General features: G+C 37.9%; 1 protein-coding gene across 1 annotated transcript; it reads right to left on the bottom strand.

The window, feature by feature from the left end:
• Positions 1-33303: 33303 nt before the first annotated feature.
• LOC117701240 (uncharacterized) lies at positions 33304-50107 on the bottom strand. Its single transcript, XM_076928160.1, is given in 15 exon segments — positions 33304-33907; positions 34355-34443; positions 34533-34667; positions 35067-35219; positions 36200-36621; positions 36987-37167; positions 37890-37980; positions 41367-41440; positions 42996-43126; positions 44169-44318; positions 45316-45415; positions 46786-46875; positions 48826-48911; positions 49282-49433; positions 50100-50107. Coding segments are annotated over 15 exon segments (2466 nt in total).
• Between the last annotated feature and the right edge of the window lie 21982 nt (positions 50108-72089).

The raw sequence follows: 72089 nt of genomic DNA, 5'->3' as shown, positions 1-72089 counted from the left end.
AAAATCTGAAGGTATCTTGTTCAAGTGACAAAGGTTATATAATCTTTCAGGTGATAAGTAGTATTTCTGCAGTGTTATCCATACATGTCAATGTTTCTAGTGTACCCAAGCAGATTCAGAATCTCTAATATTTTCTGGATCAGATGTTGACTTTCTTAAAGCCTCTTTTTCCACTCAGGGCCCTGGTTGCTCTTGAGATTACAGGAAAGTTTCTGGAGGCCCTTGGTCAGATGTCAATGTCCCTAGAACACAATGGGCATACAGAAAAGGTATCAATGTCAGTAAGTTCGGTTGTGACACTCTCAAATTGAATTGGACAGATGGAGAAGATCCTAGACTCACTACGGAAGTTGGTGATAATTTTTAATATCCTGGTGAAGCTTTGGTTATTCCTCATTTCCATGTGTACAGCTATAACATTCCAGATTCTCCTGTAAAGTCAGGCAAGGGCCTCCAGGTTCTTCAACAGATATCATAGGTCCAGCATTCACTTGAACACATAGAGACATTGTTAAAAGCTCTAGGGAAGATGATACAGATCCTAGTGTTCCTTGTCCAGATAAAGAAATTATCATAGGACATTTGGAAGAATGCATAGATCCTGAAGATTCTGAAGCATTTTGTTGTATTTGTTGGAATCACTGAGTGAAATTCAAAGACTCATTTGGTCTCCAGCATGAAGTTTAAGGTCTTAGAGTACTCTCTATCAATTTAGAGAGAACAAAAGTCCCTTCTACAGAAAGGGAAGAATCTGAAAGCCTTAGGGAATTAAGTAAGGGAATAAGCTGGGCAGATATTGAAAGTCCTAGAGGTAAGCCACCAGATACCACATGTCCTGGGGTAGCTGTTGAAGGTTTTGCACACCTAGTGGAGATGGTGAATATAGAGGCCCCTGGGGAGATGGCAAAGGCTGTATAAAGCCTTGTGCAGTTGCAGAAATTGTCAGAGATCCTTGATCAGATTTCAATGTTCCCGCCATCTTTTTATGAGGGTCAGTATATCCCTGACACACTTGAGTAGATGGTGAGTCTGCGTCAGTGCACTGTGTAGAAGTCGACTGTGTTCCTATATCTATATCCTAAGGCATTTTGCTGAGATGAAGACATTCTTAAGGTGCCTTGTGTACCTGTGCCAGTCTTGACTGTGACTTCAGACTGAGGGGAAAATACTAGAGCTACCTGTGTAGATTTGGTCTCTCTTAGAGCATCATGGACACATGAGAGATATCTAAGAGCCTCATGGGCAGACATGGAAGTTTCTAGACCTCCTTCTTGTGTATTGTGGAAGTTGGAAGGGAACTTTTGTTAGCTGGAAAAGGGAATAACTCATTTTGTGTAGAATGTCAGGTTTCATATCCAACTTGATGGGCAAAACTGATTCCAAGGATCCTTTGGAAGATAAGGCAAAATCCATAGCCTTGCGAGTATTAGGAATATGTTCTGGAGACACTTGTGTGCATGAAGAAGAAGCAACTGTCCTCTGTGCAGATTGGAAAGTGTCTATACCATCTTGTGTAGATGGAGATGATGGCTGATCCTCTTGAGGAAATAGGGAATTTCCCAGCACCTTCTCCGAAGTTTGGAGAGATCCCATGGATTCTTGTGCACAAGCATTATTTAATAAATCTCCTTCTTTAGATGTACAGGATGCTTCAGACCCTTGTGTATAAATATCATGTCCCATAGACATTTGTTCACATGGGAATGGATTTATAGCTTTCTCTTTGGATGATATATATCTTAGAACATCTTTTGTAGATGTTCCACATCCAAGAGCCATTTCAAAAGATGGGATTGTGTCTAGAACTTTTTTTGTATATGTATTCTGTCCAACAGACCCTTTCTGAGTTAGGGTAGTACTTGGAGAACTTGGTACAGGTTTGAGAAATCGTAGCAACTGTGATGTATTTGTAGAAAATTTAGGAGCCTCTTCTATCAAAGCTGAATGATTTAGAGTCTCCAGGGTAGGCAGGGAATGTTGTATCATCTGAGCACACTGTACAAGTATGGAGCTTGCATGGCTCACTGGCATGGTTTTGGCACAACCTTGGCTCTTTGGGACCTGATGACATTCAGGAGGGCCCTTTTGGATGGTAGGGGACATCTGAATAATTCTCTGTTAGATATGGATATTTTGAAAACTGGTTGTTTAGAAGGAGGATCTTTCAGTGTTGTTTTGATAGGGTCCTTTTTATAGAAGGAGAATAATTTATTCTTTTTTTTTCTGTGGGAGAGCAGATTTGAGAACATGTCTTTGACCATCTTCTGTAGGGTGGGACAATCCTATTGCCCCCTGACATATTGGGAATGCCCCAGAACCCCTGGTGAAAATGGTAAATGTACTAGATTAGTTTGTGTGTGTGCAGAAGGCACAATAATAATTTGGATGGATTCAGGGTTTTCTCCCATATCTTGTGTATGTGCTGAACACTCAAGAACCTCATCTGGAAATGGAAATAGTCCTTGAGCTCCTGATGTACTTGTAGAAAATTTTGCCCTTGCTTGGGGAGGTGTGAGCATTGTGATGCTCCCTTCTGGAACTGCAATTGCATTTAATCCTCTTTGGACTGTAAGAGATGATCTAAGCCCATTTTTTTAATGGTGAAGAACTTTGATATTCTTCCTGATCTAATGGGCAAGGTCTGAAATCACCTTGGTCAGCAAGCTCAGGTCTCAAGCTCACTGTACTGAAATCAGATTGCATAGGGAACTTTGTGGGAGATGGAAATACATTTGGATGTCTTTGTGAGAAGACTTATCTATCTGCCCTGGTTTGGCAGCTGTCAAATGTATTAAACTCTCTTGGGACAAGTGGTCTGACTTAATCTATTTGGAATTGATAAAGGAGCATCATAATTGGAAAGTGAAAGATGTGCTGAGAAGACTGTGCTCTCCCATCCTGCTTGCACCAGGATAGCACCCTCTAATGGGAGGCCCTCTGTGTTGTAGGAATGTCTGTTGGAGCCTTGTTAACTGAATGAGAAAGGCTGATTTAGAACCTTGCACCTCAGAAAATTTGGGGGCTGAACAATCACTTGGGCATTGTGCTATCGAAGAACAAGTGATAAAATTTGAATACAGTGTATGGAGTACATGGAATGATATTACAGATATTATTCTGTATTTTAAACATGACTTATGCTAGATAAATTTATGACAACTCTGAGTCGTCCTGGATGCTGAAAGGCATCTTTAAATGACTAAAAATACCCACTACAATATAATTATTGTACAATAAATATTTTAAGTATTGTTTGGAGAATAAGGACAAAACAATAGTCTCCATATGGTACAGTTGCCAGTTGCATTTCAAATACTTTGATCTGTGTGTGACTAAGTGCATAGATTGAGAACACAAATGCAGTTGGACTTGGGAATATAGCACATATGGGCTTAAACAATTTTTTTTTTTTTGGCACAGCTGGAACATAGTTGCACAGAGTGATTTTTGAAACCCTTAGTCAAGTTGATTCTTTCAAAGGTCATGCTGTATAGCTGTTGATACACTGAGAAAGTGTAAAATTGAGGATATATATGAAGATACAATTTTACTAACAGAAACTTGATTTTGTTTTTACACATCTTGCCAGTGTTTTGTGCAGTTTTTTGATCTTGCTGGGTGAAAGGCATTGGTTTGTTTGTTTGTTTGTTTGTTTGTGTACTTATTTTTATTTTGGGAATGATTTCTGTTTCCTTTTGGCTACACAGCCAATAAGCCTGGCATCATTCAGAAGTACAGGGGCACTTTACTATCATCTAATTATTTTTCTGTGCCATTACCTTAGTGCTTTGCTGCATTCTTTCTTTTTGGAATTTCCAAATACTACATTACCCACTTTCTTTTTTGACCCAACTATATCCCAATAATTCTAATTTTAAAGGCATATGCTCCCAGGAAATCCTTTCTTTTCCTACAATGTGGGGTATATTCTGTTCTTGACTAATTCTGTATTCACAGTGGTTATCCTCATACTAGTACAAGTCATAACTTCGATCTCACTTAATTAAATTTCCTGTTGGTCTTTTACAGTCTTTAAAGAGACTGATTTTATGTACAAAAATAATCCTGCTAAGTGTGAATAATAGCAGGGTAAAATACACAGGTGATTATAGGCATCAATTCAGATATTATACACTTTGGAGAATTAATTTGGCAATTTTGATATCAGAACAAAGTCAGTTTCTAAATTTAAGTTAAAGTAAATGTGTTGTTTTTCACATATGTTATCAAGGTAAAGTGAGTAATGTCTTATATGTATGTGAACGACTGCTTTAAACATGGTAACATTTAAAAGTAATTTCAATTTTTCTCTTTGAAATTAAATATCTGAAAATTTTTATTTATGATTGGCTAAAGTTTCTGTGATTTATTTTACATACTTGTGCATGTTTCTTAAATAATAATATTATTAATAATAACATTATTAATTTGTTCAAATAAAATAAGTTTTTGCATACTAAAGTTATAAATGAAAATGACGGACTAATATATTTTGTAATATTTAACTCAGTAATTAATATTCCTTTCTCATGCTTTTAAATGTTATTCATTTTTTCAGCAGAATACAAAGAAATATATTACATTACTGCATTTTCATTATTATTCTTTTATTCATACACATACACACACAAATATATATATATATATATATATATATATATATATATATATATATATATATATATGCTTTTATTTCATGTGTGTGATGGAATTATCCTTTGTTGTCTAGATGATTACCAGGTTTATTACCTTGCATGAACAAACAACTTGATGCACTGGAAAGCTCAAAGGCCATCCTTGTCAAAAAACATATTAGTCACTTTATATATTCGGGATGGGTGAAGCTTGAGACTGGAAGTCAGTTAAGCAAATGCTGGTTTGAATATTTAATAGGTCCCTGGTGTTTTTTCCTTTCTATTACTGGATCTCTCTAGATGATCACCCAGGTGCTTTCCTGCTATTTTTTCCAGGCACAGCCTTCTGGGAGCATGAAGACACCATCTCAGGGAGCATGTCTTAGTTTTTTCTTTCTGCTTATCGTCTTGTAACTCCTCCTGATGAGGATTCTCTCTCTCTCTCTCTCTCTCTCTCTCTCTCTCTCTCTCTCTCTCTCTCTTTGTGTGTATGTCTGTGTGTGTGCATGTATGGCTGGCTAGGTGAGTGTGAGTGAAGGTGGATGTTAATGGCATGTATGTGTAATGTGTTTGCATTAATGTAGGTGCACATATGTGTGGTTATATGTTTATGAATGTGCCTATCAAGACCACAAGTTAATGTTGAGTGTCTTTGATGAGTCTGTACTTTATTTACTAAAACCTGGTTTGGCTTGTGTTGCTAGTCAGCTTGTCTCTGGGATTCCCAGTCTCCAACTGTCCAGAGTAGAGATGAGCAGACACACTCACTCACCACTGACTACTAAAGTTCTAAAGTTTGGTCCTCATATTTGTGTTGCAAGTGCTTTATTCACTCAACAAACTACTAGCCTCTATTATTTTTTAAAAATATATCATTAATTATTGTCTTTTATGTCTTATATTTCTTTTTTAGAAAGTTTATTGGTGGCATACAAAAAAACTTTTGACTTTTAAATGTAGATTTTGCATCATTCCACTTTGCTGAAAATGCTTATACCTCAGTTTACTGCTGAAGAATTTTAAGCATAGGATTACGTTCTGCAAATAGAGATTATTTGACTTCTTCCTAACTTGTTTGTATTTCTGGTGGCATGTACACTAGTATAGGACTGTGTAAATTACTACATAACTTTTCAAACATAGACATATTATGTGGACTAACTGTCACACTAATAGACAAATACTTAAAAAACACAAAGTCCTAAAAGTCACATATATGAAATCTATGTTTATTTCTATGAAATTCACATTAGCTAAGAAATGCAATGGTTTTTTCCCTTATGAGATTAACAGAAAAAAAAATATATATACATATACATATACATACACATACACATACACACACACATATATATATATATATATATATATATATATATATATATATGCATATATACATATATATGATGGTATTTTAGTCAAACAAGGTAGCTGAAATCATGGCATTTGGAGACAAATGGAAGGAAGGAGAGATCGTTATGTTAGGTGAAGTAACACAGATTTAGAAATAGGGAATTAACATTGGTTTTCTTTCATGTGGCTTTGCAATAATTTTTATACATTTTTATACATGTGTGTGGTTGAGTGGGGGTAGTTCATTAAACTACAAAATTAAGCATAAGAAAAGAAATATTGAGCAGAAAATAGAAAAGCAAAATAAAATAAATATCACATAAAACCATAAATGATTGTTTAGTAACTACTGTATTATTACTGTGATAAACCAAAATTAAAAAGGCAACTGTTAGAAGGACAGATTTTTGGCCTATAATTTCAGAAGGATAGGATTTCATCATGATGTCACAACTCAGACAAGGTACAGAGCTAGTGTCCCAGAACTCCTCCCACATCCAGAGACACTGTGACTCCCAGGAGGATGTCATAACTAGGCTCACAGATGAGACAACCCCTGCCACAATACATGGCCTTAGAGGGATCTCCAGGGACCCAGTGGATGCAGACCCTATCTGTCTTGCCCTGCCAAAGACACATCTTCCTACTGGCCCATAACTCTACCTGGGGCAGAACCAATTCTCCAGACCACCTCCCACACCCAGAGACAGCTTGATTCCCAGAAGGTCCATTAAAACATGGAACACAGGCTCACAGAAAAGTCAGTATCCAGTTACAAACAGTAAGGCCAGTTAAAACCTAAGATAACCAGATGGTGATAAGCAAGCCCAAGAAATAAGCAAGAGACAACAATGCCACTTGTGATGATTACAACCAAGTTCTCTAAGCACAGCAAACCCTGGATACTCTTAACCCTCCTAAAAATCAAGACTCCAACCTAAAATCTTATTGCATTAACCCTCCTGAAAATCAAGACTCCAACCTAAAATCTTATTGCATTAAGATGATAGAAGACCTTAAGGAAGACATAAATAACTCTCTTAAAGAAATACAAGATAACACAGGTAAACTGCTAGAAGCCATTACAGAAGACACAACCCCTAAAGAAATACAAGCACAACACAATCAAATAGGTGAAGAAATTGGAGAAAATGATCCAGGACATTAAATAGGAAATAGAAATATGAAAGAAAACAGAAAGGGAGACAACTCTGGAAATGGAAAATCGAGGAAAGAAATTATGAGTTAAAGATACAAACATCACCAATAGAATACACGAAATACAAAGAGAATCTAATATGTAGAACATATCATAGAAGATATTGATGCAACAGTCAAAGAAAACACAAAGCACCAAATATTTTTAACGCACACCATTCAGAAAATTCAGGACACAGTGAAAAGACCAAACCTAAAAATAATAGAAATAGAAGAGAGGGAAGATTCCCAATGCAAACTGTCAGAAAATATCTTCAACAAAATCAAAAAGAAAACTTTCCTAGCCTAAAAACAGAGTGGTCATAAAAGTTGTAGTAACTATTTAAAAAGGGGCTGGAGTTCAAGCCTCATGTCTAAGCTGTGGCATCTCTGACTAGATAAGATGCCATGTTCAGTGGCCAGAGGGCACTTGGTCACCACAGCTAGGAACACCCCATCAGAAAAAAATAGTCCTGCCACTCACGAGATGCCAGCATGGAAGATAGCTCTGCCAATCTTCCATGCTGTGTCTGCAAGCCTGGGCATTGCCCAGACCATCCTGACATACATGGAGGCCCAGTAGAAAAATGAGACTCCAATGCTTAAAGATTAAGCAAAGGCTTACATATTTGGTAAGGACCAAAAATAAGATGCCCTTATAAGCAGAGGTAAACCCCAATACCCAACCTAAACATACCAATTTTCTTTGAGACCCTCTTCCCCTCTATCTCTCATCTCCTCTCTCCTCTCACTCCTTCACTTCTGTCTCCTCTTTCTCCCTTACTTCTCCTCTTCCTCTCTTTACTCCTATCACCTTAGCTCCTCCTACACATAAACATACAAGAATCCTAAAGAACACTAAATAAATTGGAACAGAAAAGAAATTCTTCTCATCACATTATAATCAAAACACTAAATGCACATGCTAGAGTAAGAATATTAAAATTGGTAAGGGAAAAAGGCCAAGTAATATTATGAAGGAAGACCTATTTGAATTGTACCAAACTTCTCAACAGAAAATGTGAAGCCAGTAGATCCTGGACAGTAGACCCTAAGAGAATACAAATGCAAGCCAAGGGTACTATATGCAAGAAAATTTTAATCACCAAAATAGAGAAATAAAGATATTTTATAATAAAACAAAATTTAAAGAAGACATTTTCATTAATCTAGGCTAAAGCAAATAATAGAAGGAAAACAGCAACACAAAGACAAAAACCAAGAAATTAATCACAACTCAGAAAAACCATATATTCTGTAATTGAGCAGTCTGAGCAATGTCCTCTCAGTCTGCATTTCCTTACAGCTCTAGAACAAAAAGAAGAAATGACACCCAAAGAAGTGGCGGCAGGAAATGATAAAACTATGGGTAGAAATCAACAAATAGAAAAAGAACAATACAAAAAAATTCCATGAAAAAATGTATTGGTTCTTTTACTAGAGTGCTAAGATCAACAAACTCTTATGCAAATTACCTAAAAGGCAAAGAGAGAATATCCCAATTAGCAAAATCACAAATCAAGAGGTGGACATATGCAGAGACACCTGATAGGTGGAAAAGATTTTCAAAATGCTTCATCCTACAAGAACTCTTACTCAACCATGATAATTGCTGCTGCCTTCATAATAACCAGCAACTGGAAACAACATATATCTGCATAAGCTAAATAATTGATGAAGTATATGTGGTATATTTATACAGTGGAATATTACTCAGCTGTTATAAAAAATTAACACCATGATAAATTTTCAGGCAAATGGATGGAAATAGAAAAAAAGACATACTGAGTAAAATAACCCAGTCCCAAAAAGATAAATATGGTATTTATTGACTTATATGTTGATATTAACTGGGCTGGATGTTTTATTTTTGGTCAACTTGACACATGGTACAATGATCCTAGAGCAAAGAAGCTCAATTGAGAAAATGCTGCCTTAATATTGGGCTGTGCAGGCAAGACTGCAGGGCATTTTCTTAATTAATGATTGATTGGGAGGGATCCTGATCATTGTTGGTACTACCATCACTGGAATTGTGGCTCTGAGTTTTCTATGAGAAAGCAGACTGAGCAAATCATGTGGAACTAGCCACTATGCAGTACCCAACCTTGTTTTCTGCATCAGCTTCTGCCTCCAAATTTTTGCACCATATCTGTTTCTATTCTGTCTGCCTTCAATGATGAAGAGCAATAAAGAAGTGTAAGCCAAGTAAGTCATATTCTTCCCAACTTGCTTTTTGGTCACAGTGTTTTGTGACAAAAGAAACACTAAGACATTTGATACTATATAAGTGATGTGTAGTCTACAGTCTGTAGATTCACAGAAGTTAGGTATAGAAGAAAGGACTGGGGTGGTTACATGGATGTCCATGATATGGGGAAATAGAGTAGAATGTATTGGTAGACTGGGATGGACAAGAATGAGAAGATCAATTGGCATGGGAAAGGAGATTGCATTGAGGGAGGGAGTGCAGGGAGAGATAGTTGGAACTGAGAGGCATTTCATGCATGATATGAAAACCTAGAGCAGTGACCATATTCTAAAATATGTAAAAGTGAGCCTAAAGCCTATGTCTCTTATTAAGGAGAAAGACTGATTGCCAATTGGCCATCTCATGTTACCAAACAATGCTACCACTACAGGTACTAAGTTCCATTCCATAGAGTTGTTAACCATGGGGATACCATGCAAATCTCCAATCAACTGAGGACACTGTCAAAGACAATGAGCTGTTCTCTGCAAACTGACTCTGGGGCTCCACTGCTGAGGAAAATACCAACACAAATCAGTGATCATGAAGAAAGCAAGCTGTTGCCTACACAGGGCCATCACTCATTCATTCTAGTACCTTTGTTTCAGGAAGATACTCTGGAGTCTAACAAAAGAAAAGTTTTAACTCTAACCCAGCAACAAAACCTTTGTTATGAATCTTTTCTGCCTGCAAGACATGCTAAGTTAATGTTGTAGAGAACTTGTGGGAGTGAACAAAGAGTAACTGTTTTCACTTAAAGTGCATTCCACAAGATGAAACCCATACAAAAGACTGCTTGTTTCTGCCCAGTTTTGTCTTGCATTGACCCTGGATTCCCCAGAGATATCCTGGAGGATCCATGGATTCCATAACCCTAGGTAGGAAGACCCACACACTGCCCTAAACCCATGGCTGGGTGCTGAGTGCACTCAGATTCCAGGGGATACATAACCCCCTCCACCCCTGCAGAATAGCACTCCCCATCTACCCCTCTCCCAGATCTGAGGCCTGGACCAGACCTCTGCCCTGTCTGCTCTTGTGTGGACCCTGGATTCTTCCCAAGACATTCTGGAAGGTCCACTCAACACAGAGCCAAAGAGGAACAACTGAACTCAGGGCTTCAGACAGCATATCCTGAGATATCCTAGAGGAAACACTGCACTCAGATCAGTGGGCACCTTATCTTGAGACATCCTAAAGGAGACACTTTACCCAGAACAGCAGACATCTGTCTGGTCTGCTACCTTGAAGGCTACATATCCTGAAACATCCTAGAGGTACCACTGTACTCAGTGCAGCTGGGGAAGATCACAGAGACATCTGGACCCTGACAAGATCAGACACAAACAAGATAACTGGAAAAGCAGGCTTTAGTTAGAGACAGCAAGTACAGGCAGCACTACAGTTAACAAGATGGAGAAAGTCAAGCACAAGAACATAAGCAATAGAATCCAAAGTTACATGGCATCATCAGAACCAAGTTCCCCCATCATAGCAAGCCCTGAACACCCCATCACACCACAAAAGCAGGATTCAGAGTTAAAATCACTTCTCATGATGATAATAGAGGACTTTAAGAAAGACATAAATAACACTCTCCAAGAACTTAAGGAGAACACTGGATAGACAGAAAGAAACTTTTAAAGAGGAAGCACTAAAATCGATTAAGCAATTTCAAGAAAACACTACCATCAGGAGAAGGAATTACACAAAACAATCCAGGATCTAAAAATGGAAGTAGAAAAAATAAAGAAATCACAAAGTGTGACTACCCTGGAGATAGAAAACCTAAAATAAGAATCACAGTCATAGACACAAGTATCACCAACAGAATACAAAAGATAGAAGAGAGAATCTCATATGCAGGAGATACCATGGAGAACATTGACACAACTGTCAAAGAAAATGCAAAATACAAAAAAGCTACTAACCTAATATATATAGAAAATCCAGGACACAATGAGAAGGCCAAACCTAAGGAAAATAGGTATAGATGATGGGGAAGACTCGCAACTTAAAGGACCAGTAAATATTCTCACCAAAATTATCAAAATCATCAGATCCTACTACAGAATCCTATACTCAACAAAATTGGATAATCTAGATGAAATGGACAATTTTCTAGATAGATACCAGGTACCAAAGTTAAACGAGGAGCAGTCAAATCATATAAACAGTCACTGACTTCTAAAGAAATAGAAGCAATCATTAAAATATCCCCACCAATTACATGTCCAGGCCAGATGGTTTCAGTGCAGAATTCGATCAGAACTTCAAGGAAGACCTAATACCAATCCTCTTCAAGCTATTCCATCGAATAGAAACAGAAGGAACACTACCAAATTCCTTCTATGAACCTACCATTATGCCCATACCTAAACAATAGAAAGACACAACAAAGAAAGAGAACTACAAACGAATCTCTCTTATGAATATTGATGCAAAAATACTCAATAAAATTCACAAAAACCAAATCCAAGAACACATCAAAATAATCATCCATCATGATCAAGTAGGCTTTATCCCAGGAATGAAGGGATGGTTCAAAATTCAGAAATCTATCAATGTAATCCACTACATAATAAACTCAAAAAAAAAACCCACATGATTAACTCACTAGATGCTGAGAAAGCATTTGACAAATTTCAAAACTCCTTCATGTAAAATGTTTTGGAAAGATCAGGAATTCAAGGCCGATACCTAAACATAGTAAAAGCAATATACAGCAAGCCAGTAGCCAACATCAAATTAAATGGAGAGAAACTTGAAGCAACCCCACTAAGATCAGGGAGTAGACAAGGCTGCCCACTCTCACCTTACCTATTTAATATAGTACTGGAAGTCCTAGCTAGAGCAATTAGACAACAAAAGGAAGTCGAAGGGATACAAATAGGAAAGGAAGAAGTCAAAATTTCACTATCTGCAGATGATATAATAGTATACTTAAGTGACCCTAAAACTTCCACCAGAGAACTCCTAAACCTGATATACAACTTCAGCAATGGTGCTGGATATAAAATCAACTCAAACAATTCAGTATCATTCCTCTACTCAAAGGAAAAACAGGCTGAGAAAGAATATATGGAAATGACACCCTTCACAATAGCCAAAAGTAAAATAAAATATTTTGGAGTGAATCTAAACAAGCAAGTGAAAGATCTGTATGACAAGAACTTCCTGTCTCTAAAGAAAGAAATTGAAGAAGATCTCAGAAAATGGAAAGATCTCCCATGCTCTTGGATTGGCAGGATTAACTTAGTAAAAATGGCCATCCTGCCAAAATCAATCTACAGATTCAATACAATCTCCATCCTTCATAGAGATAGAAAGAGTAATTTACAAATTCATTTGGAATAATAAAAAAACTAGGATAGAAAGAACTATTCTCAACGATAAAAGAACTTCTGGAGGAATCACCATTCCTGACCTCACACTATACTACAGAGCAGTAGTGATAAAAACTGCATGGTATTGGTACAGAGACAAGCAGGAAGATCAATAGAATAGAATTGAAGACTCAGAAATGAACAAGCACACCTATGGTCACATGATCTTTGACAAGGGATCTAAAACCATCAAGTGGAAAAAGTTCAGCATTTTCAACAAGTGGTGTGGGTGCAACTGGAGGTCAGCATGTAGAAGAATGCAAAGTAATCCATTCTTATCCCCTTGTACAAATGTCAAGTCCAAGTGGATAAAGGTCCTTCTCATAAAGCAAGATACACTGAAACTACTTGAACAGAAGTTGGAAAAGATGCTCGAATACCTAGGCACAGGGGAAATGTTCCTGAACAGAACACCAATGGCTTATGTTCTAAGATCAAGAATTGACACATGCAAACTCATCAAATTGCAAAGCTTCTGTCAGGCAAAGAACACTGTCAACCAGACAGATTGGGAAAAGGTCATTAGCAATCCTAGATCCAGTACAGGCTAATATTGAATATATACAAAGAACTCAAAAAAGTAGACACAAAACAATCAAATAACCCTATTAAAAATTGGGTACAGAGCTAAACAAAGAATTCTCAATTGAGGATACACAAATGGCTAAGAAGCACCTTAGGAAATATTCAACATCCTTACTCATCAGGGAAATGCAAGTCTAAACAACACTGAGATACCACCTCACACCAGTAAGAATGGTTAAGATCAAATATTCAGGTGAGAGTAGATGCTGGCAAGGATGTGAAGAAAGAGGAACACTCCTTCATTGTTGGTGGGGATGCAAGCTGGTACAACCACTCTCGAAGTCAGTCTGGCGGTTCCTCAGAAAATTGGACATAGCACTACCTGAGGACACAGCTATACCACTCCTGGGTATATGCCCAGAAAATTCCCCAACATACAATATAGACATATGCTCTACTATGTTTGTAGCAGCCTTATTTATAATAGCCAGAAGCTAGAAAGAACCTAGATGCCCTTCAACAGAGGAATGGATACAAAAATATGGTACATTTACACAATGGAATATTACTCAGCTATTAAAAATAGTGAATTGGAGAAATTCTTAGGTTAATAGATGGAACTAGAAAATATCATCCTGAGTGAGGTAACCAACTCACAAAAGAGTACACATGGTATTTACTCACAGATAAGGGGATATTAGCTCAAATGTTCGAAACAACAGAGATTCAACTAACAGACCACATGAAGCTCATGAAGAAGGAAGAACAATTGTGGATTCTTAGGTCTTTCTTAGAAGGAGTAACTGAACTCCCAAGGGAGCAAATATGGAGACAAAGTGTGGGACAGAATCTGAAGGAGAGGTTGTAAGGAGATCTTTCCATCTGGGTATTCATCCCATGTGCAGTCACACAAAATAGATGCTGATATATATGACAGGAAGGGAAAGCTGACAGCAGGCTGATAAGGCAATCTCCTTAGAGGTCCCCCAGAGTCTGACATACCCAGGGGCAGATACTCACAGCTAACCATTAATCTGGTCAAGGGTTCCCAATGGAGAAATTAGAGAGTAAACTGAAGGAGCCAAAAGTGTTGGCCCCATGTGGAGAGCAACAATACCAACCAGCCAGAGCTCCCCAGGGTCTAAACCACCAGCCTAGGAGCACATATGGAGAGGCACATGACTCCAGTTGTATATGTAGGGGAGGAAGGCCTTGTTGGGCATAGGTGGGAGAGGAGATCTTTGGTCCCATGAAGGCTGAACACTGAATGGGGGTGGGGGCGGGATCTGAGGGTGGGGAGGGGTGAGTGGAGGTTAGGTAGGTGCACATCCTCATAGAAGTAGGATGGGGGATAGGATAAAGGGTTCCTGGGTGGTGGGGCAAGTGCAGTGAGGGGATAAAATTTGACATGTAAATATTATATTCAATAAAAAGGGGGGGAGGGAGCAGCCAGAACCAACATCTTTAATAAAATGTCAGCCCTCTTTAAAAAAACACTGTTCTTCTATAATTTGCCTACATAATGTTGGTTTATCACTGTAGTAGTTACCTAGTGTGAACATTGCAGTAATAGATACATTGCATATATGTCAGTAATTGGACTTAGAATCTTTTGAGTATTTGTCCAGGAGTGTGACATCTAGGTTTTATAATAAGTCTACATTTGAAAACCAATGTAGTGATTTACATAGTGCTATACTAGTTTATAAGCCACAAGGACTACAAATAAGAGAGGAAGAAGTCAAATGATCTCTATTTGTAGAAAATATGACCTGTGCTTTAAAGCCTTCAGCAGAAAACTCATATAAACATTTTCAGCAAATAGGAATAATACAAAATCAACATTTAGAAGTCAACAGCTTTTATGTATGCCACCAACAATCTTTCTAAGAAAGAAATAAAGGACATAAAAGCCAATTCTTAATATTATTTTAAAAAAATAATATGAGCTGGTAGTTTTTTGATTGGTTAAAACACTTGCCACACAAATGTAAGGACAAAAGATCAGATCTCCAATACTTAAAGTGAGTGAGTGTGGCTGCTCACCTATATTCTGGAGAGTTAAAGACTGGGAAACCCAGGGACAAGCTGGCTAGATAGAAAAGCCAAACAGTATTTCAGTAAATAATGTGTAGACTCACCAAAGACACATAACACTGAAATATAGAAACTTCAGGCACATGCACATACATGCAGATACAGCCATACATATGTGCAACTACCTACATGAAAACACATTACACATACATGGCATTAACATAAACCTCCAGTCACACACACACACAATCATAAATTAAGAAAATATATATTAAATAATATATTAAATTAAATAATATATTAAATATTAAATTAAAAATAAATTAAGAAAAAATATATATATAGAGAGAGAAATACACATGAGGAGGAGGAGTTACAAAAAGATAACCAGAAAGGAAAAATTAAAGCAGGCTCCCTGAGATGGTGTATTCTTGTTTTCAGAATTCTCTGACAAGAAAAATACCAGAAAAGCACCTGGGTGATCATCTAAACAGGTCCAGTACTGGAAAGAAAAATAAACCAAGGCTTACTAAATATCCAAGCCAGACTTTGTTTAACTGATTTCCTGTCACAGGCTTCTCCCATCCCAAATTAGTAAAGTTACAGATGTGGTTGTTGACAAGGTTTGGTCTTCTCTGTCTTTCCAGTGAATCCAGTTGTTTATTCATGCAAAGGAATGAACTTGGTAATCATCAAGACAACAGTGAAAAATTCTTTTAAAACATGCAATAAAATCAATAAAGCATATGCATGTGAATATGTATGTGAATAAAAGCATATGCATGAATGTGCTGTAATGAATCTGATTTCTTTGTAGTCTGACAAAGAAAATGAATAACTTTGAAAGGTCGACAAAAGAATATTAATCACTGAAGTAAATGCTACAATATATACTATTTTGTTATTTTAATTTTTAAATTTACTATGCAAAAAATTATTTAATCTGAACAACTTTATAATGTTAGTATTAAAGATGTTATTTAGGAAACATTCACATGTGTGTAAAATAATTCACAGAAATCTTAGCCAATCATAAATCAAGTAATGTCATACATGTACATAGAACCACTACTCAGTTTACCTTGATAGATTATGTGAGGTAAACATAGTCACTATAACTGAAATTGATAAACTCATTTAGTGTAGACATTAGAATTGCCAAGTTAATTCTCAAAAGGTATATAGTATCTGAATTGATACTAATAATTTTCTGTCCATTAACCCTGCAGCAAGTTCTTCATGCCTAGCAGGATTATTCTGGTATGTAAAATAAGTCTCTTCAAAGACTGTGAAAAATCAACTAGAAATTCAGATAAGCGAACCAAAATTATGACACGTACTAGCATGGGGATAAGGACTGTGATTACATAAATAGTCAAGAACAGTATTTACCACAGATTGAAGAAAAATAATGGATTTCCTAGAAGCAGATAGATGCCTTTAAATGAAAATTATTTGGATATATTGGCATTAAAAAAAGAAAGTGAATGATTAACATTTGGAAAATACAAGGAGAAAGAATGTTGCAGAGCACTAAAGGAATTGCATAGTATTATAATTAGATAATAGAAAAGTGCTTATCTGCTTCTAAACTACACAAGGCTTATTGGCTGTGTAGCCAGAGGAAAGAAATTATTCACAAAATAAATCAAATAAAGCAGAGAAACAAACAAAGCCCTTTCAACCAGCAAGATCAAAATCCTGCTCAAATATTTTGGCAAGGTGTGTGAATACCAAATCAAGTTTCTCTGTCAGTAAAATGGTATCTTCATACATATCTTCAATTGTACACATGTTCACTGTACCATCTGCTGTACAAACATGACCTTTCAAAGAATCACCTTGACTAAGGGTTTCAAAAATTATTCTGTGCAACGATGTTCCAGCTATGTCATTGGAATGAAAGCAGTGGCCCAAGTAGAGTCACCAATATGAGCCAGTAGCCTATTGTGCCTTTACGAGAATTGTGTGCCCTTCCAAACACAATCCTAATACATAAATGTTATAAGTACTCGCTGTACACTTTGACAGGCAAAGCAATTACTTAAGACCATAGGAGCTACATTCAAGAGTCTGACAGCATCTGTGTTCTCAATCTATACACTTAGTCCAACACAGATAAAAGTATCAACTTGCATCTATACTCTAAGTAAACTAATATTTTGTGTTTATTTTCCAAATAATACCTATAATAGTATATAATTTGCACAATAATAATATTGCAATGTGTATTATTTAGTCATTTAGAAATGTCTTTCAGCATCCAGAAAGACTAAGATTTGTCATAAATTTTTCTAGGATATGTCATCTTTACAATACAGAATAATATCTGTGGTATCATTCCATAGATTTTAGCTTCTATTCAAATTCTATCACTTCTTCTTTCCATAGTACAATACCAAAGTGATTGTCTACTCCACACAGTCTCTGAGGAGCAGGGTTCTGGATCAGCATTTTCCATTCAGTTACAAGGCCCCAATAGACATCACTGCAACACTGATTGCCTCCAGTTAAAGGGTAATATACTGGAGCAAGAGGGACTTGAGAGCACAGTCTTCTCAGCATCCCTTGCACTTCCAAATCATGATGCTTCTTTAACAATTCTTTGTCATGGCCTCTGACAGTGGCACCAGACCAGGTAGCACTCTGGATTCTAAGGAAGAGGGTCCTTGGTGTCCCTACACATTCAGAATGCTTGGATGATTGCCCTGCTACTGCAAGCACTCCTGCCAGGTGAAACACCTTGAGACAGGCCCATCCAAGTCCAAGGCAGACACTCTGGAGCTTTGCTTGATTCTATAGAACAATGGTCATTCTAGTTCTCTGCCCTTTGCCTCCCAGACGTGTCCACAGTTGTCAGGAGAAAAATCTTCTCTCAAATGGTCCTGCTTAACTGCTTTTTTTCTGTATTTTACCCTTGGCAAGTACATTCACTGTCTCTTCAAGCAATGATAGCTTATTTCCCATTTCTGCTGTCAATTTTGTTAATGACTGAAAATGACAGACATGTGAACAAAGGCCAGCGAGCCTCAACATGGACTTTAACCTCTGAACATAGACCTTCTGTTTCTCAGTATTCATGGCCTGGGACTCCCTTCAGTGTCCCCCAACCAAATATTCATACTCTACCCCATGGGGGCAAGCAGTTGCTGAATTTCCAGACTCCATGGCCTGGATGGCCCCTTCAGTGTCCCCCAATGGGGGAAGCATTTGACTAGCAAAGACATGAGGGACTTTGCACGTCATGGTCTCATTAGACTGACTTGTCACAAGTACAAATGCCCAAAGCACTACAAAAACCAGATAATCAAAAAACTGGATGCTAAGTTACAGAACAGTTACAAAGTAACTCTGGCAAATAGTAGGGCAGTTTTTCATGCCCTAAAACTGCACCTTCTATTGGATTCACTGGGGTGACACTTTATAATTTATATTTGTTACTGAACATTCAATTGTAGCTTAGAGCTTGTGGCAGTGGACAAACCATGATTAGTCTACATTAAGGCCCAAGAAGACACATAAAGGACCTCCCTAGATGGTCAGGATCTAAAATTTTATTCACACAAAGTGCTATGTTAGAACCAAAGAGGACTTTGGCAACAAAAGTCAAGGAAATAATTCCCGATATTTGGCTATACCAAACATCAAGATCACTGTACTACATAAGAATCAGAGACATTTCTATAGGAGCTGATGGTAGCATATACAGAGATCCACAGCCAATCATTTAGGAGAGATCAGGGAATTGAGTAGAAGATGAGGAGGAAGGGTTATAGGAACCAGAAGATCAAGGAAACCAGAAGAGGACAGCCCACAACATTAACTAAGCAAGGTTCATAAGGGTTCAAGATAGAACCACAGATCCCCTGTGTGTCTTCAGTAGGCCCTCTTCATACATGCTGTGGTTGTTTAACTTGTTATTCTTGGACTCCTCACAGTGGGAGTAGGGATGTCTCTGACTGTTTTGTCTGTTTGTGTGATAGTTTTCCTCCTAATTGATTACCTCATCCAGCCTTGATAGGATAGTTTATATTTATGCTTGCTCTATTCTGCATGTTTAGTTGATATCCCAGGGAATCCTGCTCTTTTGAAAAGGAAACAGTGGAGCAGTGGGTGAGAGGAAGAAGGAAGGCGAAGGAATGATTAAGAAAATTGAGTTGGGAAGGCTGCAGATGTCATGCATTCATGACAGAAAAATAATAAAAATCAATGTAGCCTTAGAGGTTACACACATGTACAAGGTTTAATGTGACCAATGTCTTTGACCAAAACGAACATACATTTCTTTTCTGCCAAAGGTTAAATTTTATATACTCTTTTGAATAATATTACCTCATACCTTTCAGCATTATTTCATGCATTGGCAACTCATTTCCTTATGCATTGGGACAAATCAGACCTAAGCTACTCTAATTAAGAGAGACTTCCACATTTAACCCAGATGGCTATAAAAATATCCTTATGATAGAAGGGACCTCATACCACACTGATTCCTGGTTCCAGAGCCCACAACTAATGTTATGTGTCTTTATGCTGATAATCAGTCATAGTGGAAAATCTACCCTTCATAACAACCCCTACTTAGCTGATGATAGATTTGAGATTACAGAAAGAATGCCTATGAGACTGGTAGATGTACTGTAATATTGCTGCCAGCCTGCAATGTAACTTCCAAACATATGTCTATTCTAGACTTTGAGAATGAATAGAAGCTGAGTGGTATTGGGGATGTTCCTGGTCACAAGGAATTACTTAATATGTCTCCACTTAACAAATTAATATGAAATGCTTTCATTTTGTTCAAGAGGGTTTGTTCCTGGCTGTTTGGCTTCTCTGTCTGACACTACCCCTCTAGTGCCTGACACAAGAGACTTTCTACTTCTCCTCAAAAAGGTTTCATCTCTAAGCTTTCTAACCCAACAGGACGGGTTCCTACATTCTTCTTGACTTGAAATGCTCTTGGAAGATTCCACATTTCACCAAGGCTGTCCTCTCTGGTTAGAAGTCCAAGAAATACAAGCTGGTCCAGGAAATCAAGTATAGCCTTGAGTCCAATTACTCATAATGGTGTGGTTTCATCTACACACAGATCTGAGTAGATGAACCCAAAACTGAAGTGTTAGTCTTGTTTGGCATAGCTATCCAACCTGTCCAAAAATAATGTAATTGCTGCCTGGATTCTCAAAGTTTCTACTAATAATATGAACATCCTAAGCTGTAAGGAACTGTAGACTGAGAGGACAATAAACGTACGGGTAGAAGTTATTATTAAATTTATTATCATTAAATAAAGATAAATCAGTATAGAAGACACCATTCTGTTTCTATGAAGCATTAATACCATAAAGAAAAGGAAAATGATGAGAACAATTGGTTATGTAAAAGCTTTCTGATGTGACAGCAACATGAATTGACAAGCAATTTCTTTAGTACTACACATGATTTGAAAACAACAGTGAACTATTGTAGTTGAAGTCTACAAAGTGATTTGCCATTCAAATAAAAAATTAACTGTCTTTACTCTTCTGGCCTCCCTGATTGATTCCTCCTGGTTTATGTTTAAGGTCCAGGATGTTTCTCAAAAAATTTATGTTCATAATTACCCATTATATTCATACGACGATGTAATTGGTAATAGGAATCTACTTAGCTTGGACTATGTGTGAACATTTTCCTGTGTTTGGATATAGAGACCAAGGTACGTAGATTCAAAATTTTCTTAGGGTGATATCATGAAATTTTGGGAAAAGTAGAGTAGGAACAGGCAAGATGGCTAATGGTCATCAGCTATTGGATTAGGGTACCTGGAATGCCTTATTAGCATGGAAAAACATTTCAGGAATCTCAGTTTCTGAGTGAAAAGTGTTTATAAGAGAAAATAAAATCGATACCATAATCGAATTGAGAGTATGTGATGTTTATCTAGTAGAGAGAAAAGTGGATGTTTTCCCCAAAGAATCTCAGTGAAGAAGAAATTCTGCTATTTTAAGGAGTCTCCCATATTGCATTGATAGTAGAAGATATCCAATCACAGTGGGCTTCAATGTAATTTAGAAGTGTTTCTCAAATGTATATGTGTGTATTCACACAAAAACACGCAAACACACATACATATATATATGTATATATATACATATATGCATATATATATGTATACATACATATATATATGCATATATATATATATATATAATAAACTTTAATGATTTCTTGAAAATAAAGAAATTGCCCCTTCCCTGAGTGCTGAATTATTTCCCAGCCATTGTGTGAGAACAAATGATGAGTGACTAGACCTGCTGAAAAGCATAATATTTTGATTAACATTTATTAAATTCCTGCCCATGTTTAAAAATTTTTATCATGAGACCTTGACATTGTTTCAGGATAAACACAATTTTACAAAATGGAAGATTCTGTGTGGTTTTATTTGTCTATCAGTTTTTCTCAGAATCTCCTTAGTGTAGCATAGCTCCCAATTGCATGAGTAAAAATTGTAATAAGCTCAATAATTTTAATTAGAAAAGTTTCCTTTTGTGAGAGCATACACATATGTGCATGCACAACCCAATCAGAAATGCAAAAGCTCAGAGGCTGTATTATCCACAAGGACTCCACATTTGTTTCCTGTGGTAGCTTCCCTATGGTTGCTTTTCTGTTTAGCACAAAGAAATTTATTAATTTCCCTTAACCTTGGAATTGGTTATATGAATCTATACAGCTTAGACTCTGTGTAAACTTTTTTCATTTGTTTGTCAGAAGTACTCTTTTATGTGATCTTGCCCTATAGATATCTGGTAGCTAAGACATTTAAAGACATAAGTGTGTTTGCAGAGTACAAGAGGCTATAATGACATGATCCATCAGCCTCAGGATATTCAAGTGAAAGTTTTAATTTAAATGAGTAGGTAATTTTAGTAGGTTTATGTGAATGTAGGAAGTAACTTCCAGGAATCTTCAGGCAGGTGTTGCTGAGACAAATCCCTCAGCTCAAGTCTTCTGATGGAGATGCTTCATGGCAGCCACAGGCTTAACTCTGCTCTTTGGTCTAATTAAGCACATCTCACACAACAGCATAATGATGTTGATGGCTGAAAGAACAGCTGTCAGCATTCCCAATGGGAACACATGGGTTTTGTGCCTTCTTATCAGATCATTTTTTCCAACAGGAAACGTTGGTGGAAAATCAAGGGTACTTTCTCCATAAAGGTCCACCACATGGTTCCAGCTCCCAGCCAAAACTGTGCAAATAATATTTAGAAACAGAAACAAGATGGAAGTGTTATAGCACACAATCATAAAATCAGAATATGGGGCTCTGATCCAGCAAACCATAATAGCTACAGAAGTAAAAATAAGAACAATGGGCTGCATAAAATTAGGTAATATCGTAAGATCCCAAGCATACTCAATTTTAATTGAAATAGTTCAGTTGGAGTTCACAGCACTGTGTACTGGCATTCTGATTATTCTACCTGATATGTTAACTTCTTGATATTAGTAAGATTTCCAAAGTCCAATGTAATCATATGTAGAGCCTTGTGGTTAAATTCCCACAAATGCCAGTATCTACACTTCTGATTGAGCATTACCAAACTTATAAAGGCTTTGATTAACATTTTAAAAAATGTATAAAAGCAAAAAGGAAAAGACGGCATGGGATAGTGGTTTTCTAGGGAAAGGAAATGGGAAAAGGGGATGGCATTTGAAATGTAAATAAAATATAAAATAAATAAATAAAAATGAAATACATGAAAATACAATAAAAAGGTTGAAATCTTTAAAGAGGAAACAAACAAATTTCTTAAAGTTATACAGGAAAGTATATTTTAACTGGCAAAAAATAAATCAAGACCTGCAACACCTGAAAGTGACAATAGAAACAATAAATAAAAATAGAGGAATTTTAGTTTAGCAATAAACTAAACACAAATAAAGGTAATCATAGAGATGGAAACGTGGGCAAGAGAGCAGGAACAAGAACAAATAAAAACATCACCAACACAATACAAGAGATGGAAGAGGGAATCTCAGGCATAGAAGATACAATAGAAGAAATTGATAATCAGTCAAAGTAAATGTTCAATCTAAAAAATTCCTGACACAAAACAGCAAGGAAATCTGTGATATTATGAAAAGACCTAAGCTAAGAATGATAGGAATAGAAGAATGTGAAGAGTCCCAGCTCTAAGGCCCAGAAAATTTTCTCAACAGAATCCTAGAGAAATCTTTCCCAGCCTAAAGAAAGCAATGCCTATAAGCATACAAGAATCGTAAAGAACAACAATTATACTGAACCAGTAAAGAAAATCCTCTTTCCACATAATAATCAAAACACAAAACCTACAGTGCAAAGAAAGAATATTAAAAGCAGCAAGGAAAATGGGGCAGGTAACATACAAAGGCAGACCTATCAGAATTACAAACTTCAATTCTCAACAGAGACTGTAAAATCTAGAAGGTCCTAGACAGATACCCCCCCAAAAAATCAGGCAAAATAAATGATGAAAACAAGATATTTCAAGACAAATCCAAATTCAAACAATATTTATCAACAAATCCATCCAAACAGTTAATACTAGAAGGTAACCTCTAAACCAAGGAGGAAAACTACATCCAAGAAAACACAAGATATAAGTAATTCCATACCCACAAAACCAAGAGAAGTACACAGTACACACACACACACACACACACACACACACACACACACACACACACACACACACACTAACACTCCTGACATTAAAATAACAGGAAATACACACTGGTCATTGATATCTTTCAACATCTGTAGACTCAGTACACCAATGAAGAGATACAGGATAATAATATGTATGTGAAAACCAGATCCATCATTCTGCTGACTTAGTACTTAAAGGTACTTTCTGTCCATCCTGATAATCTGAAACCAATGCCAAGAAGCACAAAATAGGAGGAGAAAAATCTCAAAAGCTGTCTTCGAAACTTCATACATATGAATGGTCTGCACATGTGTGCACAAATGTTCTCTCTCTCTCTCTCTCTCTCTCTCTCTCTCTCTCTCTCTCACACACACACACACACACACACACACCACTTACAAAATAAGTAAAAAAGACATATAATAATACAGAATTCTCCTAATTAAATAATGAAAGGTATTCCTGGGAATCATAGTGTTGAATTAATTCTAGGGGAAAAAAGCAGGCAGCATGACTTTCAAGGTTTAGGAACAGAAAATCAAGATAACGAATATCAAACATCAATTGATTTCTCTAGCTACAAAAATAGTTTATACAAGTGATATGAAATGAAAACTTTTGTTTCTTCAACGCAGACTAAAAAGCTATTTGTGACAAGCCATTACCCTTCAGTAAAAGTCTCTCCAATCAGGTCCAGACCATGAGGTTCCTTTATACATTGATAAGAAATTCAAAACAGCATGTGCACCTCTCTGGGACCTGTATACAGAAGGATTAAGAGGGAAGGCAATCCTCAATTATATAGCAAGTTCAAAGCCAACTGGAACTACCTGAGACTCAGTCTTAAATCATAAAACAAAACAAAAAATACATGAAATATATTAATGTATGAAATGAACTTCTATCAAAAGTCTCCAAGTTTCACATATTGCTAGATAGTGATATGCATTTTGAACAAATCTACTCCCTGTTGTCTGTTTTATTTAGTTTTGTTTTTGGTGAGTGGTATAGGAAATGGAATGCAGGACTTTTCCCATGCTCAACAAACACTTCCAACTAAACTACATACTCAATCAGGTCTGTTTATGAGAGATAAACTCATACAGGGAAATAGAGTTATCTTAATTAACTTTGAAATTTTACACATCAACTGATGAATCTTGAAAGTATATACCTTTATATCTATATGCATTTCATATAAATCTATCAAGTCTATAGTTGCCTCAATTGCTAACCCAGGAGTACAGACAAAAGTAAAGATTCTAGATGCTGTGTGTGTCCTATATAGCTTGGTGAAAAAAAAATTAGAAAAAGGGTCTTATCTTGTAAGACTAACAATGACCATCAGCCACAAAAATGTGCTCTCTCTCTCTTTCTCTCTTTCTCTCTCTCTGTCTCTCACTCTCTCTCTTTCCTTTTTCCTTCCCCCTCTCTGTTTCCCTCTCTCCCTCCCTCCCACTCCACTTTTCTTCTCCCCATCTCTCTTTCCCTCTCTCTCTAACCCTCCCTCCCTCTCTACCCCTCCCTCTTCCCCTCTTCTTCTCTTTTTCTCTGATGTGACTGTGTGTGTGTGTGTGTGTGTGTGTGTGTGTGTACATATTCCCATGGTTAGAACCAACTCAAAACAGTTCTCTTTCTCAAGATTTTACTTAGCATTATTTGAAAGAGGTCATTTTTAGTATAATCACCTAAGATAATATGATTAAAAAATGGATTTGATAACTAAAAGTTTTGGGGTTCAAAAAATCAAAACAACCTGAATAGTCACAAGAGTCGGGCAAAGCAAGATCTTTATTTGGATTAGGTAGCAAAAATTGACCAGTCAGGGACAACAGCACAGAGTCAGGTGCTGGGCCTTTGACTATTCATCATAATAAGTATACAGATGGCAATTTTTTATTGTACTCAGGCCCCTACTGATCCATAAGGGTCACAGAACAGATTCAGGAGCTGACCTGTGACTCTGAAGGGAAATTGTACATTATTTTTAAAGGATGAGATCACAAAGCCAGGAGGAGTGGGTGGGCTGTAGCATTGTCCACTCATATTTTGACACACGGAGTTGAACAAGGATGTAAGCATTGGTGACTAACCCTTATCTGCATCACATGCTTTTCAGATCCTTGATTAATAGTATTAGTGGTTCATCTAGTGGACTTTTGGTCCTTCTGGTGAACATTTGGTCCAGTAACAAAGGAACGGAACGACTACCTGTAGTCAATTAAGTCATAACAGGCAATACATTTACAACTTGGGTGTCTTAGTTTAGATAGCAGGACACTTCACTCTTCACATTCTTTGCTAGTTGACAGCCAAACATGAAACACCTAAAGAAGCAGGATAGGAGTTGGTGCAAGAGCTTGGAAGCATGAACTCAGTTTTGACCCTGTCAGCAAGATGGAGATTGTTCCTGAGATGACTCGACTCAGGCACTTTTTCAGGAACAACCAAAAACATAGAAAGTCTTTTGGGATTGGGCTTAGGATGTAGGTCAGTTGGCAGAATGATTACCTAGTATGCACAAAGACTGGGGTTCTATTTTTGGGACCACATAAACCAAAAGAGGCATACATGCCTATAATAATCCAAACACCTGGGAGGTACAGGCAACAGGAAAAAGCTCAAGATTATCCTCAGAGCTATGGAGACAAGAAGAAACCCTGTCTCAAAAATGTCCTAAAGTCAACACAATGATTCTGTGGGTAAAGGTACTTATAGCCAACACTAATCAGTTCAATGCCTGAAAACCACAGAGTGGATAAAGAGAATCAACTGTCAAATTATCCTGTGATCTCCCAAAGCACACCTTGATATGCATGTATGTGTTCATGTGCACACACATAAATACACACACATTAATACATACAAATTTTAAATTTTTAATGGACTCTATAAAAGAATCTACTAAAAGTAAAAATGAAAGACAATCATAGAGTATACAACCAATGCCCAGAAACCTGCTGTAGGCCTTTCTGTGGGAAGATTGCATTTTGTATTTGACTGTGGGGATTGCAGCAGGAGATAATAAAGATGAAGAAAAAACATTCAACATGCTTCTCCTTATCACCAGAAATGTTAAATTAAATCTCCCTTGAAGATGGGGAGATCCAAGGGTCTGGTTCATAATCCCTCCCCCCATTTGTGATTTTTCAGAGAGAAATCTATGGGTTTTTCAAAGACCTTCAACTCTGCCATGCATCCTAAGGATTTCTGGGAACAACAGTACAGGCAGAGAAATTTCTTCTCAACAAATCTCTCACCTTAAGTATAAAAATTCACTGAAAAGACATGAGACAGCTGCCCATCCTTTATAAGAGTTCCCTTTTCAGGTTTCTCTATTTGTGTTTTGTTCTTCTATGTCTAATAGTGGTGCATAATTTAACTGCATGATTTAATGATTTGCCAAAGTTCAAAAGTGCAAAATTTTATGTATGAATAATTACTGACACAGGCAAGCAGTTGTTATTTCAGAATAAACAGCCAGGAGCTAATTGTGCTTCCAATTACTTAATTGAAGGTGTAGCAAATTCTGAATTTGTTTTACATTCAAAACAGATTTCATCCTTTTAAATTAAAAAATAATTTGAAATTTAAAAAGTAAATATAAGATTTTATAAGCCATGGGGCATAATACCTAATTAGAATGTCAGTGAACCATTTGGAGCAGATGAGATGGAGCATTGGATTTTTGTTACAGCTGACAGATTGTATGAGATTGAAAAAAACAGTGAAAGAAGACATGGGAATTTTTTTATTGTGTTTCCAGAAAACACTTCAAGGCCAACTTTGAGTTTCTCCTTTCTCATATCAAATCTTCTATTACTTCCATGTAAGAAGGTTGTATAAATACAGAAGCCTACTTCTGATATACTGGATCTGAGTACTTCACACAGAAATATTGTGAAGATACTATTAAACAATGACACCACATTTCTAGATAATGTCACCTGAAAGATGGCAGTTCTATTTGTAAAAACATGCAGGAAAATGGAGGGTTTTAAATTTTTCTTCAATGCATGTTACAGCTAAAAGGCCAGTCTGGTATCTGTATTTTAGGGTAAAAATAAGTAGCCATAAGTCATAGAATTACATATTAGGTAAATAGGAGAGGAGAGAGAGAGAGAGAGAGAGAGAGAGAGAGAGAGAGAGAGAGAGAGAGAGAGAGAGAGAGACAGAGACAGAGACAGAGACAGAGACACAGAGACAGAGAGAGACAGAGATAGGGAAAGAAAGAGACAGAGAGATCACCTATGGTATAAAGAAATTAGATAAAACTAAGTTCCAAGAATTAATCCCTTTAATATAGAGAGGAATAGTCAGCAAGCAAGAGTAACAAGGAGAAGGTTCTTAGGCAGAGGAGGCAAAAGGGAAATGGTTAGCAAAGGAATCAGCATTGGGAGTAAATGGGGGATTTGACAACCTTCTGGTTTTTATTTTCTTTGGTACAACCTGGTTCCATAAAGTTGTAGGCATAGAGGCTGCACATTTGTGTCTTAAAGAGTATTGTGAGCAGGGAGAGAGAGAGATGAATGAATAAAGACAAGGGATCATAAATTGAGTAGAGAACTGTCTTGCTAGACGAGAACACATGGATATCAAAGAATGATGTATTTTAACTTAAGGGACATGAACACCATGCTTGCATGCTGATTGGAACTGGTAAAATAGAAAGGTGGATTATGGTGCTGCCGAGGGACTTACACAGAATGGAGTGAGAACCAGAATGTACCTAAAGATATCACTCACTGTTAGGAAGTAAACTTCTTTTAGCATGAGGAAGGATTGAGTACAGAAGGTGGCCAAAAAAAGTTCTGCTGAAGAGATTCTGAAGCAACTCCTGCCACATACTTCTGACTTCTAAATTGAACATAAGGAATACAAGGCACAGGGAGCTTGAGGAGAACTACCAGGAAGTCTGAGCATGAGACTGTAAAGACTCAACGCATGAACCTCCTGAACAAGGAAGAGTAAGTGAGACTACTGAAGCTTGTGAGCTTATAAGCTATGTGATTTGTTCATCAACATTTGTGCTTATTTTTCTTTGTATGGAGACTCTGAGAGTAGACAAATGGATTTATCCAATACTGGCTACTTGTTCCTCAACTGGAGCACAGGCAAGGAGGGCAAAAGACTGACTGTGGTAAGAGAACATAATGTCTGAAAAGGCTGAGAACAGAACACATGGGAAATATTAACTTGAAAGGTCACAAGGGAGGCCACTGAAGAGCTGCAATTCCTATACTGTACACGAAGGGGCAAAAGATGACCAGAAATGAGTCTGACCACTTCCTATCTTGCTTGGGACTCTTGTGTCCAGAGTATCTTTGGCTCTACTGCCCCCTCTAAACACATCTTGAACTTCAAAGTGCCTGGAGATACTTACTAAGCTGGAACCATTGCTGATACCCACCCAATGGCTTATATGTGGTGTGGTGTGGTGTGGTGTGGTGTGGTGTGGTGTGGTGTGGTGTGGTGTGGTGTGGTGTGGTATGGTGTTCTGTAGTGTGCTGTGCTATGATGTGCTGTGCAGTGGTATGCTGTGGTAGTCTGTGTTGGTATGGTAGTATGATGGTATGGTATGGTAGGCAAGAACAGAAGAATCTGTGAGCATCAAGAAACAATGGGAACCTTCTTTATCTGTGCTTGTCTTGAGTTCCTGGTCCATGTGTTGGGATTTGTCAAGACTCCAACTTTAAAATAAGCACAGAAAGCACACACTGTGTGTTCTTGGACACCACAAGCTATGGGAAGTTGTTGTGAAGATGAAATTTAATTTATATTCTGGGCTTAAAAAGCAATTAGCCCTTTGGTTTGAGCCTGAGACCATGCTATGTAGTATCGCAGGCTGAACCTAAACCACAGCAATCCTGGAACCCAATGTGCAGAGACTTTCCAATGGGTTCTTGCTGATGAAGTGAGCAACTAGCTAGTAAATCTTCCCTAATGTCTTGTTGTCAGGCCTAAGATGAACATGGGCTGATGAGACAATATAAAATCTACTCATTTTTGCCTTTATCTCTCATTCATTTACTCTTTACCTTTTCCTTCATGCATGACAGGAGAAGAGACAAACAGGCATGTCCTAGGTCAGTGATTCTCAACCTTCTTAATATCATAGTGATCCCCAACCATAAAATTATTTTTGTAATTTTGCTAATGTTGTGAGTGATAATGTAAATATCTTACATGCACATGTTCTTAAATAGCCCCTGTGAAAGTGTTGTTCTAATCCCAAAGAAGTCAAAACCCAGAGGGTTGAGAACCACTCTTCTAGGTGACAGATGGGAGAAAATGGCAGAGTCAGGCAGATATCTGAGAATTATCTGGGTGACTGAGAGTCTGGAAAGGACTGTTACTGAGAGAAGAAAGTACAATGATTAGATGAGGGAACCAAGAGAGAAGATTCAACTGCACCAAGTAAATGGACAGGACTGTGAAACCTATTAGGTGGGGCTTGTCTCACAGCTGCTCAGGAGGAGGCTTCAGGCTGAGTTTAAGATGACTAATATTTCTTTGTTCATTAGTTCTGAGATCCTGGAGAGCTTTGGAGTACAGATAAAGCTTCTGCTGTCAAGAAACTGTCTTTTATCCTTTTCCCTGTGATCTCATGAATCAGTAGAGATTCACAGGAGGTCCAGGTCATAAGTCAAAGTATTGTCTTGGTTCTCCTAAATCCAGAAGAATGCACTTGTTGGACAACAACTCTCAGTAGATGAGGAATGTGGAATAGAATAGCAGCACTAAGCCAGATAAACCACATCACCTGTCCTGGGAAATTCACTGTGTAAGAGGACTCCACAAAGTTTTGCCTAGAAGATCCAGAGGCTCAGGTTTAAACCACCCCATGATATCAGCCCTCTCCTAAAACCTAGAGCTTATTTCCTTGCTGCAGTCATACACCATGCCTAGACAGATGAATTTTCAGCTCCTCTCTCACCTACTTGCTCCACAGGCTGCAATTTGGATTATAAAAACACTTGAAGTCTCTATTCTAAATACTGAAGTTTGTCTGTTCTGTCTGCTGACATTTGCCTGTCTGCATTTGCTAGGTTTTGATTCTGTAGTTTTGTGGGTTTTGTTTCATCAACAAGGTGACTATGTGGTTAAGGAAGCTAGGGCTTCCTCCACAGTTTCTACTATCTAGAGGGTTTTGCAGCTTTTCTGTGGTGTGGAAGGGAGGAACAGGTCTCCTGGATCAGCATGGCATGCCAGATTCAGCTGTTGACTCCAGTGCTCACAAGCTCTGGAGAACTCTGTGCTTCTACTTCCCCTTAGCTGTTATGGTCTAGGCAGATGTAGCAAGGGAAACAGCCAAACCAGTAAACTCAGTATGTCTCAGCATTTATCCAACAACCTAACAATGTGAGGGCACCTGTGCTCAGATGTCCCAGGGCTGTTTGAGGAGGTTATCACCAAGAACAGCCACAGTATAAACAGTGAAGTAATCCAGTTTTCTCCACAGGTGGCCTCTGATCTCCTGGGATTCCCATGCCTCTCCCTTAGATGTGCTCATTCTGATTGCTGCATTCTGCAGTCTTATGTTTGGGAGTAAAGAGTTCTGTTCTCCCATGTCCTATTCTGCAGCAGAAGACCAAAGTACTAAAGTCCCTTTCAAAATGCAGAGCTATACCTGTGATTGTAAGAACTATAAGTGATATGTGGGAAGACAAAGGCAACTCCAAAGTCACTCTGGTACCAGGATGGTTGAGGAGCTATCAAAAGCCACTGCCATACTCCTATCCTCAGAACCATAATAACCTCTCCAAGACCTCATCTCCAAATTTATCACACTGGAGATTAAGGATCCCAGTGAATTTAGGGAGCACAGAAACATTCCTTTTCTAACCCTCGGGCATAAACCGTGAGCCCGGAGGCATGCCAGACTATTCTTGGTTTTATTTCATTGGTTTGTTTACTTTAAAAGTAAGGCTGAGACAACACACACATAAAGACAAACCAAAAAGAAAGGCTGCACTCAGGAGGACAGTGTCTATACTCATAGCCACATGCAAGAGTAGCAGCCAGTGACATTTGTAAGTGTGGCAAAAAAATGCTAATACACTAGGAAAAGGTATTGCATGAGATGTTTAGCTCTAAAATATGGGCTCTTCATCAAGACATAAGCACAGTCTACCAAGTCAGTAATATTCCTAGGATATCACAGTCAACAACACAGACATAAGACTTGTAGTAGAGCATAGTGTTTATTAAGTAAATATGTACACTATTCTGAACAGATATTAGTTGCTCACAATTGGATAACCATTTAACATAGGATATCAAATAGCACCGGGCTACAGAAAAGAGATAGAAATAAAAAAAATAAAAATAAACAGGGCATCAGAATTTGGGAAAACTGCATGATAGAACAGGTTCCTCCCTGTGTTGCAATTCTATGTTATTTTAAATTTCATCAAGAAAAATACGTAGGGCCCTGACATACTGCTCATGCCACAACAAAAGCACATCTGGATATACATATACACAAAGTGGTGTTGAAAAAGCAGGGGCCAGGGATCACCTGTTATCACACACCAAGTTGGATGTAACAGTCAACTTCTTCAGCAATATTTACAATAAACTGACTATGCTTACAAATAACTACAAACTTAATTTGCAAGCAAAGCAGTATAACCCACACACCCTCTCCCATCAAGGGACTCTCCCATTTTGTATGGCCCTTTCCCATGCAGACAGTGGAGGCCTGTCTTCAGCCTCATCTTCCCCTCATGGATGAGGATTAGTATCCTCTTCAGCCCAAAAGGAACCAGAGTGATCTTGTCCAGGGGGGCAGAAAGCATGGAATGTTCTCTCTTCGGTGGTCAAAAGAAGCATGCTGAGAAAATAAAGGGGGGGTGAGAGTGGTAAAATTAAATGCTTGGCTAGAATTCTTTCATTAGATAATCTATGCTGAGGAAGACAGAATGTTGATTGTACCTGAGAACCATCCATCTAGCTCAGTCATATACAGATCCTAGTAGACACTTTTTTTACAAAGCAATGAGTTCTACATGTGTAACTTCCTTAACTTGATAATACTTCATGTCTGCATTTCAACTAGAGACTATATTTCTAGTGTGTTTCCCTTATGAAAAAGAGGCTCAAAATCCTTCTAAATGCAAAATAATAAAAGCTATAGAATATCTCAACTTTTAATACTGATTCTCTCTTTGCCTGTAAACCCAAGAGTGGAACTTTACTAAATGATAATGTTCTGTAATGGGGCCCATGACATTATTCTATAGCTGGATAAAATTTTCTGAGGATTCCAGGGCAGGTATTTTTAAATCAAGGTTTCCAGATGATTGAGAAGCACCTACAGGTGACATTGCTGATTGGTGATATGATGCTGCCAATACTTGTTGTGACACCACTGATGCATGACATGATGTTGCTGATGCTTGACATGGTGGTGCAGATGCTTGATGTGACACTGCCAATGATTGACATCGAGGTGCAGATACTTGATGGGTCACTACAGATGCTTGACATAACAGTCCAGATGCCTGATATGAAGCTGCCAATACTTGACATAACTGTGCAGATGGTTGAATTTTTGATGCATACGTTTGGCTTAATGGTGCATATGCTTCACTTATTGGTGCAGAAACTTGACATATTGGTACAGATTCTTTATGTATCGGTACAGGTACTATACATGATGGTGCAGATGCTGAACATGATGGTAAAGATGCTGGACATGACACAAATGATGCTTGACATGACGGTAATGTTGCTTGACATGAGGCTGCCAATGTTTGATGTGATGCAGTCATTTCCTGGCATGATCTTGATGAATGATGCAGAAGTGGAGGGGCACAATCAATAGGATCCTCCCAACATCTGTAAGAGAAGAAATTTGGAGAAGTGACATAAGTCAAAGTATGATGGCTCATGAGAAATTCTCCATGCTACATATAACCTGATCCACATTTATATATTATTAGCTCTTCACAGCATGTAACAGAAATCTTACATCTATATCCCTGGTTTTCATAGCCAGTGCCTTCATTCCAAAATGTTAAAGAACAGACATGAAACTGGGGAATTACTCAGCTGTGGTCAATAAAGACTCTCTACAAACACCCTGTACAGAGACTCTGAACTTGAGCAATGAAGCCAACTAATTTCAAGGCTTAGATTTGAAGTCTCTCACTTTGAGGCTGTCTTATCTAGGCTTTCTGTGTGAAAGATCCTCCATTCTATTAATAGGTACTCAGATAGGCACCACTAGGCAGGAACAAGGGAAAAGGTGATGGCCTCCACCCTTCTTCCCAATCTATCTCTCACCTATGTGTCTCATTTTGTGAATGCTGAGAATTGTCATTTCCAAAAAATTCCATGGTGGGTGACCCCAAGTCATCAATAACAGTCACCACCTGTACAAACACAACAGGGTTATTGTAAAAAAGATACAGGTATACCATACATCCCCGTCTTACATTTCATGCTCAGTCTATCCCAGTACCTGTTCTCGTGAACGATGCACACAAGATCCTTGTCCTTGCCCGGTTTGATGCTGCCCTGGTCGTTCATATTTTAAGTTTTGAAGCATTTCAATACATTGGGCAAATTCATATTCACATTGTTCTTGTTCTCTATCCTACAGGTTTTGATGCATCAAAAAATAAACATAAAAGTAATTCAATGTCTGAAAAAAACACCCCCTCCCAAGAAATGAACTTAACATTCAAATGAATTAAGAACAATAAAAGTCTGGTCTCTGTACATATGAGGCTATAGGAACTACTGACTGCTTTGCTAGCACAGTATTCAGGGACATGGCCCTGGGTTACAGACTTCTAAAAATCCAGAACACCCACACAAACATGTTTATATCATCTAGCCTATATTCATGTCTACCTTGCACAAATAATTTTCACTTTCTGGGACCACTGAATTGCAACATATTGAGTAGGCTAAGCTTAGTAAAGGAAGCAACCCTACATTTTTTGAAAATGAAATGTCCTTTCAGTTATAAAAGTAAACTGAATTTCTGTACCTCCTCTTCAATATCTGGGTAAGAATGTTTTTCATCATGGAAGGATCTACTTATATTCAAATCATAGACCTCTGTCATCAACACTCGTGGCCCACAGAGTTGAGCAAACTTTTCCCCAATAAGTGGACGCTGGTATTGATATGTTTTCCTTGGCTGCATTTGTAAGTAAACAAAGTATCAAAGATCTGCTGTTAGTCTATGCTTTTTCTTATTGTAAGAAACACAGTGAACATGGAGAGCGATTGCTTAACCAAGCCCTGAAGAAACCCCAGACATATAGATGTTCCTCTGGGCCCTGCTAAGACCTGCCTGGGCCACCACCTCCTATACATAACCAGACTGCAGACCCATTACTCATTATTATAAGAAATAAAAAATCATATCTACACTGAGAATTTAATTGTGTACTAATTCAAAAATTAAAAAACCCAAAACATTTTAGTTTAAAAACTTTTTAAAAAGGATAAATGTATTCACATAAATTTTCTTCTAAATAGTTCAATGAAATTTCATGATACTCCAAAAAAAATCCCTGCAAGGCAAGAAGGCCTTTTCAAAAACAAAGATGCCAAGACTCAGGAATTTGCCATTGTCACATTGCTGGGGCTAAACTGAAACAACCATCTTTTAGGTTTTATTCTATGAATATTGTCTGGGGAATTGGGGGTGGAGTATCTGCATTTTGGATCTGTAAGAGATACAAAGAATTCTGCCTAACTGATAGAAACTCACTCCCTTGCTTGATCATCTTGTATATTTAAGAATCCAGCCTTTTAGAAAATCATTATCCAAATACATGTTTATATCCACAATCAAGGATAGAAGAAATGAAGGCCAGCAGAAGAAAAGAAACTAGCTTATGCTGCTGTTTGCTGAGAAGGTTGGGATAAAGTCTTCAAAAGAGCTGCCCTCTCTTGAGATTTGCCCACACATGAGGAAAATCTGGACCAGTAGAAATCCAGTATTTTCATAGCAGCTCAACTTACTTCAACTATTCTCTGAAGCACAAAACATTCTTGTATATTTGAAAAGCTAGTAGATTAGAAACTATAAAGTTAACCTGGGCAAAGTGAATTTAAGCTCGACAGTGTTAGAGGAGCAAAAAATGCATTTTGAAAAACTTTCAGATGTACCTCAGCATTGTGGACCTGCAAATCTGTGTGTACTGTGGGTTCTACCACAGCTTCTGGGTGCACAGCCTGTAATGCTGTGGTTGGAATAGATGGGGCAGCCTCAGGTGCCTTCTGATGTCCTTGTTCTTGACCCACAATGACTTCTTGGAACTTAGGGTCTTTCTTGTCTTCAGAATCTTCATCATCTGAAGAAGCATCATGACATGCAAAATATTCATCAATTACATGTTCCTTAGGATTGGATATCTTTGCCTCTACCAAGGGTTTCTTCACATCCTCTTCAGTGCATTCTCCTTGTTCTGGAGAGGCCTGTTCATCTCGGCTGTCATTTAGGTGGAACTCTGGACCTACTTCTAATTCTCTGTCTTGGGGCTCTAGCATATATTTTGGATCTATCACATACCCCTGTCCAGATGTAGGGGCTAGGGAAAAAAGCACAGAGTAGATTGTGACAAAACAGTAAAACGTGCCAAAAAAGGAAAAATCAAGTGAATAATAAGAATTCTATTGAATTCTTCCTATTGGAAGAGCGAGAATCTGCACATATCTCATTGGGATTTCTAGAATGTACAAGACTGGGGATTGATTAAATCTGTGAAGAGATATTTAACTTTATTGCTCTGAAATCATCATCTCCAAAGGTTTACAGAAAACAAGCAAAGTTAGACTGGACATCTGTGATTTCACACCATTATAAACTGAGCATGGTCTTTATTTTAAACCTTGCTATGACTTTGAAGTTCATGCCATTTCTTTAGACCACATCCAAATAGTTAATTGTACTTACATGATACTGGTGTTGTTGATGAAATATCTGTAGATGAAGAACTTGTGCTTGTCCTCATGCCAGTGCTTATGCTTGTGGCTGCATTTAAGTCTGGGGTTATGCTTGAGTGAGAGGGTGTCCAGACCTGAATTAATTCAAATGGCATTCGCTGAGTGGCTGCTTGAACTTCTACAATCTCAACCTGAATTTCCAACAGAAGATAACACATTTCACTTACAAGATAGAATAAGACAGGCATCCTAGGAAAAACAGGGAGACCTGTCACAAACCTTAGACATACCTCAAAATATACTTCAGTAATTGAAGAATGACACAAAATCTTCACACACACACACACACACACACACACACACACACACACACACACACCTATACATCCTTAAAAATATTGTTGGGGTACTAAGCCTCAAAGAGGAACTGGCCACTGATGGGTTTTCTCAGAGTTCCTACACATGTAAGGTAGGCTTCAAACACAATAAATGCCAAGTGTGAGATAATGTTTTAGGCAGTTTAAATGGAAAATATCAGTAAGAGTATTTTGGCTGTAGGAAATAAATGAATTGTACACTAGAATTTCTAGGGTTAACGCTATAGTGCAAGTTAGGAGAATAAAAGAATAAAAGAATCAAACGATGTCAGTTTTCCCTAAGCCTGCTTATGTTTTAGTCAAATGTTATTTTAAAACATTTGTAGATGCTCAACTTAGGGTCAGGATAAGCACAAGGACTACTGTAAGCATGGCAGTTACTTACGGTAAGAAAAAAAAATAACAGAAACTGTCATGCTCATAAGATACTTATTGAAATGAAAGACTTTCTATATTGATAACACACATTAACTAAATAATAACATAACAAGAATAAAGGCCCCAATGGTTCTCTGGGTGACTGCCAATGTACATACTTCTGTTCCTGCTTCAGGACACTCCTCCACATTCACAACTTCAGCCTGAGCATCTGTATGCATTTTGTTCCTACGGTGGCGTTTTCAAAGCCTTAATAAAGCCATAAAGAAATCATTATTAATATGTCTTTTATGTATTGGTCAGGAAGCTTCCTCATTGCTGGATAACTTTCATAGTACTGGAAAGGGATTGAGGAAAGAAATTCATCAACAGGCTTACTAGCTGTGTACACTGTGATCAAGGATAATGCCTAGCATGGCAAGACATGCTCATGTTTACAATCATGGCATTACAATGTTATGGGTGCAACCAACCAATTTCTGACTGGATTGATGGCCACACCACAGGAGAAAATACATAGGAACTGATCTGTGAAGCGTCAGGAAGAGAAGTTGGAGATTATATGACCTAAATACATTGTGTGAAATTCTTAAAGAATGAGTAAAATCATATTAAAATTAACATTGTATAATGATATGTATGCATGGAAATACCATAAGTCAACCCACTACTTTGTTTGTCTAACTTTAAAATGTCCTGTGTCATGGGATTAGAGGTTTGATTCTGTCCAAAAACACTTAGCCAACATAGTTTATGTCCTGGTACTAAATCTTATTCTAGTCTTGCAAAGACAAGAACACAAAAACAAGGTTTATATTTGGGAGGTCAAGCAACAAGAAACCCACCATCAGTACAAAATATGAGAGGTTGATGTATAGTAATATGTCTCTCTTTTAAAAAATAAACAGCCGGGCAGTGGTGGTGCACGAATTTAGTCCCAGCACTTGGGAGGCAGAGGCAAGTGGATTTCTGAGTTCGAGGCCAGCCTGGTCTACAGAATGAGTTCCAGGATAGCCAGATCTACACAGAGAAACCCTGTCTCGAAAAAAAAGAAAAAGAAAAAGAAAAACAAAGAAAGAAAGAAAGAAAGAAAGAAAGAAAGAAAGATAGAAAGAAAGAAAGAAGCAAGATAACCTAACAGTAAATGTGCTAAGTGATATTTATGAGATTCTGATGGCATAAAGAAGAGTTAAAACAGGAAAAGCCAGTTAATGAGTTATTGCAGCCATCTGCATATATTATTTGGGCATGAAATGTACAATTTTTACTCTTACTGGTTTGATTTTCAGTGTGATATTATTTAAACATAAGCATATTATTTACAATAGTTAACACTTAGAGAAAATTCTAACACAACACACATACACATGTGTATGGGTGTACATATATACAACACACAAGTTGATTTCTTCTTGAAGGTAGGATCTCACATATCCCAGGCTAGGCTTAAACTCAGTATGTTGTCAAGGAAGACATTAGACTTTTTATTTTGGGGCTGGAGGAATGACTCAGCAGTTAAGAATACTGACTTCTCTTTCAGAGGCCCTAGTTTCAATTCCCAGCTCCCTCAATGGAAGCCTACACCTCTCTGTAACTCCAGTTACAGAGTATCTCACACCCCTCTACAACTGTTGTTTTTCACTGGAGATATGTGGCTCACAGACATACATGTAGGCAAAATACACAGATAATGATTGTCTTTAAATTGCTCTATGTGCCCCCACCTCTCAACTCAGATATCAAAGGCATATGCTGGTAGGTTTATGCTAGGCAAGCCCTCTGTCAACTGAGCTACATTCCCTGCCAGTGGAGAAATCCGTTTTTTTTTTTTTTAAGTGACAAAACACACATTTCAAACACTTCAATTAAAGCTTTCAATTCAAGGATTTTTGGTCGATTCAGATCATAAGATGATTATAATGATTTTAGTTCCCTTTGCATTTTTAGCCTTTTCATATTTACATATTTCTTTATATGCTGGTGACTTACTCTGGGGAAGCACTAAGATAACTCTCCAACCCCAAGACAGTTTGAGAACATTTTCATAGCTCAGAAAAGGTATTCCACTGTTCTAGCTACCATTCCTCTCTGTCCCCATCCACTCTGCACACAATACTGGCCAGAGGCAACCTCTAATCCACCTTCTGCCTCTGTTGAGTTCCCTGTTATGAACTTATAGATGAGCAAAATTCAGTTTGTCTAGGCAGGCTTCACAGCAGGTAGGCTTGGTGGCCAGCAGGCTTTGAACAGAGCCTTCACAGGCTTCTGATTGTAAGCCCTGGGTCTTAAGGGACAACCATACAATACTCAGATTCCTCCTTGTTTTCAATTGAAACCAGTCACTGAAGTTTAAACACTTCACATCATCCTGGACTTTTTGTAAGCCCCGAGCCTTGGCTGCAAAATATTGTTACTTTTTATCCATCTGTTCCCAATCGTGATTTTTTTAAGGTAGTAAGTAACCTGGGACCCCTAGCTCTCCCATTTACTTCAGACATTAATCTATCTTTCACCTTAAATTTACTTGGCTTGGTAGAACTGTCTCAAAGCCAAGCTTGGGTTTTGTTTGAAAGCTTAAGGCAAATTTTTGCCTTTGCATTGTCTTTCAGGCTGTGCATGGTGGCCCACTCATCTAACCCCAGAACATGGGAGGCAGAGGCATGAGAATCTCTGTGAGTTAGAGGCCAGCCTGCTTTATATAGTGAGTTCCTGGAAAGCCTGAAAATCTCTCTCTCTCTCTCTCTCTCTCTCTCTCTCTCTCTCTCTCTCTCTCTCTCTCTCTCTCTCTCTCTCTCTCTCTATCTCTCTCTCTGTTTCTCTCTTGCTGTCTAGCTCTTTCTCACTTTCTCTTGCACTCAGGCTTTCTCTCTCCTCGAGCCTCTCTCCCCATTCTCCCTCTCCCTTTCCTTTTCACTTTCCTTCTTTCTCCCTCTTGCCCCTCCCCTTTCCCCTCCTCTCTCCCACACACAAACTGACAAATAATGTGACCTGCACTAGACATCTTTTCACCTGAGAGCAAGTGAATGTTTTGCTCCATTGTCCTGTGAGGATGGAGCAGGATATAAGCCACTGCTGCATCATTAGGGAACAACCTCAGATGTATATTATGTGCTCTTTTCTGTCACTTTTTTCTAAAACCATTATTGGATTAATCGAGGAAATGATACAACAGACAGTAGTTAAATGATTCCTTCCATACATTAAAATGTACAGATCTGGAAACTGGAAGAGGTATTGGTGGTGGTCTACTCAAACTCACATACAGATGTATGTATGTATGTAAGTATGTATGTATGTATGTATGTATGTATGTATGTAGGTAGGTAGGTAGGTAGGTAGGTAGGTAGGTAGGTAGGTTGGTAAGCAGGTAGGTAGTTGCGAGAAAAATAGACAGAAAGGCAAGAAAAATTCTGTAGTTTTAAACATAATTTGAGTATGTTAAAAATTAAAAATTAAAAACCATATATCCGTGTTTGTTCTATTGGAAGACAATAAATTATGTTAAATGATATGGTAGATTCAGAAAAGCTAATTCGTCATTTTAAAATTCTTAATCTTTCTTATTTTGCCTTTATTTACCAAAAAAAAAAATCTTGTTTTGGCTCTGCATTATTTACAGCCATGATACCTCTTACCTATGGTGTTGTATAGTACTGTCATCATCGGAATCATCATCTACAGCATTTGTTTGAATGTTAACTGGTTGTGCCTGCAAAAAATTAGCATCATCAGTTGTCACCATTTTAGCATCTCTGAGAATCAAATCTACAGCTTTGTACAGAGAAGAGTTACACCTTCTTCTAACCCCCTAATTGGCATTAAATATACCTATATACTAGAAAAACTTGACATTTCTAACATGCATTATATATTCAAGTTAATCCAAGTGTCACGTCAGTTTGAAAAAGATGCTAGGTTTACAGGTATAAAAACAATTTATGCACATACAGTGGTTTAGTCCAACACTAGTAGATCAAGGAATTTCACTTTGATTCAAGTTCACTGCTTGCTATTTTACACCCTCACACTATAAAGACTCCTCTGACTGCTATCTCTGTTCTCTTTAATTTGTTTTCCAAAATATCAACTGGTATAGAAACAATATCCTAGAGGCACAGGGATAAAAACTGGAGGAAATCGCAAATAGACTTTCTGGTGCCATGTTGGAGACTAGTGAAATATGGGTGGGACAACAAAATTTGTTTTCTCTTTCTCAGAATAGGAAACAGATCTTGGGCTGAGTCATCCTGTATATTAGAAGTCTACATTCTTATGGCAGAAGATAAAACTCAGATCCCAGAGGGTTGGTATGAAGGAAGAGTGAATGAGGCAATCAAATCAGACAACTTCCTTCAGTCTTCTCCTCTATACAACTTTCCTCACTCTCTTCAATATGGAAAAGTGGTTTGTTCTGAAATTGAATCTAGGAGGGATCTACTATGTCATCACAATAGAAACATGGTCCACAGCCAAACAGAGCTCTTTATATAGGCTGCTAACACTACCCAGTCTTCAATGTTCTAGTTAGCCCTGTATCCATTCATTCCAAATCCGGGAGTTTCCATCCCCATGACTAAAATCAACCCAGATTCCTGCCATTCACATCTGGTTATCTCCATTCTTGTTTCTTTATACTTCATGTTCCACATTCAAAGCAGCCTAGGGATTTCAGTCTAGATCATACTCTGCTTAGCATAAATATTGTATGTATTACTACAGTGAGCAAAGTTCTGCACAATCTATCACTTTCCTGTCTCCACCATCCCCTTCACTCTTTCCCTTATTTGAGTCACATAAGCAATTTTATTCCTTCAAACTCTCCAAATTGAGGTCAGTGTACTCTCTGTATAGACTGCCTTTGTTAGACTTGGGGGTACCCTATTCAAAACAGAAATCACAAGCTCACTTTCCCATGACACCTTTTATCAGTGCCTTGTCTGTTAGCTGCCTGTATGTGATTTCTTGGTACTTACTGCAGTATCTAGGACATGAAAAGTATTTCATGTCATTGAAAATACAAACTAAATGATTTTCAGTCTAACACATGCATTTTAATAACTAGCTTTTCCTTTGGCCTGTAAAAAGCCTTTACAATCAAGTACCTAAGGTTGTGAGAGAGGGAGGACATGAAAATTCACTTTATAAAACTAATATACAAGTTGTTCTTTCCTTGCTGAATACTAAATGTATGTACACTGATGTCCAGTAGCTGGAAGAGAAAATGCTGTGCCCATCAATAAGAGAGAGATATAGAGCATACTCACTGACTCATCCGGCGTACGTAGAACAGAAATGTTTCCCACAACATAGTACTTTTCCTCCCATAACAGCATTGGAGCAGAAGACCAAATCTTTCTGCTATTAGGACCGAATTTTCCAAAAAATACAAATGACTCTAACGGTGACAGACATAATGGCAATTATATCAGAAGCAATCCTGGCTAAGAGAGCAGGCAGACAACTTCCACATCACAATGCTGTTTGTCACCTCACTGGAAGTTTTCAAGATTCTGAGCCATGGGCTTCTCTTTATCTTCCTTCCCTTGCAGCTAAGATCCCCAGAATCCCCACATGGTCACCACTAATGTATGAGGCATGCATACTGAAAAATCAAAGGTGTGATTTTTGTGCTGATGTCAATCTTTTTCTTTTGATGTATGGATTCTTGAGTTAGTCTCTAAAAGAAATAGTGTGTGTGTGTGTGTGTGTGTGTGTGTGTGTGTGTGTGTATTCATGCATCTGTCCAAGTGATTTTTAATGATATTTCACCTTTAACTTTCAAGAAAGAAATAGGAGAAATATTTTAACACGCATTTGGGTACCTGAAGCAAAAAGTATTATACCTTATCTCTGATTAACTCAGATATTTTAAGGGTCAATTTTAAATTTATATCTTGATTTCTCAGCTTGTACTTCCTTAACCCTCAAAAACTAGGTCCCATACTACACCTGACATAAATGTTATCTATTGAAAAATTTAGGTGAAATGACTTCTTTCCCCAGGTCAGTGTATAGAGATTTAGAGTTTATATTCTATATATTGACCCTTGATATAATGTTAGAATTCTAGACTCCAGTGAATCTAATTTGTGGTATGGTTTACAAACTAAAAAATCCATCTGTAACTTATTCAAGTTATTCATGGAGCTCCTTTTAAGCTATTCAGTGCATTAAACATTTTTTTGGATTAGGTTTTTAAAATTATTTTGTTTTGTCAAAGGAGACATCCACATCCTCAACCTATATAATCATCCATGTTTCTATATGACCTCACCTTATAAATTTCAGTATTTTTAAATATCTAATGTAGTCAGAAATTGTGAGTGTAGCAGTATCAGGTATTTCACAGTGACAGTAATACAAGAATTAGTATGCTAGCAATCAGGGAATACAGCACTCATGGACATCATGTAAGTATCATCATCTGGGTTGCTTACCATCATAAGAATCCTGTAGGTACAAGATGAATTTCATGTACTCATATATATATCTCCCTTGGTACATGGTCCTGTAACAATATGTGTCCTGGCCACTCTGACCTACATTTCCTTTTCTTATATAACAGCAAAATTCGATTAGGCTTCCCACTAAAGAGAGCAAGATACAAGTAAAGTTACGTAGTCTGATGGATTATTTCAGACAATAATAGTCTACCTTAGTCAAGACAATATTGTAAAGAACACAACTTTCTTTCCATAAATGCTGGTCCTCAGAAGAGATATCATTCTTATATCCATAAAATAGGCACTAGCTGGAACACAATACACTAGTATTTGTATAGCACTACTAAAATTCGAGAAAGGCTGCTGTAATTATGTTTTATTGTAAAGACTAAGACAGGGTGGGATGATTTCTCAATTAATTAATTTTATTGACTCTTTTAGAATTTCATATATGCATGTGATATATTTTAATCATGTTCCCATTCCCTCCAACTTAGCTCAGATCCAGTTCCACATATCGACTCAGTCCTTCCTAAATTTGTGTCCCCCAAAATACACAATTCCAATGTGTACTACCCATATCCTTCCACTAGAGCAACAGTTCTCAGCCCTTTGGGGGTAGAACAACTCTTTCATAGGAGTCACCTAAGACCATGTACATATCAGATATTTACATTACCATTCAAAACAGTAGCCAAAGTACAGTTATGAGGTAGCAATGAAAATAAATTTATGGTGGGGGGTTACCACAGCATGAGAGACTGTATTAAAAGGTCTCAGCATTAGGAAGGTTGAGAACCACTACTAGGGGCTACATCCTTAGAGGTACCCCACTCTTCCTCCCACAGCATCCATCAGCTCTCTTGAGCACTTCCACAGCTTATGAGGGCTTGTCATCTGACAGTATTGTCCTATTGAGCTCCTCCATAAGTCTCTAGAGGAAATAATTTTTAGTGTGAGAAATGTAGTATTTGAAATTATAGGCTATTAACTTAAATAGATATATTATCAGCAACTACACTGATTTTTTTTCAAAAACTACTAAGGTGTAAGAGAGCAAGGAATTGTTCAGCTAAGTATTACTTTTCACACACAATTCAAAAATTAAATTAAAAGAGAAAACAAAACCATGTATGCATACCTATATTTGCCAATGGAAGATTTAGAATGATCTTCTCAGATATGTCATCCTTTTGTTCATCATGAACAAGATTTAATAGGCTCGTCCCAATTATATCTTCCTAGGGAGCAGGAGAAAGAACAGATTTTGCTTTCAATACTAATACCATTAGTCTACCCTGTATCCTTGCCATAGGTGTTTAGTGCTGCCCATGCCATTTATACCTATAGGTGCAGTGCTTCAGGCAGTTTGCATTACCCTCTAGTGATTACTCCACATTACAATCCATTCTGTCCACAGTTTTCCTGTGCATTATCTCCCTCAAGTAGTTGGATTCTTCCCTACCCATTTCATAGACCTCAGATGCTGTAATCCTCACCCTGTCTTGTTTCCCTCTTTGCTATGAGCCTGGAAAAAATTCTCAGCTCCTCACCCATAACTTTGTCTCCAGTCTTGAACCAAGCAAGTGAATCTGGATGGAAAACCCCACACAACTGTGCCACACAACCTTGCCAGTAAACTGTGCCACACAACCATGCCACAGAACCATGCCACACAACCATGCCACACAAACAGTGACTATACAACTCTGCCAGAAAGCCTTTCCCCTGACTCTGCACTTTCTCACTCTTCAATGTGAATCCTTTCTTGTTTGCACCTTCCTCATACTTTCAAGTCCCATGCTCTCTCTACATTTTAATTTATCCTTGTTTATTTTGATGGAAAAAGTTCAACTCTTCCCCCTGTACCATAAAGGGACACTTATCTTTTCAATAAAAATATTTTCATTGGTCCATATATCAAATGGAATGCCCTGAGTCCAAGAACAACCTGAGGCTACATAAGGAGTTTTTGGGCGGGCTGAACTATAGAATGCTACCTTATCTTGCCAAGAAAGAAAGGAAAAAAGAATGAAAAAAAAGAAAGAAAGCCATAGTGAAACCCAATTATTTTGTGTGTTAATTTTTTAAAGGAGTTTGACAAAAGTTAAAAATTAAAAATTCAACAAATTTGATGTGAAATATAAAGAACCAAGGGGTGTTACCTATTCTTCCATTGCAAGAGAGGTGGCATCATTACTATAGAATCATTGGGTTGGAGACTAGCTCAGTAGGTGTATGCTCACCTGATAGCGACAAGGCCTTTCTTTAAATCAGGAGTGAAAGCACAAGCACTCAGTCATTACAAAAGAAGTCAGGCATTAACCCTGCTCAGTGCCATTTTCTGAGACTCTTAACAAAAAGCATGTTTTATTTTTCTGACAGACATTTCATCTTAGACACACATGAGAGGATTGGATAGGGTGAGGGAAGAGTAAGAACTTTTGCCGGAATCCCAGCATGTTTTTATTGACTAAACACTGAAACTAGTAGAAAAGATGATGTCACAGAGTCATAGCTGAACACCAATGACTTATATGAACATAAAATGAAATAACTTATGAACAACAATCCAGAATGACCAATTTCCCCAAAAGCTGCACGTACTTACTGGAAGATAGCCAAGAAGAGGTGTCACATTCTGAGATACAAAAACAACTTTTCCTTCTATGTTCAGTACAATTGAAATATTTTCAAATGACTAATAAAGACAGAATAATAACATAATTAAATAGTGGAACAATAATAAAATGATAGCTTTATTTCTGAGTGTATAAATTATTAGAATAGAACACAGAAAATGTATTGCACTTCTTACATATCTATAAAGTAGGCACATCTTTAATTAAAATTCTATTATTCTGCCTCCTACACAGAATCTACTTCACCTTAAGCATGAGATATTTATCAATGATGTACCACTTGGACAAACATACTTCAGTGTACCCAAAATCAATAACTAAACTTTCCATCTCACACTAGAAATATTCATTTCTTAGTGTAGATGGTCACACTTTAAATATGTTAAGTATTTGAATGCTAAACGTTTTTAAAGACACATTCATTTATACTTAGCCTAGTGTTCAACTTAAAAATATAGTTAGTGCTATCAATTTTCTAATGTATAATGGTGTGAAGTCAGGTTTCCCAGAAGGTGACATTTAGAGCATGTGAAATACCAAAATGTTGTCCAGAAAAAGGAGATGTGGATACCTGTGTGCCTGCCTCAGTATCACCTCTAAGAAGAGGACAAATAAAGCGAGGCTCTCCTAGGAATTACTGCTAATCCAATGTACTCATTCATTTAAATTTAGAGTTGTGATCCAGATACTGCTTGTGTGATCCTCAATTCCAATATTTATTTTAAAGCAGTACTTCCTTAACCTATTCTGCAATAAAATGATTATTTTAAGAAACAAGCTCATAGAATTCATACAAGTAGATAGTTGCAAGTAACAGTACCTCATTGTAAACACAAAATGGCAATAAGTCCTCAGAAAGAAGCAATATTGGTGATAAATCTCTGATAAAGTGAATTGTACAATAAAAAAGCACAAACATTTTAAAATATTTTTATTTTGTGTGTGTGAGTGGATTTCCCTGCATATGTGTCTGTGTACCATGTGTGTACCTGGTACCCATACAGGCCAGAAGAAGGCATCACATCCTCTGTAGCTGGAACTACAGACCATTGTGTGCTTCAGTGTGAGTGCAGAGAATTAAACCTATCTCCTCTGCAAGAGCAGCCAGTACTCCTATGTGATCATGAATATCTTCATACCATAATCATTAGTGAAACAAAAAATTAGTTTCAAATATTCTCTTATTACCTGTTGTGTTTTGGAACTGGTTTGAGTTTATCCTCACTCAAACGTTCATGCAAGAGAAGATATTTGTAGCACATAAATAGCAACTGACCACCTCCTAGAATCATTGTGTTAATCAAAAATTGTATGCTACTTTTGCTGAGTATTGAATTAAGGATTACCCACATGCTAGACAAGTGCTATTATTGAGCTAACATCCCCCAGCTCAATTGAAAAACAAAAATATCAACTTTTTTTCATGAGTCAAAATATGAAAACAATGTGTCCCTGTTTCCACAGGCACTAAAATTATTTTTTTCCCATTTTTGTGCTTAAAAACAGCTGTGATCATACTTGCAACATATTTGTGCCATAAAAAATCTTCTCTAAGAAAAGGTTTTCCAGGGAAGTTACTAACACCAGACAAAAGCTAAAAGGTTGTAGAAGAGTGACTCTCACAGTTTCACAGCACACGGCCTGCACTTTTGTCTACAACCATCTCTGCAGTTGATAGTCAGCTTCTGGAATAGTTTAAATGTGCATTTGGTTTCATAAAAGTATTGACAGATTTCAAATGAGATATTCTGAAGCCTCTTCACAACACAGATTTCAACAGATGATACCTACCTACCTACCTTGTGTTTTTAAATAAAAGTGCTTGAAAGGATAAAAGATGCCTGCACATGGTTTAGGTTTCCATCTAAGAGTGTGTATTGTTATAATATTTGCTCTGTTATTGTTTGAAAACTTGTTCTTTCCAGCTGTGCTTTGAAACGTGATGTAGTGCATCTTGCATTCTAGGTGATCGACAAGTAAATGTAAACAACAAATTAAAAGACCCTTACCTGAAGAACCGTCTTATGGTATTCTTCATAGGTATTAAAAACAGGAACTGTGTTTTGTTCATAATTTGTTTGTACATTGAACATTCCTTTGCATAAAAGAAATGGCAGGTGTTAAATTAAGATAACTATTGATATTAGAATTCTCAGCTTATAATTTAGAGAAATACTTTGTTAGTTTGGTAGGGGGTGCTTATGTGTTCCATTACTCATGTGTAGAGATTCAAAGACAACTTTGGGGGGTTGAATCTCTCCTTCCATCTTTATGTGAGCTCTGTGAAAGTGATGAGAACAAGGTGTGTGTAGAACTCGTGAAGTAGGGTGCTAGCAGCTATAGGCATTTTGAAGAGGGTTGAAGAAGAAATGCATTGTAAGGGAGTGGGCACAGCCTAAAAAATATATTTGGAAAGTTTAGCCACAAAGAGTGCATAGAATCAGGGAAATGGACCTAAGTCAAACCTCTTTGAGAAGACAGAGAGGCAATAGCAGGCTGTTCTCTGGGTCTCTTTCTAGATGATCCATATCCAAGTCTATTCATCAGTTTCTGAAGTCTCTTCAGCAAATTGCAAAGATCTTCATGGGTTATCCTCTGGCATGGATTAGAGGCACCACTAATTTACAGAGAAGTAAACATGAGCTTTATGTATGGTAAAGCTGAGGCTAATTACTGATATAGTGCCCCAAAAGAGGACTAAGACGACAGAAAGACAGATCTTTTTCATTCATATAACATCCAAGTTCTTCATTATACACTATAACTTCTGTGGCAGAATATGTCAGAAAATGGCCTTAATCCCAGTACTCCGGTGAGATGGCAGAAGGATTGTGGATTTGATGCAAGTCTTGGGCTAAATATCATGAGCTAGTTTCCAAAATAAATGATAAATGAACAAGCAAACAAATAAGATCTATTTCTATTAAAACAATAACATGAAAGTCAATGTTGCCACCCTTTGGCTGTGAGGCTGTTAAAAGTAAAAACCAATCCATTTCCATGTCTTCCCAGTACAGCCTAATACAATGTCTGGCACTGTTGTTTAGCAATCACTTAAGTTAAACCTGAATTAGCTTGAGTGAAATGGCAAGACTTAGCTTCCCTTCTGTTCTCACCTGCTTTAACAGTAATTCTTACCAGGTCTTACAATGAAACTGGGGGAAGAGAAAACCCACAGAAGAGACCAAAATACCCTCAACTTCCCTGACAAAGTTTGTCTACATCTGAAATAACAACAGAGGTCAGAACACAAAGCTTTGCCAATTGTATTACAAATTCTTACCTCCTCATTTTTTGTGTATTCCTCTCCATTTCTTTCAGTCGGTTAGAGGTGGATTCTAAAACCAAATAAGACCATTCTTTTACTAAGTAAACATCTTTCTACAATCTATAGCATCTCCTTGCTGTAGCTGTCTTATGTCTATCTTGCTCTATGCCTGATAATCATCTATGTCTTTGTTTGCATGTATCCTGTTGTTATCTTGAGTCTATCTCCCATCAAAGGATCTCCTACACTGCAGCTATTCTGAGTCTATCTTCCATTTATGGATCATCTATACCCCAGCTATCATGTGCCCTTGTTCCATCTATGAATCATCTATGTTCTAGATAGCCTGTGTCTCTCCCTATCATATTCCCTCTAACTATCATGTGTTTAATTTTCATCTGTCAATTATCAAATAGTTCTCCTGTGTCTACATTATCTCTATTATCTTCCACCAATCAGTCATCTATCTTTCTACACACCTCTGTCTATCATCAATATGTCTATGGCCTATCCTCCGAACAATCTGCTATATGCCTTCTACCCAACTATCATCTATTCCCTAGAAATCCTAACTATGCTGTTTCTATCTTTCAAATTATCTACATTCCAGCTATCCTGTGTCTATCCACCTGGTAGGTCTCCTGTCTACTATCTATCCTTTGTCTTCTCACTGTGCTGCATCTACCATCTATTCTATAGCTATCTTGTCTTTATTATACTACCTATCAGCTATCATGTAGCTAATCTGAGTCTCTAGGCTATACCTAGATACCTTTGACTAACAGAAATATGTCTGTCTATCTATCTATCTATCTATCTATCTATCTATCTATCTATCTATCTATCTATCATCTATCTATCAATCATCAATCATCTAGCTTTCCTGTGCATGTCTTCTATCAACTACTCTCTGGATATATTTTGCCTATCTTCCATCTATCTATATTCTATCCTCTAGCTATCCGATATCTCTATTCCATCAATGCACCACTTATCATCTAGTTACCCTGAATCTCTGATCTCTCTATTCTTTATCTTCTAGCTATCTTGTATCCATAGATCTACCAACTATCCTCTAGCAACCTTAGGTCTATATTTTACCCATGTGCCATCTATCTTCTAGCTGCCCTGCTTATCTCCTATCTATCATCAATCTTCCAAATTTTCTGTGTGTATGTTTCAGCTATGTATCATCTATCATCTATCATCTACCTATCCTGTGCCTGTATTCCATCACCTATATGTCATCTATCCTCTCCCTATCCTGTATGTCTATACCATTAATATATCACCTATCATCTAGTTACCCTGACTCTGTAAACCATCAACTATACTCTGGCTATTCTGTGCCTGGATGCCATCCTTATATCCAATATCTTTCTTCCAACTACAGTGTGACTCTATGCCATCCATAGTTCATGTATCTGCTAGCTAGCCTGCATATCTATCTATCTATCTATCTATCTATCTATCTATCTATCTATCTACAATTCAATAGTCTCCTGTATATGACTTCCAACTATCATCAATCCTCTAGCTCTCCCGTGCCTTCCTTCCATCTATGGTTCATTTATCCTCTAGCTATCCTGTGTTTGTGTTCTATCTATCATCTATCCTCTAGCTATCCTGTGTCTGTCTTTCATGTATCATCTGTCTCCTAACAACCTTGTGTCTGTTTGCCATGTATCTACCATCTATCCTCTAGCTGTCCTGTGTCTGTTTACAATCTATGTATCATTTATCCTCTGGCCACCTTTTTCACTCTTTCATCTATCCTTAACATCTAGTTCCTCTGTGTCTCTGTTTCATATAATTATCCTCTTTCCTTTACATATTCTTTGTTTATCTCCTATTTATCTATCATGTATCCTCTAGAAGCTAGAGTGTAGCTATTTTGTCTGTCTTCTATCTATCTATTATCTACTTCTTGTTATCCTATGTCTATCTTCTATCTGTCTATTCTCTGTCTTTAACCTGTGTCTATGTCCCATCTGTATGTTGCCTACAGTGTCTCTATCTCCATCTATTTAGCATCTATCCTCTAGATCTTCTACATACATCATCCTTTTCTCTCTCTTCTACACTTTATACATTCTGTGTCTATAATCAGATCACTTTTTCTTTATCCCATATCTCTCCTCTATCATATATTAGCTAATGTTCATCTTTCTTCTTCTCGGATACTCTTCAATTCTTCAATTTATTATCTACTATCTAATCCTTTATATTCTATATTCTATAATTTATTATCTGTTGTTTATAATCTATCATCATTTTAAATTAATGATCTATAACTTATCACTTATTATTAACCATCTTTTATGTAGTTGTTGTACTGTATGACCCTCATGATAAAACTGGTCAGTATTTAAAAATACAGCCAGTCTGTTTTGTTTTGTTTTTCAATCGAAGGTACCAGAAATTGTGAACTTTGCTATAAATAGTATTCCTCAAGAAAAGAAAAGCTATTTCCTAAAGACCAAGTTAGACAATTAAGCCTGGATAACTCAGACAGTTAACTATACAGCTTTATATTAACTATTAACTGATACAACTGAAATATGAAATTATCACATTCACAGTTTACTGTTGGTGAGTTCACCATCCCTATTTCAATGATTGGGACAAGATTAAACAAGAAATATCTAAGGATTTTGCCCTTAAAACAGAGCTCCATCTTAGTCAACCTTACCTCTCCACTCACTTGAAGTCAAGTAGTCTCATGTTTACTGTATCCTGGCAACTATAGAACATACTCTGCTTATGAGATTGGTTGAGAATATAAGACTCACTGATTATGATTGGTCCTAAAAGGCAAGGCTGTGATTGGTCAGAAAAAAATTTAAATGGCTGTAGTGGCTGTTAAGAGCCAGGCTGTGATTGACCTAAATTACAAAGTTAATGTTACTATGATTGGTCTTAAGACTCACCATTGTCTAAACATAATAAAGAACTCACATTAGTCTAAACATAATCCTTAGTGAATGTGATTGGTGGTTAGTGGCATGGTTGTGATTGGCCTAAAATATAAGCCTCGAAGACTGTGACTGGTTCTACAAGGCATAGCATTTGGGCTCAAGGTGTCTGTAGGAAGACATTCACCAGTTGCTGCCTTTTGTTTCCTGGTATGTATCACCAGTCCCAATAAAAGATTTCTCTTAAGAATACTTGTAAATATATCTATATCTTTATATATTTTTACTTCTATTTTATGTAAATATTTGGCCCAAATATATATATATATATATATATATATATATATATATATATATATATATATATGTGTGTGTGTGTGTGTGTGTGTGTGTGTGTGTGTGTGTCTGTGTGTGTGTGTATACCATGTGCATGTATGAAACCTACAGAGGTCAGAAAACTATGTTGGATTTTCTGCAATTTGAATTACAAATAGTTGTAAGCCATGAAATAAGTTCTGGGAACCAAACCTAGGTCATATACTGCAGCAAGACGCATTCCTAACAGGAAATCCATTTCTTCATCCCCCTCAAGGGAAATTTTCTTGCCTTCTATTTATAATCTAATCTATGATGGTAACTCAGGAATAAACAATCACATGAAAGAGAGATATAGAACAGGCAGCAAAGCAGCAATGGCAGCTTAGGTGTCAGCAGACTGAACTATGAAAGCAGCAAGGTAGCTGTTCACACAGCTACAGCTACAGAAACAATAGCTGAACAGTTTAAGAATGCCTATGGGAGAAAGAAAGGCAGAAGAACAACAACAAAAGCAGGAATAGACCTGAGGAGGAAGAAGTGTTCCCAGTTGCCAGCTAATAGCTCTAATGCTAGTTTGTGTTCATAGCTAAGAAATCCCCTACCTTCTATGTATATACAAGACCTAGAAAACTGGCTGCTTCCAAAGGCTGAGATATTTCAATTTCCTAGCCTTAGACCTGCATGTTTAAGCACAGCAGAAGACTGAAGATGCTCACATTGCCCCAAGCTTTGGGGGCTAAATTGTCTGGGCTCATATTGCTGCTCAAGTCTTCGGATCAGGGTTCAGCAAGAGAGTGAGGGCAGATGCTAAGAATGCAGACCAGACAGAGTATGATACAGTCCAGTTTATTCTCAAGCCTCACTTCTTCTTTCTTTCCAAGTTTCTTGTTCCTAGTCCAAGTCCCAAGTTTCAAGTTCCTAGTCCCTAATGCCTCCAAGTTCCAAGTTTCCAGTCCCCTCTTCTGTCTGCCTCTCACCTTTTATAAGTCTCACTTGTTAAGTCACACCTTTAAGTCAAACACACCCAAGGGAAAATACTGAGTATATATAACAAGATGTTTTCAGAGTGTGCTCAGCTGTTGTAGGCTGTTGAAACAAGTGTCTTGTCAGGGCATGTGGCTCAAGATGGCTGCAAGGATGATAGCTGCCTTTCTGTCAGCTCACCACAGGTCCCCTTTTTTAAATTGTTTTTCAAAAGGTAAGGCTAGGAAAAATTAGGGACACCGTGCCTACCTTAGGCCAGAACAAAGGACCCAAGCCTCCTTTTCCCATCTTTGGATATTCAACAGCCATTGATTGAGCTCCTGTCTTAGGATAGGGAGGCCTCCTGTTTTAGGGGCAAGGGTCTTGAAGTGTTCTCTTACCAGTCATTGACTATCTGGCTTAGAGCATAAGTTAGGGGTTAATCCTCATTAGTCTTGATGACAAAGGTTTTAGAAAATCCCCTACTTCCAGCCTGTAATAATAGACCTGTATGGGTTTCAATTGACTAGTATCTATCTGTTGTCATACAAAAGCCATCAGTTTGTGGAACAGCCTGGACCCTAGAGACAAGAGTCTAAACAATGCCTGAATAGTTAGTACAACAGCAACACTCTTTTTTATAGGGCAACACATAACTCCCTCTGTCTGAAGAGTAAAAAGAATAAGTCCTTCTATTCTGTTTACAAATGTGGTATAGCAGAATCTAAATCTATAGAAATACAGAAGGGATCATAGCTTTGATCTTAACAAAACAAGTAGAGAAATAATTATTACTGCTCCACTCAATCTCAAACCCAAAAACAACAATAGTAACTGTGGTAGTTTGTTTTTTCCTGTGTCTAAACAATGTTCCCCACTAAATCATAAGTTGGGCAACCAAGAGTCCAATAGAGAAACCCTGGAGGTATGGGTGGTGATGTCTCCTTCCACTTTGAAGACTTCCCAAGTCAGGATTGAAGGCAATTGAGAAGCATCTTCATGTTTCCTGCAGAAAAAATTATGCTTCTCAGGCAGTTAACCTCCCTGGGTTTGTTATTGTTGTCTATTTGTTTAATCAGTCTCTCTGGAAGCCAGCATGTGGCATCTACAGTTTGGGTATATATACAGACAGAACATCTTCCCCAGATAAGCACTGGATCTGGCCCATTCCAGGTTCCAGTTAATGAGTCTTTCCAGAGGACTGTTGCAAAATGCTTCGTGGTATCAGGATGCCAGAATCTATCTACAGCAGATTTTCCTTCAGATTCCAAAGTTTAAAAATTTAAAATAAAGAGCATATGATAAAGTGTTGGGAGCCAACTTCCCCGTATGAGGAACTTCAGAACCCAACTCGGTCAGGGCAACTAGCTGGTAAAGTTCCCAGGAAAATGGGACAAGGATAAGTTCTCGGTTCAGAGACTATAATGTTCCCAGGTAAATGGGACAAGGACATGTTCTCGGTTCAGAGACTATAAAGTTCCTGGTTTGGGACAAGTTACTATAAAGCTACAGGTTTGGGGACAAGTTCTATAAAGTTCCCAATTTTGGGACAAGTTAAGTAGAAAAAGCGAAAGGAGTAGAGCTTAAGAAGGCTACTTTGGAAAAGTTCTTACAGGCCGTGGATGAGGTTTCAGTTTCAGGGAAGGATCTTATGATGGCCAAGTAATGAAGGGTCCAAGAAAGATAATGTTAATTGATTTAACTTTCAAAATGGGTATGATTCTGAGTTGTATAGTTATATTTTTTCTGGATAAAAACAATGTAAAGGCTTTTCTGGTTACTGGCTAAAGGAAAGTCTAATTTGGAAAAAAAAGAAGTTTTTTTCTATGAGTTTTCTGAAGAGGTCATTAATGTAGTAGTCATGTCTTCCAGAATTATATAGATCAGACATGACAGAGGTAGACCTCCAGAACACTAGATTCCAGAGAGTCAAAACAATTATCTTGATACTAAACTTTGTTTTGAGTCTTATATATTACAGAATACAAAGCTTTGTTGAATAAATCTTCTTATTACCTGCATGTTCACTGATGACCTGGACTTCCAGCTGGATGCAGTTAAGACAGATGTCAGAGGCTTATCAATTTACGCTTCCCCTCATCCCTCTTCTAATATCTCAATGCCCATGTTCAGCTTGAAGAAGTTAATGAAGTGTTGGTGCCCCAATTCCCTGGACTTGGGGACTGAGGTGGTAAATATTAGGCTGTCTTTATCTGTATAATTGTTACTAAGCTGATGCAAAATTCAAGGATTTCATTGGTATAAATTTGTGGGTACAAGGCTTAGACCTTTCACTTCTCCAACAGGGGAAGTTGTGTGTTGCCTTAAAGAGTGTTGCTTTTATATCAACAGTTTAGATATTAAGTCTCTTGTCTCTCAGGTTCATGCTGTTCAACAAACTGATGTCTTTGGTAAGGCAACATATAACAAATGAAACCCATACAGGTCCACTATTACAGGCTGGAAGTAGTGGACTCTAAAACCTCTGTCATCAAGACTGATGAGGATTAACCCCTAACTTACATGTTAAGCCAGATAGCCAATGACAGGTAAGAGAGCATATCGAGACCCTTGACCCTAAAATAAGGGAGGCCTCACCATCTTAAGTCAGGCTGGGGTCTTTTGTTCCAACCTAGCACAGGCACGGTTTCCATAAGTTTTCACATCCTTCCCTTTTGAAAAGATTTAAAAAGGGGACCTGTTGGGAGCCAATTTTAGTAGAAAGCAGCTAGATCAACTTTGCAGCCATCTGGAACCATATACCCTCATGAAAGACTTGGTTTTCAAAAGCCTATAACAGCTGAAGCACACTCTGATAAATATATTGCTTATCCCACACAGCTTGTTTTACTGTTTAAAGACCTCAGCTGTATGGTGTGGGGACCTGGTCCTGCGGATGTCCCACGGTGGTCTCCCGGCTGGTGGCAGGGCGTGAGTGGGGAGGGGGGGATTGCCTGCCCCGGCCGCTGGCGTCCACCGGCTAATCTTCTTCAGGTGTTGCCCTGCTACTCCGTGCTAAACTGGTCCAGGCTCGGGCCAGGCCGATAAGGAGCCAGTCTAGCTGACGGAAAGGCAGCCGGGCGCTCCAGGCAGGCTCCAGAGAGAGCCGGCAGTCACAAGCGGTACAGCTCTTTGTTTAGCCGGGGAATGCGGCTAGACAGCAGAAGAGCCTAGTGTTCGGCTCTGAAGTGTTACAGCTCTTAAGCCGGGGGTGCCGGCTAGGTAGGAGCCCAGCGGGCTCTAAAGGGTTGCGGCTCTCAAGCCGGGAAGTGGCGGCCAGGTAGCAGAGAAGGGCAGCGGTGGCGGCGGGTCAACGACGAAAGGAAGTTCACAGACACCTGGATGGTTCTCTTGTGTGTTTTACTTGTCAATTAGGCTCAATATATACAGTTTGGGGTGGGTGAAGGTTTTAGCAACAGGTAACCTCATTGGCTTGGTCTAGGTTTTGGGGATGCCTCATATGCATGTGAGGAGAGCCTGGGGCACCATTCCTACGTGACCCGATGGTCGTAGACCTCAACCTCTCTGAGGGAGGGGCTGTGAAGCGGTAAAGGGCAGAAGCTGAGAGCACCAGGGGGCCAGGAACAGAGCCAAACAGCCTACCGTCCCTCAAAGGGTCACCGGGGTTTGAAACTCGTTCAACCAGACACCTGGTTGTCTCTCAGCTCAGTGCCCTACATATGGTGCTCTTGGAATGAGTTCATGGGCTCCTGGCAAGGTTTATAAGCTGTGCCTGGGAAGGGATCACGGGCTTGCCATCTTGATTAGCAACTGCTAAGCATCCTGAGTAAACTGCTGTGAGAAGGAACCGGTTGTTCCTTGTTTTAACTCCTGCTGGTCAGGGTTGGCTTGGCTCAATGAAGGATATTTCTGGGGTATTCCATGGTAGGGTTCCTTTCCCCTTTTTGATTTATTTTCAAATTGACATATAATGGTTCGATGCACCCTTTCTACCATAACTTGGCCCTGTGGATTATATGAAATACCCATTTTATGTAGTATTTACAATTTTTCACAGAATTGGTGGAAACTGGAGCTTTTATAACCTGGGACATTGTCAGTCTTTATCTGTTTAGGCACACCCAAAACAGCAATTGTAGCAAGCATATGAGTGATTACATGCTTGCTTGTTTCTCCAGATTGTAATGTCACATACATGAAACCATTGTATGTATCCACACATACATGTATATATTTTCGATATCCAAATTCATTAAAATGAGTAACATCCATTTGCCAGAGACTGTTTGGTATCAGTCCCTTTGGATTTATGCCCAAATGAGGACTGGTAAAAGTGTAACACATGATTGGCATTGCTTAACAATTTGTCTAGCTTGTCCTCTGGTAATTTTAAACATAATTTGTAAAGATTTAGAATCAAGGTAATGTAACTCATGAGCCTTTATGGCCTGATCCAAGTTAGATGGCAGATCTGACAAAGGCACTGCAGTTACACGAGTAGCTAGATCTGCCTTGTTTTTTTCCTCAGAGAGAGGACCTAGTAGCCCAGTGTGGGCTCTCAGGTGTCCTATAAAGAATTTAAACTTTCTCTTCAAAATTAATTGTTGGCACTGTAAAAAAAACTGGCTGCTTCTGAGGAATGCTTTATTTGTGCAGCAGTTTCTACCAGAGGGATAGCTTGAACTATATATGAGCTATCTGTATAAATATTAATGTGTGTGATTTGGAAAAGCTTAAAACACGGCAATAACAGCATGTAAATCAATGAAGTGAGCTGACAGAGATGATGTATCAAAGGAGATTACTTGATCTTGAAAGGCATAAGCAGCTTTTCCTGATGAGAAACCATCAGTGCAAACTAACAATGCTCTCTTGATAGGTGCATGTTCAGTCCGAGTTGGAAAAATGAATGCATGGTGATTACAAAAGTGAATCAATTTATCTGGTGGATATTGGTTATCTATCTGACCAGCAAATGAGACACATGCAATAGACCAGACTTCAGAACTCTGCATAAGCCAATCAACCTGATGCCTTCTATAGGGTTGTACTATTACATGAGGATCCTTTCCAAAATATTTTTGACTATTATCTCTGCCCAACATAATTATATCAGCTACAGCAACATAGTATGGATAAAGAACCTTCTTAGGGGATGAGGGAAGATGAACCCATAATATGGGTGCATTTTGCCAAAAAACTGCAGTAGGAGTTTGTTTAGTGTTAAAAATAAGGAAATATAAAGGCCTAGAATAATTAATATGAGTTACAAATTGGGATGAAATAGCACTTTTCACCTTTGGTAAGGATTTTCTACCCTCCTCTGTTAGAGCCCTATCAGACTTATGGTGAGGATCTCCTTTGAGAATCTCAAACAGAGGCTTCAATTCTCCTGTCATGAGTTTCAATTATGGTCTTAGCCAATTAATGTCTCCCAATAATTTTTGAAAATCATTAAGTGTCTTAAGGGAATCAGTCCTCAAGGTGACCTTACTATTAATAATATGTGGACCTTTAATCTGAAATCCTAAAGAAGAATATGGATCTTGTAATTGTACCTTTGCTGGTGCTATTGGTAATCCTGCAGTCTGTAAAGCTGTTCTAAGATCATCAAAGCACTGGAGTCCATGTTTTCCATCTTTTCCTGCTATTAAAATATCATCCATGAAATGAATTATATAGATTTGCTTCCTCATGGTTCTAACACCCTCTATAGTGGAAGCCACAAACTTTTGGTACAAGGTTGGACTCTTAGCCATACCCGGAGGCAAGACTTTCCAGTGATATCTCTTCATAGGTTCTCTAAAATTTATAGTGGGAACACTGAAAGCAAAGTGTTTTCTGTCCTTAGCATGCAATGGGATGGGAAAAAAAGTCTTTTAAATTTATAACTATTTTATAATAACCTAAATATATGGCCACCGGTGTGGGCAGTTCAGGTTGTAAGGCTCCCATCCTAATCATGGTCATTTTAACAGCCCTTAAGTCTTACAACAATCTCCACTTTCCTGACTTTTTCCTAATGAGAAAAATTGGTGTATATAAGGGTATTCTAGGGAGAGTTACTCTCCTCTAAATGTCCTGCCTATAATTGCTCCTGCACTAGCAAAAGAGCAGTTTGAAATTTTTGGTGGTTAGGGACTAATGATCCACCCAGATGAGCGAGTCCCCCTTCCAGGTAATGGGGTCTGCACAATGCCCTAGGGGTTCAGCTTTATTTGTAGCCCCCCATTCAAAAAACCCCAAGCCTCCTTCCAGTGTTACCATGGACCTCAACAGGATGAATAATCCCTTCTTCATGTTTTCTTCATTCTTTCCCTGGGGAACATCCAGAGTTTACCATTTGAGCCATGATTACTTCATCAGGGCTGCAAATAATCCATCTCAACTGGGATAAAAGACCTCTGCACCAGAGATTAATGGGGAGGCCCAGGATGACATAGGGTTGTATATTCCCTGTATTACCTTCTTTATCTTTCCACATCAGCAATTAAGAGCATTGTTGTGGATTTTGACTTTGGCCAATACCTCTTAGATTGGTTAAGATTGGGGTCAGAGGCCAAGTTGCAGGCCAATCACTTTGTTTTAGAATACTCGCATCAGCTCCTATGTCAACCAAGCCTTAGAATTCCTTTCCATCCAGCCATAGTGTCATCATAGGTTTTTGTTTAACTGTAGGCTGTACCCAATATGCATCAGAGGAACCAAAGCCTTGATCCCCTCTCTTAGGATGCTTATATTTGTGATTAGTAGGGACGAATGAATGTAACAATAATTAAACTATCCTCCTCTCTGTAGGAATGCTGACTATATTCTGAATTGCCTGTGCTATTAACTTAATCTCACCTTGATACTCATTGTCTATGACTCCAGGAAAAAAAATGTAGTCCGTGAATTTTAGCACTACTTCTTCCCACTTTCAGGTCAAACACATTTGGATAGAGCAGTCCATACAAACCAGTGGGTAAGGCCTGATGTCCCATTTTTGGGGTTAATACTGTGTGGGTGGCAGAACTGAAGTCTAGTCCTGCATTTCTGGTGTGGCTCAACTAAGTTCTGAAAGGGGTTGTTGCTTGCTGGTATAAAACTGACTGCTCCATAAGCCTGTTTTGGCTTGTGTTGGTTCGGGGACTGGAACTGGCCTCTGTTCCCATTTCCCTGATTCTGAGAAAGGGTGTTTCCTTTTGGACCTACATTCACTAGCCCAATGCCTTCCACATTTGCAAAGTGGGCTTATCTCAGGCTGTTTTCTGGGCTGTCTCTGGGTTAACTGATTTTCTGCAGAATCTCTTGAAAGTGTCTATGCTTGCCACATTTAAAACAGGCCTTTTGATTTCTACTAGCCCCAAAAACCTTTACTGATTGTCCTTGCATGGCAACCATCATAGCTAATCCCTGTTGGTAGGAGAGACCTATTTCAGAACAGGGTCTGATATACCCAATAAAGTCTGTCATTTTCCTATAGGATCTAATGGTCACTTGGCAGGTAGGATTGGCATTTTCGTATGCAAGTTGGTTCACATAATCTACTCCTGCTTCTACATTACCAAAAATCCTCCCTGCTTTTGTCATTAATTGATCAGCACAACCTGGCTCTGACAAATCGTCATCAACCTTTGGTTGTATTTTAGATTCTAATTTGGGATAAATATGTTTCTTTTTATTTTGAATATGAAAGATAGCATTTAAGGAATGAAGCAAAAGCAGACAATTAACACCCATGAGGAGTAAACAGCAAAATAAAAACAGAGATTTGAGTTCTGGCTGACTTATTTCTTGCTTCATTTTCATTATCATGACTTACCTTCCTCAACACGGCGGATTCTCAATGATCACCCTTGTTTCACACCTGAATTTTCGGCAGATCCTTCTTCCAGTAATGTCACTCACTGGGTCTCTCATTCTCATTGCCACACTTCGGGCACCAAAGTTTCAGGTACCTCTCTGCCAAATGTTGGAACCCAAATTGTTAGAGCCCACACTGCCCCAAGCATATGGGGCTAAATTGTCCTGGCTCATATTGCTGCTCCAGTCCATGGGTCAGGGTTCAGTGAGAGAGAGAGAGAGAGAGAGAACGAGAGCGAGAGCGAGAGCGAGAGAGAGAGAGAGAGAGAGAGAGAGAGAGAGAGAGAGAGGACAGTTTGATTCAGTCCCGTTTATTCTGAAGTCTCTCCTCTTCTCACTTTCCAAGTCCCTTGTTCCTAGTCCAAGTCCCAAGTCTAGTTCCTAGTCCCTAGTGCCTCCAAGTTCCACGTTTCCAGTTCCTTCTTCTGTCTGCCTCTCAACTTTTATAAGTATCACTTCTTAAGTCATGCCTTTAAGTCACACCTTTAAGTCACACACCCAAGGGAATATCCTGGGTATATAAAACAAGATGTTATCAGAATGTGCTCAGCTGTTGTAGGCTGTTGAAAACAAGTCTCTTGTCAGGGTATATGGCTCAAGATGGCTGCAAGGATGATAGCCGCCATCTGTTGGCTCCCCACGTCAGATTACTGTGGATATTTTAATTTTTAAATTTTTGTTTTATTTGTTTTCTTTGACCTATCATATGAATGACATTTAAATTAGCTGCTCCCTTAACTCCCAAGAATTGACCTTAAGCTCTAGATCCTCCTGCATCCCGCTCACAGGTACTGGAATTAGAGGTCTCTGCCATCATGCACAACTCCTGCATGGCTGAGATGGAACCCAAATGAACCATAACAACAGCTCGATATTTTATGATTAATTCAGAAAGTCTTTGCCGTTCAACTAGCTGTGGAAAATAAAGAGCCCCAAGTCCCTATAATAATATAAGAACAAGAATGTAAAAAAGAATGGGTCTTTACATACTAGATATCAAGGCTTGTCATAAAGCTCCAGTACTCAGGCTGGTGGACAAGAATAAAGACATGTAAAATATGATGTAATAGAAGTGAAAATACTGTAACAGAGCTATATATAAAATAAATCTTTATAATAAGAAGGGTTATAATTCTCAGGCTTATGCCATTAAAAGAAAGGCTGAGATTATACTTGCTATTTTTCTATATCCTAGGGTAAGCAGGTTCCTATAAAAATAATTTACTGTGAAATCACATTACTGTAACACATTTCTTTCTTAAAGAGTAGACAATAATCTGTGGTATCAAATTTATCACGGAAGATACATCCAAGTGTCAAACTGTCAACAGTACAAATCATTCTTCTGGGCTGGTTTTGTTCACATTTACGTTATGTATCGGTTTGTTTGTTTGTTAGCAATGCTAGGAATTAAACTTAGGGCCTTGTATGTATGGCAAAATTTTCTCCAAAGTTGCATATTCAACCCTTTGTTCTTAGTGACTTTAAAGTGTGGTTTTTAAAAAAGAAAACTTATATAGGTGCTGATCAGATGGCTCTGTTAGTAAACTGTTTGCCATGCATGAGCCTGAGGACCTAAGTTCAGATCCACAAAACCCACATGAAAAGTCCAGGTATGAAGATCTGCAGATTTAATGCTCACACTGCACTAGGGTCTTAGTAGATATCTGAATAGTATTGGCCAACCTAGGCAATTAGTGAGCTCTAAGTTCAGAGTAATCAGCCCTTAATAATTCTGCAGCACTAAGGTCTGTCAGATGATCCTGGGCCAGAAGGCAGAAGAACAGTTGCTCCAACGTTCTGAAGTAGAGCATGTGTCCAGGTGTTCAGAGGTCTCTATAAATTGGCTAAGTTTTAGAAACTATGATTTGTGCTTCCCACAATTATAGTTAACTCAGTCATTCTGGATTTCTGATGGGGTTGAAAACATATAGCTATTGACCTTAAGAGAAAAGATTTGAGTGGATGGTCGTCAGCTGACATTCATCCTAAAGCCAGGTTCAGAACTAAATGTTTTAGTTAGAATAGATGACAGAGGAGCTGGTTCGTCAACAAAAGGATGGACTGGGTATGAGGACTATCCTGAACCTCACTGGTACAAATTGGCATAATTATGCTCTAATTGTATTTTGAGAGAAAAGTTTCATTTTAACAGGAAGGGTGATGTGTAGGAGGAGCCAAGTTAGGAGGAGTACTGAGAGGAAGAAAAGGAGTAAGAAGAGGAGAAGAGGAAGGAGAGGAGCAGCTAGGTGATGAAAGAGAGAAAGAGGGGGGAGACAGGGAGGCAGATATTCATGTATCTCCACCAGTCAAAGATAGTTGTTATATCTAGGGTTGGTCAGTGGATTACACCTGACCTTTTTGGTTCAGGATTGTTTTGGTTATCCTAAGTTTATTATTTTTTTCCATATGAGGTTGAGAATTGTTCTTTCAAGGTCTGTAAAAAAATTGTTGGAATTTTATGGGGATTACACTGAATCTGTAGATTTCTTTTGGTAAGATAGCCATTTTCACTATGTTAATTGTACCTATCCATGAGCATGAAAGATCCTTCAATCTTCTTATGTTTTCTTCAATTTCTTTTTTCAGAGACTTGGAGTTCTTGTCTTTTACTTGCTTGGTTAGAGTTTTACCAAGATATTTTATATTATTTGTGGCTATTCTGAAGGGTATTATTTCCCTGATTTCTTTCTTTGCCAGATTATCATTTATATAAAGGAAGGCTACTAATTTCATTGAACAAATTGTGTGTCTACCCACAGTGTTGGTCTTTGTCACCTGCAGTTCTCTGGTAGAATTTTGGGGGTCATTTGTGTATCCTATCATATCATCTGTGAACAGCAATACTTTGACTTCCTGTACAAATTGTATCCCCTTGATCTCTTCTAGTTGTCTTATTGTTCTGGCTATAATTCAAGTACTATATTGAATAGATTGGGAGAGAGTAGACAGCCTTGTCTTGTCCAGGATTTTACTAGAATTGCTTTAAGTTTCTGTCCATTTAGATTGGCTTTGGCTATTGGGTTGCTCTGTGTACTGCTTTGATTTTGTTCAGATGTGTGCCTTGTATCCATAATTTTCTAATACCTTTAACATGAATGGGGTGTTCCCTGTCTACACTTCCTTACAGCTTAGGATGTTCATATTATTAGTAGAAACTTTGAGAATCCAGGCAGAAATTGCATTATTTGTACACAGGTTGGATAGCTATGCCAAACAAGACTAACTCTTCAGTTTTGGGTTCAGCTACTCAGATCTGTGTGTAGATGAAACCACACCATTATGGGTAATTGGACTCAAGGCTATACTTGATTTTCTGGACCAGCTTTTATTTTATGGACTTCTAAGCAGAGAGGACAGCCTTGGTGAAATATGGAATCTTCCAAAAGCATTTCAAGTCAGGAAGAATTTAGGAACCCATCCTGTTTGTTTAGAAAGGGGAGAAATGAAACCTTTTTGAGGAGATGTAGAAAGTCTCTTGTGCCAGGCACTAGAGGGGTTGTGTCAGACAGAGAAGGCCAAAGAGCCAGGAGCAAACCCTCTTGAACAAAATGAAAGCATTTCATATTAATTTGTTAAGTGGAGACATATTAAGTAATTCCTTGTGACCAGTAACATCCACAATACCACTCGGCTTCTATTCATTCTCATAATCTAGAATAGACATAAGTTTGGAATGTCCATTGCAGGCTGGGAGCAATATTAAAGTACATATACCAGTCTCATAGCATTCTTTCTGTAATCTCAAATCTATCATCAGCTACTTAGGGGTTGGTATGAAGGGTGAATTTTCCACTATGACTGATTATCAGCATAAAGACTGAGCTCTCAAGTCCTTCTTGCTCCAGTATATTACCCTCTAACTGGAGGCCATCAGTGTTGCAGAGATGTCTATTGGAGCCTCGTAACTGAATGGAAAATGCTGATCCAGAACCCTGCTCCTCAGAGACTGTGTGGAGTAGACAATCACTTTGGTATTGTGCTATTGAAAGAAGAAGTGATAGAATTTGAATAGAACATAAAATGTATGGAATGATATTACAGATATTATTCTGTATTGTAAAGATGTCATATCCTAGAAAAATTTATGACAAATCTTAGTCTTTCTGGATGCTGAAAGACTAAATAATATATATTGCTGATCCAGAACCCTGCTCCTCAGAGACTGTGTGGAGTAGACAATCACTTTGGTATTGTGCTATTGAAAGAAGAAGTGATAGAATTTGAATAGAACATAAAATATATGGAATGATATTACAGATATTATTCTGTATTGTAAAGATAACATATCCTAGAAAAATTTATGACAAATCTTAGTCTTTCTGGGTGCCGAAAGACTAAATAATATATATTGCAATATTGTTATTGTGCAAATTATATACTATTATAGGTATTGTTTAGAAAATAAAGACAAAATATTATTTTACTTGGAGTATAGATGCAAGTTGATACTTTTATCTGTGCTTGACTAACTGTATAGATTCAGAACACAATGCAGTCGGACTCTTGAATGTAGCACCTTAAGTAATTGCTTTGCCTGTCACAGTGTACTTGTTGAGTTCTTATAATATTTATGTATTTGGATTGTGTTTGGAAGAGCACATAATTCTCCTGAAGGCACAATAGGCTACTGGCTCATCTTGGTGGTTCTACTTGGGCCATTTGCTTTCATTCCAATGACACAGCTGGAGCATAGTTGCACAGAATAATTTTTGAAACCCTTAGTCAAGGTGATTCTTTGAAAGGTCATGTTTGTAGAGCAGTTAGTACAGAGAGCATGTGTAAGATTGAAGATATGTATGAAGATACCGTTTTACTGACAGAGAAACTTGATTTGGTATTCACACACCTTGTCAGTATATTTAAGCAGAATTTTGATCTTGTTGGTTGAAAGGGCTTTGTTTGTTTCTCTGTTTTATTTGATTTATTTTGTGAATAATTTCTGTTTCCCTCTGGCTACACAGCCAATAAGCCTTGTATAGTTTAGAAGCACATAAGCAGTTTTCTATTATCTAATTATAATACTGTGCAATTCCTTTAGTGCTGTGCAACATTCTTTCTCCTTGTATTTTCCAAATGTTAATCATTCACTTTCTTTTTTAATACCAATATATGCAAATAATTTTCATTTAAAGGAATCTATCTGCTTCCAGGAAATCCATTATTTTTCTTCAAACTGTGGTAAATTCTGTTCTTGACTATTTATGTATTCACAGTCCTTATCCTCATGCTAGTAAGTATCATAATTTTGGTTGGCTTATCTGAATTTCTAGTTGGTCTTTTACAGTCTTTGAAGAGACTGATTTTACAAACCAAAAATAATCCTTCTAGGCATGAAGAACTTGCTGCAGTGTTAATGGACAGAAAATTATTAGTATCAATTCAGATAATATATACCTTTTGAGAATTAACTTGGCAATTCTAATGTCAACACTAAATGGGTTTATCAATTTCAGTTATAGTGACTATGTTTACCTCACATAATCTATCAAGGTAAACAGAGTAGGAGTTATATTTACATGTATGACATTATTTGACTTATGATTGGCTAAGATTTCTGTGAATTATTTTCCACACTTGTGAATATCTCCTAAATAATATCATTAATACAAACATTATAAAGTTGTTCAGATTAAATAACTTTTTTTCATAGTATATTTAAAAATTAAAACAACTAAATAATTGTAGCATTTACTTCAGTGATTAATATTATTTTCTCAAGCTTTCCAAAGTTATTCTTTTTCTTAGTCAGACTACAAAGAAATCAGATTCATTACAGCACTTTCATGCATACGCTTTTATTCATATACATATTCACATACATATGGTTTTTTTGATTATATTGCATGTTTTTAAAAGAGTTTTTTACTGTTGTCTTGTTGATTACCAAGTTCATTCCTTTGCATAAATAAACAATTGGATGCACTGGAAAGACAGAGAAGACCATGCCTTGTCAACAACCACATTAGTAACCTTATTAATTTAGGATGGGAGAAGCCTGAGACTGGAAGTCAGTTAAACAAAGTCTGGTTCGGATATTCAGTAAGCCCCTGGATTTCTTTTTTTTCCAATACTGGACCTGTCTAGAAGATGATCACCCAGGTGCCTTCCTGTCATTTTTCTTGTCAGGGAGTTCTGAAAACAAGAATACACCGTCTCTGGGAGCCTTTAAATAGCAACAGGAATTTTATTTAGGCGAGATAGAAGTTATGACTTGTACTAGTACAGTTATAACCACTGTGAATACAGAATTAGTCACGAACAGAATTTACCCAACGTTGTAGGAAAAGAAAGGATTTCCTGGGAGCAGATGCCTCTAAAATTAGAATTATTGGAATATATTTGGGTCCAAAATAGAAAGTGGGCAATTAAGAATTTTGAAATTCCAAAAAGAAACAATGCAGCAAAGCACTAAGGTAATGGCACAGAGTAATAATTAGATGAAAGTAAAGTGCCCCTGTGCGTCTGAATGATGCCAGGCTTATTGGCTGTGTGGCCAAACGGAAACAGAAATCATTCCCAAAATAAAATAAAGTACACAAACAAACAAACAAGCAAACAAATGCTGTTCAACCAGCAAGATCAAAAATCTGCATAAAACACTGGCAGGATGTGTAACAACCAAATCAAGTTTCGGTTAGTAAAATGGTATCTTCATATATATCCTCAATTTTACACTTTCTCAGTGTATTAACAGCTCTACAGCCGGACATTTGAAAGAATCAACTTGACTAAGGGTTTCAAAAATCATTCTGTGCAACTATGTTCCAGCTGTGCCATTGGAATGAAAGTGAATGGCCCATGCGGAGCCACTGATATGAGCCATTAGCCTATTGTGCCTTCAGGAGAATTATATGATCTTTCAAAAGCAACCCAAATATATAAATGATATAGAGACGCAACATGTAAACTATGAGAGGAAATGAAATTGTTTAAGTCCATATGTGCTATATTCACAAGTACAACAGCATCTGTGTTCTCAATCGATGCACTTAGTCACACAGAGATGAGAGTATTTGGAATGCAACTCTCAACTGTACCATATGGAGACTATTGTTTTTTTCTTATTCTCCAAACAATACTTAAAATATTTATTGTACAATAATTATATTGTAGTGGGTATTTTTAGTCATTTAAAGATGCCTTTCAGCATCCAGGATGACTCACAATTGTCATAAATTTATCTAGGATAAGTCATGTTTAAAATACAGAATAATATCTGTAATATCATTCCATGTATTCCATACACTGTATTCAAATTTTATCACTTGTTCTTCTATAGCACAATGTCCAAGTGATTGTTTAGCCCCCAAAGTTTCTGAGGTGCAAGGTTCTAAATCAGCCTTTCTCATTCAGTTAACAAAGCTCCAACAGACATTCTTACAACACAGATGGCCTCCCATTAGTGGGTGCTATCCTGGTGCAAGCAGGACGTGAGAGCACAGTCTTCTCAGCACACCTTTCACTTTCCAATTATGATGCTCCTTTAACAATTCTTAAATAGATTAAGTCGGACCACTGGTCCCAAGAGAGTTTAACACATTTGAAAGCTGCCAAACCATGGCAGATAAGTAAGTCTTCTCACAAAGACAACCAAAGGTATTTCCAACTCCCACAAAGTTCCCTATGTAATCTGCTTTCAGTAAAGTGAGCTTGAGACCTGAGCTTGCTGACCAAGGTGATTTCAGACCTTGCCCATCAGATCAGGAAGAAAATCAAAGTCCTTCATCATTAAAAAATGGGCTTAAATCATCTCTTACAGTCCAAAGAGGATTAAATGCAATTGTAGTTCCACAAGGGAGCCTCACAATACTAACACATCCCCAAGCAAGAAAAACATTTTCTACAAGTACATCAGGAGCTCAAGGATGCTTTCCATTTCCAGATGAGTTTCTTGAGTGTTCCGCACATACACAAGATGTGGGAGAAACCCCTGAATCCACCCAAATTATTATTGTGCCTTCTGCACACACACAAACTAATCTATTACATTCACCATTTTTACCAGGGTTCTGGGCCATTCCCAATATGTCATGGGTCACTAGTATAGACCCCCTCTAGAGAAGATGGTCAAAGACAAATCTGCTCTCCCACAGGAAAAAAAATTATTTTCCTTGTATGAAAAGGGACCCTGAAAATTAGATTCTAGCAAAACAACACTGAAAGATCCTCCTTCTAAACAACCAGTCTTCCAAATATTCATATCTGACAGAGAATTATTCAAATGTCCCCTACCATCCAAAAGGACCCTCCTGATTGTCATCAGGACCAAAAGATCCAAGGTTGTGCCAAAACCATGCCAGTGAGCCATGCAAGCTCCATACTTGTACAGTGTGCTCAGAAGATACAACATTCCCTGCCTACCCAGGAGACTCTAAAGCATTCAGCTTTGATAGGAGAGGCTCCTAAATTTACAACAAATACATCAGAGAAGCTAAGATTTTCCAAACCTGTACCAAGTTCTTCAAGTACTACCCTAACTCAGAAAGGGTCTGTTAGACAGAATACATATACAAAAAAATTTCTAGACACTATCCCATTTTTGAAATGGCTCTTGGATGTTGCACATCTACAACAGATGTTCTAAGACATATTTCATCTGTAGAAAAGGCTATGAATCCATTTGCATGTGAACAAGGGCCTATGGGATATCATATTCATACACAAGATTCTGTAGTGTCTTGTAGATCTAAAGAAGGAGATACATTAAATTCTGCCTGTGCACAAGAATCCATAGGATCTCCCCAAACTTCTGAAAAGGGGCTGGGAAATTCCCTATTCCTTCAAGAGTATCAGCTATCTTCTCCATCTACACAAGATAGTATAGACTCTTTCCAATCTGCATAGAGGACAGTTGGTTTTTCTTCATGCACACTAGTGTGTCCAGAACATATTCCTAATACTCCCAAGGCTATGGATTTAGCCTTATCTTCCAAAGCATCCTTGGAATCTGTTTTGCCCATCAAGTTGGCTATGAAACATGACATTCTACACAAAAGATTTTATGCTCTTTTCCAGCTAACAAAAGTTCCCTTCCAACTTCCAAAGTACACAAGAAGGAGGTCTAGAAACTTCCATGTCTGCCCATGAGGCACTTAGACCTCTCTCATGTGTCCATAATGCACCAAGAGAGACCGCATCTACACAGGTAGCTCTAGTATTTTCCCCTCAGTCTGAAGTTACAGTCAATTCTTGCACAGGTACACAAAACACATTAAGAATTTCTTCATCTCAACAAAATGCCTTAGGATCTACCATATCTGACCATGGTGCTTTATAATTACCTGCATCTATCCAAAAGATTTTCTTTTACATGCCTTCTCTGGGAAGAATTGTAGGCATTCTCTTTCTACCAAAGTGGTCCCCAGGCAACCAGCTTGCAGAGGAAAAAAACAAGTTAACATTGATTTTTCTGAGAAAGGAGGCTTAAATTTTCCTGTCTGATGAAGATAGTTTGAACCTCCAGCATTCTGCAAAATGGGGTCTTGCATAGTCTAATGCTGCCAAAGAATCATCAGAAGCTACATCTACTCCTCAGATCTGTCCCACATCATTTATATCTGTCTCAAAATCCTTGGAATGTTCCACAAATGACCAAGAAAGTGTGGTAAGCGGCCAATCTACCCAGGGTCATGCTGGACAATCCATATTTTCCCAAAAGTCTCTGGCTTTCTCTGTCTATCAAAAATGCTTTAGTATTTTCACCATCTGCTCCAGGGCTTCAATGAATTTCTTCATCTCTACCAAAAGTTTCAGAATATGTTTTCCATGTTCAAAGTTATTTCTAACACTGCAAAATAGAATTCAGAAGTACACAACATTTTCTATATTTCCAAGGGACTAAGAGATATTGTACAAACAAAATGTCTAGAGTGTGTGTCATTATCTCAAATGTGTGAGAAAGCTTCTGTGACTTCTATAGCATCTAAAAATCCTTCTACACAAGGGTCACTTGGGCCTTTGGTATCTGACCAACAATAAAGACAAAACACCAATCAAAATG

Source organism: Arvicanthis niloticus (assembly GCF_011762505.2).
Source record: "Arvicanthis niloticus isolate mArvNil1 chromosome Y unlocalized genomic scaffold, mArvNil1.pat.X SUPER_Y_unloc_10, whole genome shotgun sequence".
Taxonomy (NCBI): Eukaryota; Metazoa; Chordata; class Mammalia; order Rodentia; family Muridae; genus Arvicanthis; species Arvicanthis niloticus.
Note: the sequence above shows the minus strand (reverse complement) of the source record. Positions and strands in the feature narration are given on the sequence as shown.